Consider the following 59,266-nt stretch of genomic DNA (forward strand, 5'->3'; position numbering starts at 1 on the left):
TCCCCCTCACTATATGACCTGTCGACAGGCCTAAAGATCCTAGGTTCCTTCCCATCAAACAACAATTTGTCTCCATTGAAAATCTGAAGGTCACCTCCACCTAAGGTGTTAAACTTTAAGCCATGATCCTTCACAGTCTCCTTCAACTTGTTAGCCAAAGTTGCTTGCAATTTTTCCTTTTCAGTCCCACATCTTGAGCACACAAAGTTGTCCTCATCTATCACTTTCTTTCCATTTTCTTGCTTCTCCTTGTGGATCTTCTCTAAGTAAGACAACAAAACAGTTGGGTTTGGTGCCTTCCTTTTAATGCTAGCTAACACCATATGGATTGGTGCCATTTCTGGAAAGAGATTACTGTCCACTGCCATAACCCCTTTCTCCTTCTCTGTATATTTCAGTAGTCCCTTCTGTATTAAGTCCTGCACACAATTTCTGAAAGTTACACAATTGTTGGTAGAATGTCTAAAAGTATTATGTCATTTATAATATTCTTTTCCTACTCTGTCTTGTTCTTTTGGAATTACATGCCCATGGGACAATGTTAAAAATTTATTAGCCAATAACTCATCAAAAATGGCATCAGCTTTAGACAAATCAAAAGAATACTACCTAAATGCAGGGTTTGTATTTCTTTTGGCTAGCTGAGTTGCTAGCATGTTCACTGGTTTGTCTACTTTCCTCAAAGTCCCACAAACCACTGGTGCTTTGCCAACCACTAGAGCCACATCCACATCAATTTCTATTTCTACATCAACCTCTTGGAAATAAGTCCCACAAGAGTTTGCATTCCTATGTCTTTTCTCTGTAAGTATTGATTCATATCTTGTTGCCCTAGATGACAACTCAAACAAGTCTCTAAACTCCATCCCTTCAAACTTCTTTCTCAACTCAAATTCCAGCCCATTTTGAGCCATTCTCACAATTTCAACCTCAGGTATGTACATTTGACACCTATTTTTTGCTCTCTTAAATCTATCAATAAATTGTTCTGCACTCTCAGAGAACTTCTGCCTCATTTCAGACAAATCAACTAGAGTTACTTCAGGCTCAGTTCTATAAAATTGGGCATGAAACTGGCTCCTCATCTCTATCAAAGTATGAACTGAATTAGTAGGTAAATTAATGAACCATGTGAAAGCAGTCCTAGACAAAGAATGTGGAAATAACCTCATTTTAAGTATGTCATTATTTCCTACTTCTCTACATTGTAAAGTAAACTTTCCTATGTATTCAATTATTGACTGGTTTTCCTCACCATGAAACAAGGAAAACTCAGGTACCCTGTAGTTCCTAGGAAAAAGTTCCTCATCTACCCATTGGGGGTATGGTTTCCTAAATCAAGGCCTTTCAGGCCTTCTTATCCGTGGACCATAAAAGTCTTTAACAATTTGGATAATCTGGTCTCTTTGAAAATTTTCACCATGATTAACAACATTTTGCCCCCATGCCCATAGTTATATTCAAAAGGTTCATGTCTGTCGACATGTAAAGGGGGTGCTGGACCTCTTGGCCTTGAGCCATTATCAAATGGTTCATGATGCATGTTAGGCCTATGCATTTCAGGATATGCACCCATATTCCCACAATTATTTCCCCATTAGTGTCCATAACCCATATTAGGAATCTCCCTATACCCAACATTTTGATTTCAAACCCTCGATTATAGTTTTCAAAAACCATATTATTTCTTGGCCTCATGTTAGGATAACCATTAAATTCTGTGTTAAACAAATCTCTGTCTTCCACACCCTTTTGACCATATAATGGTTTAGAAAAAACATTTGACCCAGGTTGTCCCATAGGCCAATTTCCTTGAATTTTAACATTTGGTGTTTGAAATACCTCATGTATTCTTTCCTCTACAGTTGGGTTTCTGTAAAGGACATTGGTTTGCCAACAGACTAGTGTGGTACACCAATTGGTAGCAACGTGTGTGTTCTTGAAGACACCTTTTGTGCCTTTACTTCACTTTGGCTTGCATACTCCATCGATGGAGCTTTCAACACCCTTCTTAGTTCCCCCAGAAGGATCTAGTTCTCCTCCAGTGACTCGTTTGCTAGTGCATTCCTTATTTGAGCCGCCAAGACCCCTGTTGGAATTTTGGCATGGGCACTTGTCTGGCATTCTGTACTCACTGCTTGGCCGCCATTTGGCCTTTCTGGGCCACTACTTGGCCTACATGTTGAGCACCACCATCATCAGCCAAGACCAAGTCCTGATCCAACTCTTCTTCCTTAAACTCAGTAGGCCTTTTTTCAGCATGCTGATCAACCTGGTTTCTTTGCCTTCACTATTTTTTTTCCTTCTAAATTATGCAAGAATGTCCCATTGGGCGTGCCAAAAATTGTTAGTAAAAATTATGCTAGGTCTAGATCGACAGCAACCAAACAATAATTTAAACTGAATAACTTAAACCAAAATAATCAAACAGCTGTGGTTTCAGTTCTAATGCCTCAAAAGAATGAGGATTTCTTTGGATCAATGGCAACAAAGCAAACAAGAAGAAATAACCCACTTGCTTTATCAATCAATGGTAACAAGGTAGATTGAACAAAAAGGAATCAACTTCAAATTATTGTATCAACGGATGATAACAAGGCAGATTAAACATACAAAAGCAACTTCAAACTGAAATTACTCATGTTCATTCAATGAGTACAAATTACAGTAAAAGAAACTACTCCTAAGTTACTCCTAAATTAAAATCTGGACTACTCCTAAGTCTAAAAAAAGCTAAGTAGTTATGTTGTTCTGGATCTCCCTCTTCTGCAAACTTCTGACCTCTTATAGCTCTTCTTTTCCACGACCCCATAATCTTCTCAATCTGCAATTGTTGTTGTGTAACTGTCACAGCTGAACTATCACTTCTTAGTCTTCAAACCACAACATGCTTTCACTTCCACCTGTCGAACTTCATTCCTTTTAAGTTAACATGTGTCCCTGAGTTCTTCTATCCATCGTTCGATAAAAAAAGACTTCCACTTCGTTCATGCTTTCTTTTGAAGGCAACCCACTAACTCCATGACCATATTGCCAGTAATTGTTCTACCTTCCAAGCTAGCCCCACATGCAAACCTCACTTCTAATTAATGGTCTCTGTCTTCTGATGCTAAACATTTACTCTGGACTTGGCCATGTGTCCCCATTGATGGATCACCTGTTGACAGGGTTTGGCAAAAATAGGTGCAAGCAGTACCTTATAAGTAAAAAAAAAAACATAATTTTATACTTTTTTAATCATAATTAAAAAAAAAAATCATAATCAATTCTAAAGAAAAAAAAAAATGACATATGCATGTGGCAAGGGTGTTTATGGTAGAATCCTACTGAATAAAAAATCAAATTCACAACTGCTATTCACAATGGGAAATTCTATTTCCACACACCACATTGTCTCTGTGCACATTTTTTCTCACTCCACACACTTAGTAATTTGATTCTTAGTTATTTATCTCAGTCCACACACTCCACATTCAAAATATACCCATTTAATAAAAAATGTGTGCACACCCTTATATTAGCCCACACAAATTCCCAAAATAGCCCTCCCTTTAACTTGCACATCCCACCTTCCACGGTGCATGGTCCAGCCTCTCCATCATCGTCCCGCCTCTCCATCTCCGACAGGCATTCTTCATTAGCCTGTAGCCTCCAGCCTCCTCTGTTAAAGAATGGCATTGAAGAAGATCGACAGGCATCTTTGGCAGCCATTCTTCGGCCGTAAATTACTTATAAGGTGAGTAAATATTGCTCATCATTATATAAAATAACATGCAATCTAGGTTAGTTTTTTTCCATTTTCGACAGTCGTTCGTAGTTGGCACACATTGAGACGAAAAACAACCATTCAGTATTGGTTTGCCGAATCATTTTAACCCATTCGAAAACCAACAATCGAATTACTTTAGACCATTCGATACTATACTTCCAAATTTTAAGTTTTAATTCGGTACTGTACTTCCTAAACTATTATTCATATTCAATTGTTGTTTTCCGTATACTGTCCATGTATTCGGCACTGGTTTGACGAATGGTGATCGCAAATAGAAATTACGTAAAACAATTTCTTAGCAAAAAAAAGTTACCTTTCCGTCGCTGCATTGGTTGTTTTGCATATCCTCTTGATTTTCTGAATTGTTTGGCAAATCTTCCATTAAGTTTTGTTTGACAAACAATGGTAACCTAATGAGTGAACATTGGAAGAATGTTAGCAATGGTATCTAGTGTGTGAGAAATAATGGAGGAAGGAGGTAGGCAATGGAGTGTGCGAGAAAGAATGAATGAAGAAGGTAGTAATAGAGAGTGTGGAAAAGAGTGGAGTGCGTAAGAATGAGTGTGAATAACGTAGGTAATGGCCAGTGAATGTGCACAGAGAGCTTTTACAAGAAAAAGATGTGTACAGAGATCTCTATTTTGGATGTTTAAGTGTGTGGATTGATGTATATTTTGATCATTTTATTTGAGAATAAATTTGTAATAAAAATAAAATTCATTAACACTATGTTTGGATTGAGTGATTTGGAGAGAAAAGAAAAGAATTAGAGAGATATGTATTTCTTTTACTTGTTTGGATAATTTAAGTGCAAAGAAATGGGGAGAAATGAAGAGAAATAGGGAGAAATCCTTTTCTTTTATAACCCTCATTTTCAATCTTTCCAAAGTGGAAAGATTGGGAGAGAAAAGAAACTAAAAAATTCTTATATTTTTATAATACTAATTTTGTCCTTATAAAAATAAAAGAAATAAAATGATTGACACCTATGTCCTCAATATAAAAAGGTTATTTTGGTAATATAACATAAAATATTTTATTTTATTTTCTCTTATGAAATCTAACCAAATAAGAAGAAGAGAAATTACAATCATTTATTTTCTTTTATTTCTTACTTATCCAAACAAGAAGGAGAGAAATCACAATTATTTCATTTCATTTCATTTCTTTTCTCTTATAGCTTAAGTAATCATTTCTTTTCTTTTTTCTCTTACGTTTCCAAACATAGTATAAGTATATGCACATAGATAATGTGCAAGGTGGAAATAGAGGGTGTCTTTGGTTTGTTTTTGATAGAGTGATTTTCAAAAAAAAATTAGGAACAGAGTTTAGAAATTTTTTTGGTTTGTTTGCTTGTATATTTTGAAAGTAGTTTTGAAATTTAGGATGATTTGATATTTTGTTATAATTAAATAGATGTGTGTGAGAGAAAAATAATTAAAAATGAGAGAGGAAAAATAAAAAATGATTGATTGAAATATAAGAGGAAGAAAGTGATTTTGAATTTTCTTTTTTTTTTTTTTTTTTTGAAAAAAATCACAAACCAAACAAAAATTTGGAAATTTTTTTCGAAGACGACCATCCCAAATCCATTCACAACAGATAAAAAAGAAGAGTGGATAATTAAAGTGGAGAAAACGAGAGACGATATAAGAGGGAGGAGGCGGTGGTTTTATTTTGGGGTGGGCTTTCCTTTCCAATTGAAAGTGAGCAGTAGGAATAGCAGTTGTGCTGCTTGGTGGTGGTGGTGGTGGTGGTGGTGGTGGGCTATCTCATATATCATATATAAATATATATATATGGCTATGGCTGCCGTATCTCATCATCATCCTCAGGCCGGCCACCTCCTCCTCCTAGTCAGTGGCGGTGGGTTTCGTAATAATAATATCTCCTACTCTAGTACTACTTCTACTACCAGGCGTACGCCTTCTCTCAATTTTCGATCCAAACCCAAATGGTTTTCTTCTCCTATCAGGTACCCCCTAGCCACTCTTGTTCTATCTTTCTGTATCTCTCTGTTTTGTTTGTTTTGTTTTGTTTTGTTTTTTATTTTTCTGTGGATGAATGGGTAAATAGAACTTTTATTTATTTATTGTTATTTATAATTAAGTCACAGTCTGTCTGAACTACAAATACCAAATAAAATTCCTCAAAGAAGGAAGGACTGCAACTATACATTTGCTAAGGGAATGTGAAAGCTACTTGGATTGGATCGATTGAATTTTGACATTTGCCCAAAAGCAAATATTATCTATCTATCACCTATTGTTTCAGTAATTTTGTCTTCTTTATGTTTGATTTAGGACATGTTTGCATTTAGGAATGTGATTATTTCTCACGCCCCTCATTTTTTTTAAAAACATTAATTTCAGTACAAGTTTTACAATTCTAGGGTAAACTACCACTAGGTCCTAATAGTTGGTAAAATTGTTGCAAAAAGTAATTTTTTTGTGATAATTTTTTACATACGTCGCTAAAAATTGACAATTAGTGACTTTTTTTTTATGATTTTTATAAATTGTCGCTAAAACTTACAATTAGTGACTTTTTTATGATAAATTTTTCTCATAAGACCTATTAGATAATAAGTCCACTTATTAGGATTTACACGTAAGTACCCTTACATTTTCTAATGGGTTGCGGAAAATCCAATATCCTGTTGGTCTCACCTATTTTATTTATAACACATGGGGATAGATAGTTTTTGAAATTTAGATTTGGAAAACCTAGAAAATCCTTACAAGGTTTTAACACAAAATTCCACAGTTTGATTTCTATATAAAGAAAATCATTAAGTTGCTGCATTTCTTATAATGTAAGATGTCAAAGGCCTCATGATCTTAATGCGGCCTTTTGTCCCATCAGGCATGCATTCATCACGCCTAAGCATACATAATCTCAATAGATGAAGTTCAAAGTCAAGTATTACCTATTGAGATTTAAAAAAAAACCGTGACAGCTACGCCAACTCATCTGTTGGCTTTTTATAATAATAGCATAGTATTATATATATATACAAACAAATATAACTTAAATAGGACCATTTGAAATTCAAATTGATGTGTCGGCTGTTTATTGGATGTCGGTAAAAGTTATTCTTCACGGTTCATCCGTGAATAATCCAATCCCTTACATATTACGCCCAAGTCTGAACCAAATAAAAGTATTGCAATCTCTCAACAATGTACTAATAAGTTCACTACAAGTTATTACACACGACATAAAATTAGGTCTGCTTCAAAGAGTACCCGTTGTAAGGTTGGATTATTTAAGCTTCAAAATTGGGCATAAAATGACTCGCAACATAGTTGAGCTCTTCCTGCATCTAAGATAGTAAAAAGGGGTGAGTTCAAATCAACCGGTTCAGTAGAGAACACCTACAGTCAGCATGTATGTCAATGGTGACACTGACAAGTGTGAGTGAGCATGATTGCATAAATATATATGTACGAGTTGAATAACTAACAGTTTAGCAATGAACAAGGGTGTGTAGTAACACGAGAAATTAAATGTCCGAACAACACATTACTATCTAAACATCAAGAGAGAGATGTGTGATGGTTTGGAGGGTTGAGAATCAGTTTAGACTGAGAGGGATCTAAAGAGAGTAAGTTTTGAAAGAAAGAAACCCAACCAAAAGTGTGTATGTAGAGGTGGGTCTCATGAGAAACTTGATTTTGGATAAAAAAAATACGACATACAGAAGTCGATCGGTCTGCAGAGCAGTCGACCACTTTGTAAATAGAAACAAGATCTTGTGAGGGTATTGACTGCGGATGATGGGCGACTGGCCGATTGACCACTCTAGGCAAAAACTGAATCCATGGTCCTCTACCCCACTAACCTAACCCAAATGGCCTTCTAAACTCAAGAAAGGACAAACTAAACTCAAAACTAATCAATCATCATACAAGAAAAATCTTAGGATGACCTTAAATTTGAAATAAGATAAATAATGATTTGAATTAAATAAATAAAATAATTCGGGTTGTTTCATTCATCATATTGTGTGTAAAAAGAGAGAAGGGAAAAATGTTACTAGGCCTAGCTACCACAGTGGAGAAGGGAAACCGAACCACAGAGAAAGTCAAGCCCAGTAGAGCTCTATGCGTTCAGAGCTATGGCTTGCATAGGGCCGGTCTCCGATGAGATCCTATTGTATCTTTACAAGCAGATACACATGACTCCACTTTAGCATAAGGACAGACACGCACTTAGGGTGAAAACAACCCTATTGAAATAGCCTAACCTACGATAGCGGAAACTGCTTTGATTCAACTGAAATGGAAGTTGGGAGTTCAGGAAGCTCGTTCCCCCGACCGGCCAAAGAGAGAATTTCTTTATTAGAGTAGTGCCCCAGGATACTCCCTAAGAGAAACTCGGCAATAGAAGAGGGTCATTTTTCTGTGTTTTTTTTTTATTTTATTATCTTTTTTGGTGCTGAGGACAAGCCATTTGTCCCATTGTCAAGGCTTTTCGTTTTCATTTTGTTATTTTTATAACCTCTCCTGACACAAGCATCAAGATATAAATACATCTGCATCTCAATCCTGGCTTTTCGTTTTCATTTTGTTATTTTTATTACCTCCCCTGACACGAGCATCAAGATATAAATACATCCGCGTCTCAATCCCAGCCCATGCCCTTTTGAAAGGGAAGTAAGTATGTCAACATGAACTTAAGGAGAGGACGATTTTCTCCTTGAACAACGGGGGCATAGTTGGCAATCCATCTTACGACTGAAAGACATACAGTAAACAATTAGAGATCTAACTGGAATATGTAGAGCTGCCCTACCTCTCTTAATGATAATATTCTTTTTTCAAGTATTGAACAAAGACTACCTGAAAGCAGGCATTAATGAGGACCTATCCATTACGGGGTGCTAAATCGAACCTCCTTTGCTATCAAAGCCGATGTCCTCTAACCACTAGGCGAAAAGGACCATAAAGAGGGGTTAGAACAACTAGCTAAGGATTCATTCCTAAAAGCTCTTGAAACAACAGGAAGCCATAACCCCGAATGTCCCCGAATGTAGGGTATGCAAGAAGGATAGATGCACCATGGGCCTGGATCACATATTTCTTTATATAGATAGATCAACCTGTATATTCATATTCATACCTCTCGAAGGTTGCAGGCAAGGCTGAACACATCTAGTTTCATTTACCCTATCTTTTGGTACACCACCAATCATCCCATACAGATATATTCTTACCATTGCCTACCCAGCCATTTTGTACCTTTTCTGAGGATTTACTGTGTTTTTTTGGGCAAAGAAGAGGCTTTACATGATTCTGAAACTCCCTTATTCCTCTCTAACTCTTTCTTCTTTCTTCGACTATTTCTACTACTGCTTTCGTAGCCCAATGCCTTGTCAGGCAAGATCAACTCCCACCAACGAAGCTCTTCTTTCCTTTTTGGCTCTCTCCACAACTATCTCCTACATGGTCCCAGGAGCCTGGACCCCTGAGGGAGATTTGATTGATTGCCAAGAACAGGAATAGCCATCCCCCATGAACAAAGTAAAAGCAGTCAGAACAAGCAATACGAACCGAACGAAGAGAGGGAGGAGAGTCTTACATAAAGAACTAGAATCACTTTTCTTTAGGAATTGCTTCTTACCCTTATCTTTTTAGGTAAGGAATAGCCTTAGTCCCCTCGAGTCTCTGGGATTGGCATGTAATAGAAGGATTTGGTGAGCGTCACGTGACAAAAGAAAGAAGAAAGGGAAGAAGGTCAAGACTTTTGCATGAAATATATATTTTTCCCCTAAACTAACTTCTACATTGAAAAGAACAAGGGATAATTTGGACACTTTCATTATTTGGTGTCCAAGTGAGAGAACAAATGGCCTTCTAGCTTCACTTCACATAAAAAAATGTAGATATGTGGGACACATGACCAAGAGAGAACGAAAGGGAAAATGTCAAATGTAGCCATTTCTCCTTTGAAAATAGAGTTGAAAAAGAAAGGAGGAAACCAAGCCCGTCCTTTTTTTATTAATTCAAATTGTACATTCAAAAGAAGAAATCACTAACATATTTATTGTTGGAAGGTATTTGGGTAGGGTTAAGTCCTTATCCCCACTTGTGTAGTCCTTGCCGTTGGGCCAACATGTGTCTTGGTTTGTGTGTATCTGCTCTCTTCTAGCATAAAAAGTATATTATCTTAATTAAAACAAAAATTAGCATTGTTCCATAATTTTATTTTTCTTCATGTGTTTGGTTTTATTTGTTATTACTCTTAAATTTTTGACAAGTCTATTATACCTAGTGAAATTTACATTTAATTTGGTGTACCTTGTCATTATCACAGATGCCAGTCAACTAGTACTGATGAACCAAAAACAAGGAATCTACTTGACAATGCAAGCAATCTCCTAACAAATTTTTTAAGTGGGGCAAACTTAGGATCTATGCCAGTTGCTGAAGGTGCGGTTTCTGATCTATTTGGTCGACCTCTTTTCTTGGCACTCTATGATTGGTTTTTAGAGGTACCCTATTCCACCCTTTTCACAAACCTACTCATAGATGGACGTTTGCTTGTGTGTATGCATTGCTTGGGTAAAAATGTACATGTCTAATATGCAGAATATGTATATATATATATATTTGATAAATCTAATATGCAGAATATTTTAGTTAATTGCTATGTTATTATAGCCTTCTTTTTGTATGCATCTTTTATTTATTTTTTATTCCCCTGATAGTTTTGGGCCCTTGAAGTTCTATTTCTTCTTCTACTCTTTTTTGGGGTTGATATAGTATACTTATTGAGAAAATGATTACTTGGCAGCATGGTTCGGTGTATAAACTTGCTTTTGGACCAAAAGCATTTGTTGTTGTATCAGATCCTATTGTTGTGAGACATATCCTTCGTGAAAATGCATTTTCTTATGACAAGGTATCCAATACTGCCTTTGATTTCTTTTATCTCTTTCTCTCTGTAGAGTCTGTACACATTTTCTTTTAACTTTATTCTCATGTGTATGTTTAATCTATTAATGCTTATGTTGTGCATTTCCATTGGTTTATTTTTGTTTCCATCGAAATGGATGAAACATTTCTGTTTCCTAAGAGACCAAAACGAAACACTAAAATAACAAAATTCTAGTGTTTTCAGTTTTCACCAAAAGACAACAAGGTGAGAGTGGAAGCGGTCTAGAGCAGGGGACAGAAAAGATAGAGAGTAATCGTGGTAGTCTATAGGCTAGGAGTACCAAGTCGTCTTCTTTATATCTGGCGCATGCCCTACTATTTTTATAAGGGGGATCAAGTCATGAGGCCAACCACCTGAGAATACTGAGTGGCATGCCCTAATGGAATAAAGAATAGGTGGATTCCCCCTTCTGGCTACTGACTAATGATAACAGTCACACTTGGGAATACTTGAGCCTTCGGAGGTTGTGACGACTTACTGATTTGTTGCTCTATCACATCATCACGGCCTCTAGAGATATATCTTCATGTGGAGATCTCTCTTTTTCTTAAGACAACGAGTGAGAATGAGATGAGGTATATTGACGAATCCTCTAGCCACCAAGCCAGAAGACCCTAGTGATCCCACATGAGAGTCATGAGGTTGCTTGGGTGTCTCATGATCGTGGCACCAAGCCTGAGGGTGTTCCTAGGTCTTACTCTCAGACCTTGGCTAATACAAGGGTATTAGGGTTAGGGTGCTTTTGAAGAACTAGTATAGATAATAGGAAATGTGCTCTTTGTTGGAAAACTGCATTTTTTTTGGTATGAGACAAGTTATTTTTAACTTATAATCGCTCGCACTATTCACTTACCCTTTGAATTTATTTTTCTTTCTTCAAGTTTTATTTCTAAGAAATTCTCTTTTAACCCCACCCCGCCTACAATTAAAAAAAATAACCTAAATAATTAAAATTAAAAATACTAATAAGGAATATGAGAAGGGGAAAAAATGAAAAGTGAAAAGGTACATAGACCATGCTAATGTACATTCTTCGCTGAGGGTATCTTATTTGATACATCAATTATTGAGTTCTTGATGAAGGTGGTTAAGTTTTCTAACAAATTTATTTCTTTCAGCTTGTATTTTGTTTGCCTTCATATCATTGCAATTTCACATTACATATGTTGGATAAGAAAATTTCAATGTATATATGATTTAAGGGTCATGCTAAAGACAACCCAATGGGTTGCCATTAAAGTGAGGAAAATGCCAAAAAGGTGTATTTTTTACACTTTTTAAAGCACTTTTACATATTTTAAAACAATTTCCACACATCCCATGCAATTTTCTCATGGCCATCGTGGTAAATGACAACCCTTTGGGTGGTTGGCAGCATTTTCCCATGATTTAGTTGCTACTAGAAGATATCATCATAAATACAATTTTTTATCCAATTAATTTTTCTTGAACTAGGGAGTCCTTGCTGATATTCTAGAACCAATAATGGGAAAAGGGCTTATACCTGCTGATCTCAATACTTGGAAGCAGAGGAGACGAGGTGAGTATATGCTATCTATTTAGGCTATGCATTCACCACTAGCTCTCAACAAATACAATCATTGATATGATATTTATGATGGAATATATTTTAGATGCAAAATGATTTGTATTGCATTTAGCTGAATATATCACGATTTATATCCCATGTTCAAAATATGGTAAATTGCACAATAAAGATATGGGCATACTTTTTTTTTTTGGTTTTTTTGATAAATAAGATATGGGCATACTTTGATTGCTTTTTAGTATCTAAGAAGTACGAACAAGGACATGAGACATGGCATGGACACACCTTAGTTGCATGTGTTACACGGTCTTAGGTAGAATTCACCCCAAAAGGTAGCTATTAAGGTGAGGGTGCCCTCACACTTATATGCTTAATATTACTTTAGTATTTAGGCGATGTAGGTCTTCGCTTCACACCCTCCTTCACGCCTAGCGGGCTCACTCGGCAGCACCTACGGCGTGCAAGCAAGGGACACGCACCTACTCATCCCTGAGTACTCCGGCTTTGATACCATGTAAGATTTCTGAATGGTTTTGTATATTCAATTGCGGATTCTTTACAAAGAGCACATCAATATATATAACCCTAAACCTTTGACTGAAAGAGGAAATACAATCAAGGTGGAATATTTACACCACCTCAATCATGCAATTCCTAAAATAGAAGATATACAATACATACAATATATTTTCACACCCCTGCTCAAACTTAAGGTGTTTTAGCAAAAAACACTGAGAGTTTGTTAAAAAGAAACCGACACCGAGCAGTAGTGTGAGTCTTGGTAAAAAAGTCAGCAAGTTGCAGAGCCAAAGAGACGAAAGGAAGCAAGATAGAGCTAGACTACAAGTGTTGATGGACAAAATGACAATCAATCTCAATGTGCTTCTTGGGCTCATGAAAGATAGTGTTATGGGCAATCTGTATAGCACTGTAGTTGTCATAGTAGAAAGAGGTTAGAGAAGATTGAGGGACACCCAAACCACACAAGAGACAATGAAGCCAAACAACCTCAGCAGTGGCATGGGCCATAGTACTAAAGTAAATTAAGCATATAAGCGAGAGGGCGCACCCCCACTGTAATAGCTAGCTTTTGGGGTGAGTTCTACTTAAGACTACGTAACAGCATGAACAATATAGAAGTTTCTAATATTGGGAGCACCTATGGAAGCGTGTATATATTTTGCATATTAAACATATAAATATATGTTAGAATTTACCATTCACACTCACCTACTACACTCCACCTACCACCAATTCACCCTCACCTACTCCTCACCTACTACCCAAACCCTCTCCTATATAATGCCACTCTGATTTGTAATACAATACAACATCAATACAATCAATCAATAATACTTCAATTTTAACATGGTATCAGAGCTATAAGATTTAAGCCTGTATTTCTTTGTCACCGGCGGGCAGCCGGCCGGCAACTTTGCCATTGCTGCCCGCTAGAATTTTTTACACATACCTTCACTCCCCCTCTCTCGCTATCTCTCTCTGCTATACGGTACCCATCATGGTCAAGTGTATTAGCCTGACGACCTTGCAAGATTGGTTGTTAAGGTACTCCTTCGGCAACGCCGGTCTCCAATCCAGCACCACCGATCTCGGCGACGGCACCCTCATCCATTTCTGGCACCCCAAATCCCACAAATCCAACAAACCCACCCTCCTCCTCATCCACGGCATCGGCGCCAACGCACTGTGGCAATGGAACGAATTCATCTCCCCCCGCCCTGGCCTCGACTCCCACCCCGTCGTCAATCGCCTCCACTCCCGTTCCGTTTCCCTCGGCCACTCCCAGCCAGTCTCCCTCGGCCACTCCTACGAGCGGCGCCGCTGTTAACAGAGTCGCCGTTACCGGAGCCGCGCCGCCTTCTCCACCTTCGCCCGGCCGAGCACGCCGCCGCCGAAGTCGCCCTCCACTGCTCTGCGTCAATCCGACCACTCTCGCTCTCTCTCTCTCGGTTTGGGGGGGAGAGAGGTTAGGGAGAGAAAGGCCTCTTTTTCTTTTTTTTTTTTTTTTTTTTTTTATCATAACCCGCACTTCAAGCGAAGTTGAGGTACTGTGGGTGGCTATTGAAGTTATTATTATTGGTTAAAAGGAGTGATTTCTCCTTTGGGTCTATCTGGCAGACAGCATTATTATTATTGGTTAAAAGGAGTGCTTTCTCCTCTGGGTCTATCTGGCGGACAGCATTTTTTTTTTGCGCTACTTTCACACCCACCGTCCCACATGCCCTTTCTGACGCCATTTTTTTTTTATGATGAAACTTTTTTTTTTTTTTTTTTTTATCCACCACTCCCTCTCTCTCTGGTCCCTTTTTCTCTCCACTATGCTCCCTTTAATCATCTCCATCTTTTTTCTTACTTTCTTAATTTTATTTTATTTGATTTTTATTTTATTTAAAAAAAAAAAAAAACAAAAAACAACAAAAAAAAAAAAAAAAAAAAAAAATAAGAGGAAGAAGCCGACCTGCACACCAACTTATTTTATTCATGTCGGGGCTCACCCCGATCACCATTTTACACAAAAAAAAAAAAAAAAAAAACCAACATAAATCGGACCAGTGGGATTTTTCTTCTCTACTCTGCAGGTCTCTTCTTCTTGCCTCCATCCTGGGCGGTTCTTGACGGTGCTACCTCGACACTTCCTTGTCCACCGAGCACGTTCACTCCCCCATACTCCTCCACTGCAGCATATGGCGGACCTCCAAAACGGAACATCACGGTGGCCTTCCGCTTCAGCTCCTTATTCTCTGCCTTTAGCACACTGATCTCTGCTCGCGCATCCTTATACATGCGTTGGAGCAGAGCCAGCTGGGAATTTAAATGCTGCACCTCATTTGTCCTACTCTGCAGCCGGTTCGACAAATTTGTGACCGCCGTCATGGTTTCCACGCATGACTTCAGAGTATACTGATTAGCCTCAATATCAGTTTGCACCGCCATTTTTTGCTCCACCGACCGCATCGGAAAGTTCAATGGAGCAAAACCAGAGGTGTTTGGTTGAGGTTCACTGGCCACCGCACCAGTTATTTCTCTTGTGGGCTCGTTCAGTTCTGGAAAGAGCGTGAGCAGGTTCTGGGTAGCTGGACGGGAAGAAGAGGCCATGTTTTGGGTTGCTCAGTGTTTCAACGCAGGGTTTACAGAGTGTTTCAGATTGCCAAAATTCAGAGGTTTCCAACTGGTTTGCACAGCCTCTGCCTCAACCTTGGTTAAATAGCCAGGGCCGATCCGCGCATCGCGCGCCACTTGCCGACAGACGACACACGGGCGCGCAAGCCAAGACGCCCACGTGCCTCGCCATCATGTCCGGCACACCTTTTGATGAATTGGGCACGCCTTTTGATGGCACGCCTTTTGACAAAATTGGGCACACCTTTTGAGGGTGCAACTTTTACACCGGTCCGACATGACCCTATAAACTGTCCCGACATTTGCTTCCGGTTAGCATTTTCAACGGTCCGACATGACCCCATAAACTGTCCCGACATTTGATTCCGGTTAGCCTTTTACAACGGTCCGACATGACCCCATAAACTGTCCCGACATTTGATTCCGGTTAGCATCTCCAACGGTCCGCCATGACCCTATAAACTGTCCCGACTTTGATTCCGGTTAGCCTACAGTGTCCTCTACAACGTTATGACACACCCTTCCAGTGTCCTCTACACCGTTATGACACAACCCTACAGTGTCCTCTACACCGTTATGACACCACCATCCAGTGTCCTCTACCACGTTATGGCACCATCTTTCAGAGTCTTCACCAACGGTCTAACACGACCATACAGTGTCTCCTATCTTTTTTTTATTTTTTATTTTTTTATTTTCTTGTTTATTTTTATGTATTTTCTTGTTTTATTCCTCTCTTCAAACTCAAGTTGGTTAGTTTCTATCCTCCTTGAGTTTGCGGGGGGCTGTTAGAATTTACCATTCACACTCACCTACTACACTCCACCTACCACCAATTCACCCTCACCTACTCCTCACCTACTACCCAAACCCTCTCCTATATAATGCCACTCTGATTTGTAATACAATACAACATCAATACAATCAATCAATAATACTTCAATTTTAACAATATATTCTAGTAATTTTTTTCCTGCTTATGTATTAAAATGTGAATAAATAATTGTTGTCAACTACAAATTGTCTTTGTTAAGTATAAATAAATATTATGTAAATACAAAATACTAAAAAGTTTGAGTTTTTTTTTTTTTTTTTTTTGTTTATTTGAGAGGTTCTATCTCAGTTTGAAGCGAAATTACAAGTTTTTTACTTAGAAGCATAAAGTCGAGTTTCTGAATAAGAAACATTACCCAGTAGAAGTTTCTAGCTACTAAGGGACACGCAGATACGATAGTTTTAAAAAAATGCAGGATACCCACGACAAGTGGGAAACATGCACAAAATAAATAGTTATTTATATTATTTTTGATATGACTATATCATTTGAAGCTGGGGGAAAAAAACAAAAGAAGCAACATAACACTATTTTTTATAAATCTAGATTGTTTTCCTTTTATCATTGTATCTTAAGATTTTCGAACTTATAATTAATCTCATATGTGTAATTAATGGACATGTGTCCGCCATGTGTCTTTATCTGAAAAAAATAAAAAATAAGAATAGAACACTGTTGGACAAGTGTTTGACATGTATTGGGAGGTGTTTGACAAGTGTCAGTATCTGACACGAACACAACATGACGTGGAGACACCACCTCCTGAAAAGTGTCCATTCTTCTTTGTATAATATGTTTCAAATATTCATCATGATCAAAAGAAAATTTACTTTTGCTTCTTATACCCCACAAACAATCTATCTTGGTACCATTTTGTCTCAGACATTGTTATATTATATATGCTCTTCACATTAGACAGATCCTGAATTGTAGTTTGTAAGGCAGAAAAGAATCTTCATTACAGGAAACTTTCTTGAAATTCATGTTTTGTAAGTAACTGTTTGAAATTTAAATGGCGTGGTTATTCACAACAATAAATGGTAGATATTAAAGATAAATATGCTGTTTAACTTTTGCAACTATATATTTGCTGTTTTTCTTTTGAGTGTATTCTATTTGAAATATTTAAAACGTTATTTCTATACTGGAATAGAATCTGCACTTCATTTATCAATCCAATGTTGTGGAGTATCATATTCCAAATATATGTCTCCTCAATAACATAATTTTCACTATTAGATCTTTTGACATTTTTTGGTACCTGAGTTTTTATTGCCAAAAAAATGGAGATATTACAATGAAGCTCCAAACACGTACCCAGAGGTACACACTGGAGGGCACACATGCTTAAAAGAGAGAATGCACAAACCTAGCATATTGAAAAATAACCCTCTCACAGTCCGAGAGACTAAACCATCATAAAAACACATGGATACAAAGAAAAATACGAAGAAAGCAAGCAATCCACCAAATCAGCCATGTAGCAACAGACCTAAAGCAGACCTTGACACAAATACCACACATGCACTTCAAAATCAGTCTCATTAAAGTAATGACATGTAGCTCAAGAGCAGAAAAACAAAAAGGGGCTCAAGAACAACCAATCCTGCCTCTTGCACTCAAAACCGAGGCTTTTCCCAATATAAGCCTTTTTTACATTATATTTCCAAAACTAGGCCAACTTCTGACGGAATTCCAAAACTAAGCTAAAGCGCCATTACTATTCGCGCTTTTACTGTTAGGAGGCCAAAAGTTGATGAATAGTGAAATCGCTATTTTAAATCGCGATTTTAATTAAGAAAACGCTGTTCCAAATCGCGCTTTTAACATAAAAAAAATTTCTGAAGAAAACGCTATTTAAAATAGCGCTTTTACTGTGCATATAATAATTTTTTTTTTTTTTTTTTTAAAAACGCCATTTGAAATGGCGTTTCTACTATTGATTCACCAACCAAAGCCAACACACACTGACACACACACACCAATGAAATAATATAATTTTATATATAATAATAATTTATAATAATTAATTATATAATTTTTATAATTTTCGTAAATATAAATCATTTTTAGGTTATGAATGGTTTGATTTATAATACGTATGTAAGGATAAAAATTTTTATAATCAAAAATAATTTTTTCAATTTTTATAATCAAAAATAATTTATAAATTATCAAAAATAATTTATAATACGTATGTATTATTTAAATCTTTACATTTTTTATTTAAAATTTTTTACAGTAAACCGATCTTCACATTTTATAATACGTATGTATTATTCAAAAATAATTTATAAAAATTTATAATTAATACGTATGTAAATAATTTAATACGTATCTTCACATTTACATTTACAGTAAACCCATCTTCACATTTACATACGTATGGTTTAAGGGTAAATTTTTTTATAAATGACTTAAATGATAAATCAAACCATTCATAACCTAAAATTTTTTACCCTTACATACGTATGGTTTAAATAATTTATAAAAATTATTGCCATACGTATGTAAAAATCGATTATAAAAATTGCAAAAATTGATTATAAATTTTTTTATATATAATAATAATTTATAATAATCAATTATATAATTTTTATAATTTTTAAATTTTTTTTAATTTTTACAATTTTTACAATTTTTTTACCCTTTATTTTATAAATAAAGGGTAAAAAAATGATTTATATTTACGAAAATTATATTTTGCAATTTTAAAAATTACAAATAATCTAAATGTGAAGATGGATTTACTGTAATAATTTTTGAATAATTTTTGCAATTTTTATAATCGATTTTTACATACGTATGACAATAATTTTTATAAATTATTTAAACCATACGTATGTAAGGGTAAAAAAATTTAGGTTATGGATGGTTTGATTTATCATTTAAGTCATTTATCAAAAAATTTACCCTTAAACCATACATATGTAAATGTGAAGATGGGTTTACTGTAAATGTAAATGTGAAGATACGTATTAAATTATTTACATACGTATTAATTATAAATTTTTATAAATTATTTTTGAATAATACATACGTATTATAAAATGTGAAGATGGGTTTACTGTGAAAAATTTTAAATAAAAAATGTAAAGATTCAAATAATACATACGTATTATAAATTATTATAAATTTTTTTATAATACATACGTATTATAAATTGTTTTTGATTATAAAAATTATAAAAATTATTTTTGATTATAAAAATTTTTATCCTTACATACGTATTATAAATCAAACCATTCATAACCTAAAAATGATTTATATTTACGAAAATTATAAAAATTATATAATTAATTATTATAAATTATTATTATATATAAAAATTATATTATTTCATTGGTGTGTGTGTGTCAGTGTGTGTTGGCTTTGGTTGGTGAATCAATAGTAGAAAAGCCATTTCAAATGGCGTTTTTAAAAAAAAAAAAAAAAAAATTATTATATGCACAGTAAAAGCGCTATTTTAAATAGCGTTTTCTTCAGAAATTTTTTTTATGTTAAAAGCGCGATTTGGAACAGCGTTTTCTTAATTAAAATCGCGATTTAAAATAGCGATTTCACTATTCATCAACTTTTGGCCTCCTAACAGTAAAAGCGCGAATAGTAATTGCGCTTTAGCTTAGTTTTGGAATTCCTTCAAAAGTTGGCCTAGTTTTGAAAATATAATGTAAAAAAGGCTTATATTGGGAAAAGCCTCCTCAAAACCGCCACGTGGCAACCGAAGGGCAAATCCCACCCAAACACAAAAATCATTTAAGATAAAAACACATTTGCATTCTGGATTTGAATCCAGCCAGCGTGTAGGTGGGGCAATCACCCGGATCAACTGCACTCAACCAGAAGTGATGTTCCTAGTCGTGTGAGACAACTTCTCTCCCTCAATAGCAGCACCAAAAATAAATAAATAAATAAATAAATTTAAAAAATAAATTCCACTCAAAAAGAAAACAACGAGCCAAAACCTGGACAGTTACCAACTGAATACGTAGATGAAGTTTTGACATTTAGGTTCATTCGCAGATAAAAACCAAGAATGGAAAAGTATTAAGACAGCTTCATTGTGGGTGCTTATACACTTTATGGACTGTGCACTAGGATCTCTGTAATCTGTATGGAATTCCATGCCCATATGATCCTTACAGTCCCTAAGATTCATGTGTCATTCTTGTCATTCCCAGTTGTGTCTGAATTTGGTTCATGACTAGGGAGAAAATTAAGGAAAAGTTGATAAAAAGGAAGGAATTGGAAAAAGAAGAAGAAAGAAAAGAGGAACAACAAGTGCTTAATCTCCCGTTTGATTATATCAATTGTGCTGATATCTTGCATGAGTTGCTAAATTTAAGAATACGAGAGAAATAAGAACAAAAGTAAAGAATGAGTGTGCTTTAGATTGGGTTTGCTTTCTTTATTTTAAAGGGATGCATGAGTACATGTGTTCTCACTTGTATTTCTTCTTAATTCAGTTATTTCCCACTCAGTCAGTTGTTTTAGTCATGTTTAAATATCTTTCTCCTACATTGCCACCTACATTGAAGAAGAGAGACTAAAATTGTTTCCCTACGAAAACTGTCTGTTGGACAAACCCTATGATTCACTTAATATGATAGATACTATGGATGATTGCTATATTTGCTAAGGTTTCATTTCATTATTGCCTCCTTTTGATCTCACTTTGTTGCTCTTTTGACCTGCATTATTTTGTAATAGTGCTGATTGACTACATCTGAACTTTTAACCCCTTTTTATCCAATTGGGAAACCTTCAAATTGAATATTTAGCATTTACTGTCCAATGTATTCTGGGTTGTACACACAACTGTAAATTCCAAAGCTGTTTTATGGTAATTTTCAACAAAATCTGTGATTCTTTAATTCTACAGCAAGATTTGTTTGACTTGAGGAATTCAAACATACAGCAATCTTAAACAATTTCCTAGTTTTATCATCATTGTCATTTTTCTTTATCACATTTTTCCTGTTTGTCATTATGTGTAGTATGAGTTTGACCTATTCTTTCTAGAATCTATTTATCTTAAAGAAAAAGTTTAATTAGCACAACTCCTAGAAACTTTGTAGCTCTTTTCTTAGTTTTAATACATACGTAAATATGTATATATGATTGATGAAGAGACAAGAAGAAAGAAGGACAAAGATAGAAAGCGTAATATAGGAATAGGATTTTGGTATGAGATTTTCAGCTCATCTCTACACCCATGTATTTGTATTAAATAGAGTCTAACAAATTACAATAATAACCTTATTTCTAAAATAACAATAAACTCAACATTTCCCTCAAGTTGGTGCATAGATGCCTTTCATTCTCAACTAATATATAGTAAGGCATTAAGTAAAAACATATGCAAGCTAAACCAAACCAAATTAAGCCTTGTGTCCCAATCAAGTGGAGTTGGGTAGATTGATCATTTTTCACAATTTTGCTTTGTTAAGGGTTATATGTTTAGTTAAATTAAATAAATTTATATCATTTTTTACTACCGCATCCCATGTTAGTTTAGGTCTTCCCCTCCTAACATTTCCATTTATGGTGATCATGTCACTCTTTCTTACTAGTGCACCTGTTGTATATGGACAAACCATCTTAGCTTATTTTCAAATGTAGGTGCATCTATTTCATGAATGCATCTGTTGAATATGGCAACTTTATTATTTATGTTATATTCTCAACAAGCCCCTTCACATGTGGTCGGGCTCTCCTCCATAAGCAAGCCACACACGTGCAAGTAATTTTTTGATTATTGAGTAGGCGGTGAGATTCGAACACATGGTCTATTGCCTGTTTTGATACCATGTTAATGTTGAAAAGAGAGAGTTTAGACAAGAAAGGGAGCTTAGTCACTTGGTTAGTTCCTCCAACTATATATATATATAACAAGTGTTACAATGACATAAATACCCTTAACAGTTGTCACATGTTTTATGATTTTGATGACAATGTCGTTTATTCTTTTCTTATGATTTAGGTTCTTTCTTCGATTCAAAATGATGTTCTGAAATTTTTTGAACTCTTTGCTAGCTGTACCAATTTCAGTTTCATTATTGAAATATGTGAAAGCTTTTAATCACCACTCCTTGTAGCATGATTTGTGTCTTGGTGCCTTGAGTGGATAGTCAAGCTTTTCATTTTCCCTTTACCAGGTAAAGAAAATAATTGAAGTTCTTGAAGATTTGAAATGCTAAAAAAATAAAATAAAATAAGGAAAAATAATAAAAGGAGAAGAAAAAAGTGAAATCTCTCAAAAGGGAGGATGAAATGAAAAAGAAGTGAATGTCCTTAGTGTTAGAAATAGTGTGTTAGTCATCATTCTGATAAAAAGGAATTATAAGTATAGCATATGGTTATTGTGGGTTTTGAATAAATACAACTTCTATATGTCACTTCTTATGTGCTCAGGTTCTTGAGTGCACTTACTTTGGTTGTTGGTTGTTACCTTTTGGAGCTTTTGTTTCTCAAGATTGACATTTTTATATGGTTAACATGTTATTTGCAGTTATTGCTCCTGGATTTCATGCCTTGTACTTGGAATCTATGGTCAAAATATTTACAAATTGTTCTGGAAGAACAATATTGAAATTTGAGGAGCTTCTGGAAAGGGAGGGCTTGAATGGAGGGAAGGAAATTGAGTTGGATCTTGAAGAAGAATTTTCAAGTTTGGCACTTGATATTATAGGGCTTAGTGTTTTCAACTATGACTTTGGTTCAGTCACAAAAGAGTCCCCTATTATTAAGGTTTGATTATTGAACATAGTCTTTTGGTGCATGTTTACATTTTACTTTGATTTTATATTTGCTTGTTTGTTCTGTATTGTGTCTGCATCCCATCCCATGAATGTGCATTTTTATCCCCTAGAGGCTAGAATTATCTTTCTCTTGGGGTTTTTTTTGTATTTGTTGTCTAATAAGCTGTTGATGACAACAAGTCTCTCATTTAATAAGAAAATTGCTTTCATAATCATGTATTGGTAATTAATGGTTACTTTCTCATACTCTCTTCACTAATGTTCCTTCCAAATAAGATCTTTATTTATATTTTGTCTTTTTCTGATGCATATAAATATATAATTTTTTTTGTTCCATGTTTACATGCAAAGGATCAATTGTACTCATGTCAAGTTTATGGATTTATCTTGTACTTCGTTCTTGTTTTTGGAAAAAGAGGGTTAGGTTCATTATGTTATCATCTAATTTTACACTTCTTTTGGAAACCATTATCAACATGAAGCGTGGCAAATGCCTAATGCATGAGATTTTTTTAGAAGGCATAGTGATGTAGAACAACTTTATGAAACTTGGTCCAAAATTGCCTATTAGTGGACTTTGTGGAGTGTTTTGGTTATAGAAAGTTTATAAGTTTAGCATTCTAAGAGAGAAGAAAGTTTCAATGATTTTAAGTTCCTAATGAATGATATTTTTTTTAGAAGGTGCAGTGATGTAGGACAACGGTAGGAAACTTGGTCCAAGATTGCCTATGAGTGGACTTTGTGGTAGGTTTTGTTATAGAAAGCGTCTAAATTTAGCATTCTAAGAGGGAGAAGAAAGTTTCAATGGTTTTTAGATGGAAAAGTTTGTTTGGGCTTGATTTTCAACAAGTTGCTTGTTTCAGGATTTTCGGAATTCGTGGAATCCTCGACAACAATTATTTTGTAGTGTTGTAGTTTGGATGTAGTGGCCAAAAGGTGGGGAACAATTGTGAACTTGATTGGCTGGGTTTAGGGCCTGAAAATGGAGTTTAAGAATAGAACCTAATCATGTGTGCATAGAACAGATTGTATTCTTTTTTTTTAGTTGCTAGAAATTTCTTATTCCTATGGTTGTCCAGTTTTCAAAATCAGTTTTGAGTTTTCGTATTAATTTGTACTTTTTTGTATTTATTGAATTTTTTGCAGATTTCTTCACAAATATTTTACTTTTTGAGTACATCTAGATATAGATAGCATAAGAGGCATTTCTCTTAAGCAAAGTTCATCAGCACAAAGTGGAACAAATGGCTTTGAAGATAGCATAAGAGGCATTTCTTGGAAGCAAAGTTCATTCAACAACCATGTAACTTCAATGTCATGACTCACCAACATAATTTTCATGTAATGTAGAAAAGAGATAGAAGGTGGGATTGAAACCACTTCCTTCATGGGAAGCCATGTGAGAGCAAAACTTGCCTCATCTACGATACTTTCTTCATCTTCAAGTACACCTTCACTCTCTACAAGAAGGTCGTCTTCATCATCATAGGTGTCAAAAATTGGAACGCATTCATGTTCACAAACATCAACTTCCTCATAAGCCAATGCCTCACCATCGTCATCAAAGATGACAACATGTTGATCATAGTCGTGTTTCTCATCTTGATCAAGGATGGAAAATCTTCATCAAAAATTGGAAGAGCTTCACAATTATCCTCCATGTTTTCTTCACCAAAGATAGAAGCTTCTTCCTCATCATTTCTTGGTCCAACCACCTTGCCACTAAAGAGCATCTTACGATGACATCCGTCATCAAAAATCTCTTGCACTCCAACACTAGTTGAGTAACCGACTTGGACATAGTCATAGGATGGTTGTCCGATTGCAAAGTCACTTTGGTATTGATGTCCGGAACTTGAAATGCCCATCTTTCGTTGCTTCTCAACCAACAAAGGTGGCATGTGATTAGAAAGGCAAGAAGTGCTCCTTGAGCTTCCTTTCCTTCTTCCTCCACTCTCTAACCTTTTCTTGGCCTACCAACTTGTAATCGGAGGTATGACCTTTGATGCTTTGAAAGACCAATTTCACCTTCCTTGCTTCTGGTACATCATGACACTCCAAATGATCCTCAATTGTCTTCAATCATTCCTTGAACACATCCGAATTGTAGCTTCCATGAAATTCAAGAAACTCTAAATCCTTTACGGTGTCATTCTATTTAGAATCAAACCCATGTGAATGTGCTCTACCCCTATGCGAAGCACCGAATGAATATCAAGTTGATGATCCTTGGAACCATTACTACCTTTGGTAGGACGTAGGAGACGTTGCACCGTCTCGGTTAAAGCAGGAATTTGCCTTCTCATCTCAATCATTTCATCTCTTAGATACGGAACTCCATTATCCCTTCCAATCGGTAGATTGACCTCGGTATCATCACCCAAATCCGGGGCATAAGCCCTACCATGACCACCCCTTCGACCTCGACCTCGTTGAGCTATTGACATCCCCAAATGTTCAAGTCACAATAATCACAAACCCAATTGGACAACAACAAACAACAATGTACCAATCACACATTGTGAACCAGTGGAATGAACACAACAAATCAAATCTAGATATGCAAGACCCACCCAATTTCCAATTCAAGAATCAAGTTGCTGAAATTGACTTGAAATAAAGAATTGAAACAAAGAAGTTGAATCACTTACCAGATGGTCGAAGAATAACCCAGGAGAAGCTTTGATCATGTAGATGTTAAAATCAATTATGGAAGCCAAGCTTCGATCAACTCAGATTGCAAGAATAGTGTCACAATCCCACAACGAAGTCACGAATCCAAATTCGAGCCGTGACCTAAGGTCACAGGTTGATTTCGAACCAGTCTACAAAGTTTCAGCAAATCTCTTTCAATCAGAACTAGTCGCGATTGCGATTCAAGAGAACAAACTAAAGCCTGATGTTGATTTCGCGATGGAACCCAAGTCTGATGTCAATTGGTGAAATCAGATCAACAGAGAAGTCAATCGAACTCAACAGCAATGAACTTCAGAACCTAGATGAAAACTCATTCAGTGAATTGGAATCAAGGAAGCTTCGTGAGTTCGGGAATATGCAAGAAACACCCAACTTGCAACGAGAAGTCATAGGGATTCGAGTTGGACCTTGGTTTGAAATCATGTTTCAATGAATCTTCAGTGTGAAGTCTTGTGATGTTGAATCTTCAGCGAAACTAGGGTTGCAAAGCCGAACTGCACTCATCAATGCAAAGTGAGGGTGCGAAGTCGATTTCCAGTGAACCCTAAGGTTCTGGAGAGAATATCTCTAATCAATCAATTATCATATATCAAAGTTAGTTACAATTGATCCCCAATTCACTAGATATAGGCTACGAACTAACCACCCACTAACTAACATCACATGTTAGGCATATGTCCTATATCACATTCTTTCAAATTGATCTTTTTGAAGAAACAATGAGAAAATAAACAAATCTGACATTTTCATTACTCCATCGAATTTTTTTGAAATGGTAAACTCTATGGTTGGAATGTATGGAAATTTGTGGACATCATTTTCCTATGAGGAGCTGAAAGTTCAATCGTATTCACATGCTTTTCTTTGACTTCCTTAGCTTTGGAATCATGATCAGCATGCTCTTCCATGCTTTCTTTAATTACAACAACAATTTCGGCTTTTGTTTCCTTAATATCCTCAACATCAACAGCATGTTCATGTTACTCTTTTATGGTTTTATCTTTGCCCATTTGGTGACACTTAAAAGCTAGCTTTTTAGACTATTCTATTGGCTTAAAAAGCTTTAAATAAGTTGTGAAAAAGCTAAACCTGTTTGGTAAATAAGCTGTCAAATAGCTTTTTGATGCGTAAATGTCCAAAATGCCCTAGAATTTGTGAAAGTGATAATCCAAAAATGCACTTCTATGGGAATTTTTGTCGAACACATAAAAGTTGGAAAATTTAATCCTGAAAAAAGCCTCTCTAGTTTCTTTATACAAGCTAACTTTTTTCTCTAAAAAAATATAATTGAATTGATTAAGTTGAATCCAAAAAGCTTTGCTAAATGCCAAAGTTAGCTTTTTTTTCAAGCTGTGTTCTAGCTTGTTAGCTTTGCCATTAGCCTCCCTCTTGGATTGAAATAGTCAATCTATCAATGAAAACTATCAATTCTTTCAAAGTTGACATTAGCCTCTATGATAGAAGTAGTTAACCCATCGGTGGAAGCTATCAATTCTTTCAAAGTTGTACTGATAAAGGTAGTGACGCCTTTGTCTCTAGCCACCAAGCGCTAAACCCCAAAGTCCACGATGCCTTGTTGAAGACTTCAACATACCTAAGTCTTGTTTCTTTGACTAAGTACATAGGTGTTGTAAATTCCACATAAGTGAGGTCCGCATGATGCAACCACGTCGGCAGCTGAAGTTAAGTAGATCACTTGAGTTGTACGATTTAACAACCACAGTAAACTCATGCTAGCATGACATGAACTCCATTTTAAGACTTAGGTGCATCATCTCAAATGCTATCATGTCTCCCAAGGACGATACCCTAACATGTGTCCTATGAATGCATCTTCTTTTCCACAAAAGATGTGGAAACTATATAGGGTCTTAAGTTAACTATGACATGTAGGCTTTAAAAAAAAAATTGTGCCTTCTTTTCCGATAGGCCTTTTTTTCATTTAGTCTAGGGACTTCTTTTCGAGGCCTAAAGTAAGGTCTTTGTTGGCTTCTTGGTATAGCTGCGAAGTGAAGTCCCACATTGCTTGGGTACTAAAGTAATGTAAAGTATATAAGTGTGTAACTAGTGTCAGAACTGATGGCTAACGATCTATGGGTGGGCTTTCTTGGAGCATTGATGTTGGTGGGCTTGAGCTTGCACGAAGAGTCTCAATGGAGCAAGAAAATTACTGGTGCAGGTGGCAAGGTTGGACCACGGCAAGGTGGTTCTCAACAGAGTATGATGCCTCACGATGGAGTGTGTGCGAGTGGCCTTGGTTGGACACGATGTTGGAGAGTTATAGATCAAGATTAAGGGGGAGCAAGGTGAGGCCCAATGTTTGGTTCACACATGGGGGGGAGATTGTTGAAACATGTATGAAAGTAGAGTCCCATATCAAATAAAGAGTAAAAAAGATGAGCCTTAATATACATTAAATAGACTCTCTACTTACAAGTCTAAGCTTTTGCGAAAATTGGCTACTTAACATGGTATTAGAGCCGAAGTACCTAGGGATAGGTAGGGTGCGTGCGTGTCCCTGGCCTGCATGCCCATGGATGCTGCTATGTGAGCACACTAGGCGTGTGGGAGGGTGTGAAATGAGGTCCCACATTGCCTTGGTACTAAAGTAATTTGAAGTATATAGGCGTGAGGGCACCCTTACGTAGGGGTGTGCATAATACTGCCGAAACCGCCAAAATCGCACTGAACTGCACCGCCAAGGCAAATTCGTTATTATTTGCCAATCGAACCGCCGATTTTTGGTAAGAAAAATAGCAAATTCTAGTGGCACTTTTATCAGTCCGCCGGTTTCTATTTTTCTTCCAAACCGCACCGACCCGCACCGCTATTAAATCATGTTTTATAAGATTCTAAAAATTCTTTTTTCTTAAGTTTGCTTGTTGTTCTATACCTTAGAATATAGTATTACATTACTGCTCGAGGGGAATTCAAGATGTCAGTTGATAGAATTCATGTATTATTGATTGATGTGTATTGATTGATTGTATGTTATATTTTACAAATGGTGAGGGGCTCCTTATATAGGAGATGTAGTGGAGTAGGTGGTAGTAGGTGGTAGTGGTAGGTGTGTAGTAGGTGGTGGTAGGTGTAGTAGGTGGAGTAGGTGATGGTAGGTTTTAACAGCCCCCCGCAAACTCAAGGGGGGTAAGAACTAACCAACTTGAGTTTGGAGAGAGTAACAAAACAAGAAAATAATCTGAAAAATAAAAAATGGATAGGAGACACTGTATGGTCGTGTCAGACCGTTGTAGAAGACTGTATGGTTATGGCAGACCGATGTAGAAGACAGTTTATGGGGTCATGTCGGACCGTTGTAGCAGACAATGTTGTGACAGTTGTTGTGACAGTTTACGGAGTCTTGCTGGACCCTTGTAGAAACTAACCGGAATCAATGTCGGGACAGTTTACAGAGTCTTGTCGGACCCTTGAAGGAGCTAACCGGAATCAATGTCGGGACAGTTTACAGAGTCTTGTCGGACCCTCAAAAAGTCGCACCCTCAAAAGGTGTGCCCAATCTTTCAAAAGGCGTGCCATCAAAAGCCGTACCCAAGTCATAAAAAGATGTGCCGGACATGATGGCGAGGCGCGTCACCACATTGGCTTGCATGCCCGTTTTGTCGTCTGGCGTCAAGTGGCGCATGATGCGCGTGTCTGCCTCTTCATCATGGTCTTTATAAACCGAAGCGGAGGCTGAGGCTTGGAAGCATAACAAACCAGTTGAAACCTCGTCGTTCTCTGAGAGCTTGTCGCTAAGAGCTGCAAATCTTGAAACACTCTGTAAACACTCTGTAACCAACCCTTCTCTGAAACACTCAGCAACCCATAAGATGGCCTCGTCTTCCCGTTCAGCTATCCAGAATATGGCCTCTTCGTCCCGTAGTCTGCTCACTCTCTTTCCCGACCTCAACGAGTCAACAAGAGAGATAACTGGTGCGGTGGCCAGTGAACCTCAACCAAGCGCCTCTGGTTTTGCTCCGTTGAACTTTCCGATGCGGTCGGTGGAGCAAAAAATGGCGGTGCAAACTGATATTGAGGCCAATCAGTATACTTTGAAGTCATGTGTGGAGACCATGACGGCGGTCACAAACCTGTCGCACCGGCTGCAGAGTAGGACAAATGAGGTGCAGCAGTTAAACGCCCAGCTGTCTCTGCTCCAGCGCATGTATAAGGATGCGCGAGCAGAGATAAGTGTGCTAAAGGCGGAAAATAAGGAGCTGAAGCGGAAGGCCACCGTGATTTTCCGATTTGGAGGTCCACCGTATGCTGTAGTGGAGGAGCAGAGAGGAGGCAATTTGCTTGGTGGTCTAGGAAGCACGGAGGCAACTCCGGCAAGGGCCGCCCAGGACGGAGGCAAAAAGAAGAGACCGGCAGCAGAGTAGAGAAGAAAAATAAAAAAAAGCCCGCCTGTGGATGTGGTTGTTTGGTTTGTTGGTTTTTTTTTTTTTTTTTTTTTTTTTTGTGTAAAAGTGTGATCGGGGTTGTTCTCAGAGATGAATAAAATATGGTTGGTTGTGCAAAGTTGTAAATTGTTTGCAATGGTGTTTTTTTTTTTTTTTTTTTTTTTGGAAAAGAAAGGAATCGAATAAAAAAAATATGGTGATAGTGATGAAATGATAAGCATGGTGATAATGAATATAGGATGAGGAATAAAAAAAAAATAATAAAGGAGGTAGTGGGAACAGGGAGAGCACCAAGTAAGCTTTAGAATAAAAAATAAGGTTTGGGCGGTGGTTGGGTGTGAGTAGAATAAATAAAAAAAAAAGAGAAATTAGAAGTTTAGACTAACGAAGCTTGATAATAAAGAAAAGAAAGGTGAAGATGGGTTTAAAAAATAAAAAAAGAGGATGGGTCTGTGTGCAAGATTGGGTTAAAAAATAAAAAGGAGGATGGGTGTGTGGGCAAAAGGTAGTGGATGATATGGCTGCCATGGAACCTTTCAAATCGGCCATCAAAAGCCGGAGGGCCGCGCGTGCCAATGGCATCAACACCAGGCTAGACCCAAAGACCTCAGGCACTCTGAAACAAATACTGCCCCAGCCATGGGCACTGCAAAATGCATCTCATACATTGCTGGAATATTTGGAGCCAACACCGATACAACATTATTCTTGAAAATGTTTAGGGATCGAAGAGAGGAGGCGAGGCGGAGATTGTGAACCGGAAGACTGACACCGTCAGAGGCGACGGCAACCGGAGTCGCAAGTTGATTGGTCGGTGCTTGTGGGAATCGCGGTTCACGGACCGAAGGAGAGAGAGGAACAGATTCGATAGATCTAGATTTGGAGCAAGGATGTTTGGAGATACTACCCAAGACATATTGTGGAGAAGGAAACTGGAGGAACAAGTTGACTTGCAGCAAGCTATTGAGCTCCAAGGTCGGAGACTGATGGGTCTGCAACTTCTTGATGTGAAAAGGCACAATCACCACCGTACCCTCTCTACGGGTGCTGCCATTCCGTCCCCGCACTCCCCAAACTTCTTCAATCAAGATAGAAGCAGTCCTGAAGTCATAGAAGAGAATGGATCCAGCCCGACAATGGCAGTTGCAGCAACTGCTGCGGGTGATCAGCAATTGCAACAGAGTTCTTCAATAGTGAGAAGAGGAAGATGAAGTTACAGCGGAGTCAGGGTATGTGTAAAGGTCCGGCGGGCGGCCAAGGCGAGGCTGCCGCCCGCCGGGGAAGCAGAATGACCAGGTTCTTAACCTTGCTCTGATACCATGATAGAATTCATGTATTATTGATTGATGTGTATTGATTGATTGTATGTTATATTTTACAAATGGTGAGGGGCTCCTTATATAGGAGATGTAGTGGAGTAGGTGGTAGTAGGTGGTAGTGGTAGGTGTGTAGTAGGTGGTGGTAGGTGTAGTAGGTGGAGTAGGTGATGGTAGGTTTTAACATCAGTAATCCAAAATAAAGTTGGATTCCAATTCACTTTACAATCTTTTTTTTCTGGCCATGTTGCAAACTTGCATCAGCTCACTTTTCAATCTAAATACTTTTCAACAGTAAACATTTTCAATATATTGTAAACCCTGAATAATATTAATTTTATGTATTGTATTTGATCATTGCTGCTTCCATAGATGCTTGTAATGAACTGATGGCATAGTCGTTGATATTATCATGTTGTTGTTACACTTGCTGCATCAGAAGAAAGCTTCGCAAGATGTTTAACATCACGGTATCTCTCGTCTTTTTTTTACTCTTTGATTTAAGTTTTGTAATTTGAATTATATTTTTTATAAACCGCCAATCCGTCCGAACCGTCAAGGCAAATCCGCCATTATTTGCCAACCAAACCGCCGGTTATTGATAAGAAAAATGGCAAATTCTGGTGACACTTTTATCAATCCGCCACCCGCCATACGGTTTCTATTTTTCTCTCAAACCGTACCGACCCGCACCGCGCACACCCCTACCCTTACGTCACAAGCTAGCTTTTGGGGTTGAGTTCTACCCAAGATCATGTAACAATAGCTTCCCCTGGTTATCTGTCATTTTTTAACTTAGAAACAATCAATTAAACAAGAGGAATTATGCTTTGATACCAATTGAAGGAAATTTTAATGAACCTTTGTTTTGTTAGAGTACACAAAATGACCTCAGATGTTCGTCAGTTAAAGATGACTAAACAAGAATCTTTTAATCTAACAGATTTACCCCAGATTCATTCAACATTAATTAAGCAACTAAATCAAGCACATAAAAGCAAAAGCAATCACGATTTGGATTGTCTCGGTAGCGTGGCTTGCAATGCTCTTCTTGTAGTTTTAACCACAACATGACACATTAGCTAAGACATGATTCAATGGGTCAAATCTATTTTAAATTAACAAAACCAAAATTATGTTGCTTTCAAAAGGAAAAAAGGAAAAAAAAAAAAAAAAAAAAAATTCTGTGTCATTACCAGACTTTGGCTCAATGAGACTTGAGAGGGCCCACTACTGGATGCATATTACAAACTAACAATTACCAGGACTTAAATGGGATTTGGAATTGAATCAATGAATTTACTGGCTCTGGCACCATGACAACATCTGACTACTTTGAAAGTTTGAGCCGATATAGGACACTGTAACGTGCATATTTTTCTACCTAAATTTAATTGTTTCAATTAGACTATTTTCTTGTTTTATTGTTTCCTTCTTTTTATATTTAATTTTTTATTCGTTCCTGTGTTATATAGAAAGTTTTGGTCATCTCCTCTATTGTTATTTTACAGGCAGTATATGGTACACTTTTTGAAGCTGAGCATCGCTCGACTTTTTACATCCCTTATTGGAATATTCCTCTGGCAAGATGGTTAGTTCCCAGGCAGCGAAAATTCCAGAAGGACCTTAGGGTCATCAATGACTGTCTTGATGGTCTCATTAGAAATGCAAAAGAGACCAGACAGGTGAGTGGATAGAAAGCTGAATAAGGGAAGGAGTTGAGAACTGAAAATCAGACAAATTATGTAACCATATTCTGAATGGAAAACAATGAGGTGGTACGCAATGGTGCTTCACTTGCAACATATCTCTTGCTATTGTGGGAAAAGAGAAAATTATCATATTCTTGCAGGACACTTCGAGGCATTTTATTGTATTTTGTGTTGTTAAAACCTTAACATGTTTTGTTTGTTTCACTGGCATTCAGAATTTTTTACTTTTTATGTTTGTTTTCTAATGATGGTGGTGGGTTCACAAATTATATGAAATAGTTTTTTTCTTTTCTTTTGTTGGTTTTTTGGAATACTTTCATTACTACATTCTGTAATCAGGTAGGATTATTTGATGAATTTCTTAGTTATATATCACCCTGTGAGGAGTAGTGCCAACAGAACTGATAATTAAGTCAATTTGTAAGATCATCCACTGATAGACCTCCATCTATTTCTCCCTTGGTTGTGGATAATATTTAGTTGTCAATTTTCTGTAAGAAATTTCTTTAACCTCTTAAATCCTAATGGATGCCTCTTTCAGGAAGTAGGAATCCAATAGGTTTTTTGTTTTTTTTTTGTTAGATCTTACATATGGAACTCTAGTACAGTGTTGGTTTTCTGTACAATCAAATCAACATCAAAACCAAAAAACTCATTTCACTAGCTTTTCCAATGCTGCTCCTGCTGACACAAGGTGCTGGAGGTGTAAATTGTGCAATGACCTAACCTTAGATACATGAAGTGTCTATCCTTGAAACTTTGTCCTGCTTGACGGCCCAATTTGTGACAGCTCCATTTTTTTACTATTGCATCAAGCATTAGCCCTGTAAATTAATGCTAAAACTGATAAACCTGTAGTGTTTTAAAATGAAGATGCCAAAAATTGCATGATTGATTTTGCTGTCAAATATGATTCCTTGTGGCCCTGGAAAGAAACTCAATTGCTTATGGACACTTGGACGGTGATGGAAGTACTGTACTTTTTGCATCAAAACAAATTAAAGCTTGATTATTAATAAGAATCCATTAATCTTTGTAAAGAATTAATAGGTATCTAATGCAGGTTTAATATCATTCTTCTTTTTTCATTATGTGCTTATCATTAGTTCTTGTATGTTAGCAAACAAACAAAATGCACCACCACCCAGAGTCTTAAACCTGATTTGATTATACCTTATGGCAGGAAACAGATGTTGAGAAACTACAGCAAAGGGACTACTCAAATCTTAAGGTAGGTATTTATCCTTCATTACAAAAATTGACCAAATTCATATTTTTTTTCCTCAACTCTAATGATCACTGAATATAGTTTAAAACATTTGCTAAATTTTTAAACCAGTCATGAATTTTAGCATCATAACTATTGAAGTTTGCAGGATGCAAGTCTTTTACGATTTTTAGTTGATATGAGAGGAGCTGATGTTGATGATCGTCAGGTGAGTAACTGCAACTTTTCTATCTGCTTCTATGAGAATGATTTTATGTCAACAGTTAATGCGCTTAAGTGAACACCTACTGTACATCTCCGTGATTATTATAATAGGTTTCTCATTTATCCCGATGGGAATATGCATATTTTTCCTTCTGGAACGTGTCTATTGTTAATTGGTAAATTGGAGCCTTAGTGGAAAATGGAATCTTCCCTCAGCCAATTATTCCCCTTTGAGCATTTGAGATTTGTTAGTGACTAAAATTCTAGTTGAAATTGATGATTTTAGAGAATACCAAGATTAGGGAATGATTGTGATATCATTCCCCTTTTATATTAATGAAGATTAATAATTATAAGGGAGCCCTAAGGCATAGAATAATTACACTTGAATAATAACCCAACTAATAATATACTAATCTAACACTCTTCCTCAAGCTGGTACGAAGATATATCTCATGCTCAGCTTGCCTAGGATGTCATACAATGACTTACTCCCAAAGCTATTGGTGAATATGTCATCGAGTTCACCAGTCTACACAAATGGAGTACATATTGTGCTACTAGTGAGTTTTTCCTTAATAATAAGTTTCTCCTTAATGAAGTGACGATCAATCTCAATATGTTTTGTCCTGTCATGTTGAACCGGATTGTGAGCGATGTTGATGGTGGCCTTATTATCACAGTATAACCACATGGAGTCCGTCTGATCAATACCTAAATCACTCAATAATAACTTGATCCATAAGAGCTCACACACCTCTTGTGCCATAGCTCTAAACTCAGCTTCTGCACTTGACTTGGAAACTACATTCTGTTTCTTACTCCTCCAAGTAACTAGGTTGCCTCCAACAAAGGTGCAATACCTTGAAATTGATCTCCTATCCGTCACTAATCCAGCCCAGTCAGCATCTGTATAGGCTTCCACACGAAGATGATCATGCTTTGAAAAATAAAGACCCTTACCAAGAGCAGACTTCAAGTATCTCAAAATGCTCATAACAGCCTCGAAGTAAATCCGATGAGGAGCATGCATAAATTGGCTAACCTCACTGACAGCAACAACAATATCAATATCAAGACGAGAGTGAGATAGGTAGATGAGCATAACCATTAATTGCTAATAGCTCCCCCTATCAATAGCTGCTCCTCCTCCTTCATCCCCCAATTTCTGATTGGCTTCTAGTGGAGTGTCACAGGCCTTGCAGCCAAGCATCCCAGTTTCCTTCAACAGGTCAAGCACATACTTCTTCTGTGAGATAAATATCCTATCGTTGGAGCTAGCAACTTTAATTCCTAGAAAATACTTCAAGCTCCCCAAGTCTTTGATTTCAAACTCACTTGTTAAATATTTCTTCAACAGAGATATTTTTTCACTATCATCGCCTGTAAGAATTATGTCATCCACATAAACAATGAGCGCTGTAGTCTTACCACGTGAGGAATGTTTCACAAACAAGATGTGATCTGCCTGACTCTGTTTGAAGCCATATTTAAGTATAACCTGAGTGAATCTCTCAAACTAAATCTTTGGAGACTGTTTGAGACCATATAATGACTTTCGAAGCCGGCATACTTTACCCTCTGTCTGATGATCCTCAAAATCAGGAGGAATGTCTATATATACATCTTCTTCTAGGTCACCATGGAGAAAGGCATTCTTTACATTAAGCTGATGAAGTGGCTAATCTAGATTAGCTACTAGCAAGGTTTTAAAAAGCGGCCGCAACCGTTACGTAACGCCGTTACGCAACGGTTGTAGTAGTTACCGCCACCCGTTACGGCCGCTTTTGCAGTGTGATTGAGATTCACAGGTGTATCGGCCGTAGCGGCTGCTATAGCGATTGTAATGGTGCCGTAACGGCCTGTTACGCACCGTTACGTAACGGTTTTAAATTGCTTCTTTCGAAAAAACACAAAAAAAAAAAAAAAAAAAAAATTGAAAATGGGGGAAGAGGGAAGATGGAGGAACAAGAGATAGAGAGAGAGAATAGGGAAGATGGAGGAACAAGTGATAGAGAGAGAGAATAGGGAAGATGAAGAACATGTTATTGATTTGTTGAAATTGTAAGACCTATGCTATTCTATTCAGCTGTTATCACTCAACCATTTTGTTTGTGTGTCTCTATCTATATATTGTTTGAAAATAATAATAATAATAATAATAATAATAATAATAATAATAATAATAATAAATGTGATCATTATCTATTTGGCTTGATTAATATATATATATATATATATATATTTAGGCTTTTATTTATTTTCTTACATTTGTCATTGTTTATCTTATATATAATAGATAGTGATTGATTTTTTGTATAATATAAAGTCATTAATTATTAAAATAAAATGTAAAAAATTCAGTTTATAGTGATTTAAAAATATAAAATATATTGGATCAAACTTAAAAATTTTAAAAAATTAATCAATATTTATTTTAAAACCCAATAAATATGATCATGGAAAAAAAATGTGCGTATCGGTAAGTTCTTTTCAAATTGTGCGAAAAATAAAAAAATTCACAGTTCCGGTTACCGCAACCATTACGCTACGGCCTTTACACCCCGCAACCGCAACCGCGTCACCGCCACCGTTACGGCGACCGCAACCGCTTTTCAGAACCTTGGCTACTAGAGAAAGAAGTACTCTGACTGAATTCATCTTAGCATCGGGTGCAAAGGTCTCCTGATAATCAACGTCATATGTCTGAGTGAACCTTTTTGCCACAAGTCTAGCCTTGTAACGCTCAATGGAAACATCCGCTTTGCGTTTCACCATATACACCCATTTGCATCCCACAGGTCGTTTGTCCTCGGGTAACTCAGTCAATTCCCAAGTTCCATTCTTCCTAAGTGCTTTCATTTCCTCAATCGTGGCAAGTTTCCACTCAAAGGTAGCAAGAGTATTCTGAAAATGGTTAGGAATACTAACAGAGGAAATATTTGACACAAAAGCTCTACATGAGGACGACAAATGAGAGTAGGATATAAAATTGGAGACAAGATGTTGAGTACAAGATCTCACACCGTTTCTCTTAGCAATAGGAAAATCAAGATCAATAGGAGTATCAAGATCAGCGGACTCAAGAGATTCAAAGTTACCTAGACTCTCATCAGAAGCAGGAGATGGCAGTGGGTGAGCAGAAGTGGTGTCTTGTATCCAGTTAACTTTTTGTTTGTCTTTGTCCCTGACACAAACTTGGTGACATTGGGTTCTGTAGTCCCTGTAAGAGGTGGTGGTTCAAGAACAACTGGTTCCACCATAGGAATCACAGGAATCACTTCACACCAAGGCTCCCTCTGAAGGGAGGACTGTGACACCGGAGAGGACAAGAAATAGGACTGAGACTCAAAGAAGGTGACATCCATGGATACAAACCACTTACGAGGAGGGTGATAACATTTATACCCCTTTTGAGTAGGAGAGTACCCAAAGAAAACATATTTGAAGGAACAAGGGTTCAACTTACCACGAGTAGGAGAGTGATTGTGGATAAAACAAACGCAGCCAAATATTTTTGGAGGAAAAGAAAATAAGGACTCGGAACCTAAGAGGACTTGAAGGGGAGCTTGTTTTTGCAAGACCTGAGTATGAAGACGATTAATAGGATGGGCAGCAGTGAGAATAGCGTTGCCCCAGTAGGACCGAGGCACACTCATAGAAAAATACATGCATTGAGCCATGTCAAGAAGATGACGATTCTTGCATTCCGTCACCCCATTTTGTTGAGGGGTATTGGTGTAAGAGGTCTGATAGATAATGCCATGAGTAGAAAAATATTGCCCTAACCCAAAATCTATGTATTTCCCCCCCATTATCAGAACGAAAGATTTTGATAGTGGCCCCAAATTGAGTACAAATCATATTATGAATATTGCGGAACACATAGAAAACCTCACTCTTGTCTTTCATGAGATACACTCAAGTAGTACGAGAAAAATCATCAATAAATGTAACAAATCATCGATGACCTTTCACAGACATAACATGAGATGGACCCTAGACATCAGAATGTATTAATGAAAAAAGAACTAAACTTTTACTAAAACTGGGGCCAAAAGATGCTGTGTGTTGTTTTTCAAGTTGACAAGACTGACAAAGAAACTCAGACACATTATTGTTTGCAAAAATAAGGTAGAAATAAATGTTTAAGTAAATAAAAATAAGGATGCCCAAGACGTCGATGCCACAACCATAAATCATCTTGGGTAGTAGGACTGGTGGTAGAAGAATGAGCAAGCTTGTCCGGTTGATCCAGGAAGTAGAGATCATTTTCTGCACTAGTACTGCCAATCGTCCTTCTTGTGACAAGGTCCTGAAAAAGACAATGATAAAGAAAAAACGTCACACTACAATTCAAATCCTATGAGAAATTCCCTATACGGGAATAGGTGGCAACCACAGCATCCCAAATATCTTGGGCAATCTTCATAGACAAGTAGCCCTCACCAATTTCTGTTACTATCGAATGAATAAGCCAACCCATAATCAAAGAGTTGATAATCTCCCATTGGTCATAACCCGAGTCAGTGGTGTTGGGTGCCTATATCCTGCTATCAACATACTTTATCCTCCCTCTGCTCTTCAAAAAAATAGTCAAATTCTGCGACCACGCTAGATAGTTCTGACCATTAAATAGAGAGGTGGTGATTTTAAGACTAGGGTTGAGGTTATCAGTCATAGTCGGAGGTATTATGGAACTCTCACTCCTAGGTGTCTGAGAAGTCGTGGACACACTGGTGGAAACTGCCATGGATATTGTACTACCGAACCCTCAACAAAACTAGTGCCAATCACAAACCCGGAAGGTGGTGGTGGAAGGAAAGATACAATGACCACTATAAAAGCATAACAAATTAAGAACTCATAGAGTTTTTATTTATTTATTTATTATTATTATTTTTTTATGGGTTTAAGAGAAACGAAGTCAACAACAATCTAAAGAAACAACAGAAAGGAAGACAGAAGCAGGGAGACAGAAAGTGAACTCAAAAAGAGAGATGATAGCAGAGAGACTATCGCATGAAGCCAAGAAGGCATAGGGGTAGTCGGCCAAGCAAGAAAAGCCTACACCAGCGGCAAGGACCAATAAAAGACCAGGATGGGCCTTCGGTAAGGACTTCGAGCAACCCAAGTGCGTTTCGAACCCTAGGGTGATCTGAGTTGTTGATTTCGACCAACAAGGGTGAGCCGAAACCCTAGATAGACATCAAGCCACCTGAAACCACTTAGGTCGTTCTCGGCTTGAGCCGAAGCCCCTCAGGGTGGAGTAAGCTTGAGCCAACAAAGAGAACCTGTCTCTGCCTCGCGGCTGGTGGCTCCGGTGGTGGCTGATGACTCTGGTGGGTAACAAGAACTGTATAGGTAGATGGGTTTAGGTTTTACGGTTAGGCTCTGATACCAAGATGATTTTAGAGAATACCAAGATTAGGGAATGATTGTGATATCATTCCCCTTTTATATTAATGAAGATTAATAATTACAAGGGAGCCCTAAGGCATAGAATAATTACACTTGAATAATAGCCCAACTAATAATATACTAATCTAACAGAAATATATGCTTACCTATGGTTTTCTCTCTTAACTGCAACAGCTAAGGGATGACCTGATGACGATGCTTATTGCTGGCCATGAAACAACAGCTGCTGTGCTTACTTGGGCTGTTTTCCTTCTTGCACAAGTATGCTTCTCTAAAAACAAATTCAGTTTCAGTCATGTCAAATTCAGTTTTTCTGTTCACTTGGCTTTCAAAGTAAGATCTGTTAGTACGTGTGGTTATGCTGGTGTATAATGTCTGTCTTGCTGTCTTGCAGAATCCTTCTAAAATGAAGAAAGCTCAAGCAGAGATTGATTTGGTGCTTGGTCAGGGCAGACCATCTTTTGAGTCACTTAAGAAACTAGAGTAGGTTACAGAGTTTGCTTCTCTGAACCTTTTTCTATTAATATTGGATAATAATTGTTTTCCAGATCCCATTATGTCTATTTTCCATTGGAATCGGCTGCAGCAACAAAATATGTTTATGCTCATTGTGGCTATGAAAAAAAAGTGCTCCCACTGTTGTCATGTTCTTGATATGTGAATTGCATCATTGATATAGGATAAAGATTAAATAAGGCTTTGAGATCAATGACAATGTCCATGTTGAGATTCATACATGAGGGAAATTCATTTTGTTCAATAATGCACATACATACAAATGTACACGTGTGTGTGTGTGTACAGATATTGCTTCTGACTTCTAAATGTATGTATAGTAGTAATGGTAACCATAACCTTCTAAAGAGATGGTGTCGCGTGCAAGGTGCCAAATATTCTTATTAAACTACAATTTTCAACCAAATTTTCCATAAAATGATTTATGAACAACATCAAAAACAGAAATGTCATATGCACTTCGTCTATTATAAGAAATTAAAGAATTTTTAAAACTTTCATTTTATAGATATGTATTCATTCCTAGGAAGCACAAGTACGGACACGGGACACAACAGTTTTCAAAAAATTAGGATACGATCACGGCGAGGATATGACAGTTTTTTTTTAATATATATATTTATTTTCTGTGTATGAATATTAATTTAGGGAATAGAGGTATGAGAGGCATCGATGGATGTGAGTGCATTTTGTTTTTTCTGCCAAAATCCCCTTTATGTTTCCATATAAGCTTTCTGAAAAGTAAAAAATTCCCACAGAGGTACTTCATGCCTGTTTAGACACATGACATGTGTCCATTAAGTGTCCCCACATGTATTGCAAAAGAACAATAATTAAAAAAGTATATATTGACATGTGAGTCTGCGCCGCGTTGGACATGGACATATGTCCAATGTTGACACGACACCCATTTTGGAGTGTTTGTGCTTCCTATTAAAGGCAATAGGTGCACTGAAGTGCCAAGGTTTTCTAGGGCCTATGCACAAGGTGCAAGGTGAGGCGCGAGCTTCATCAAAGTGAGGCTCATGTTGACGATAAAAAATAGATAATTTAGTATAAGGAAATATTTATATAAGGAAATAATTCAAGTTGCAACATAGGTAAAATAAAATATTAAACATTTTAAAACATAAATACCAACAAACACCAATATTTTATCATAGACAAATAATGCAAGGTTCACATAAACAGAAACATTTAATGCATAAATCATAAACATTTAAAAATAGCGACCAAATTGAAGTGTCAAACAAGATAAGCATAGAGAAAGAGAAGAAGGAGATTGAGGAGATGAAGAAGAAGAATAACAACAGTTAGTCTAGTCGAGGTGAATGCTCTATGCAACCAACGCCTTTGTATAATTAGGGCTAAAAAAGTGTTGGGTTGCAATTTATGTTTAGGGATTTAATCCCTTGTAGCCGCATATAAACAAAAATAAATAAATAAATAAATAAATGAGATTAAGTGAAATCAAGGACTGTAATTGTAATAAACAAACATTTTAAAAGAAGTGCACAAGTCGTGTGCCTTGAGCCTAAGCCTAAGGTGCACGCTTTTTGCACCTTTATTGGTCCTGTTTCACTTCGCCTGGCCTGAGATGCTCCAAAGCACACTGACTGCACCTTGATAAGCCTTGGACCTAGGTGTTAAGCCACCAATTTTCTCAAAAGCTTAACTTAATAGGTAATGGGCCCAACAATATATATCAAGCTATTCAACATCCTTCCTCACGTGTGACGTCATGCATGTGGAGATACAAAGAGAGAACCAAATAGAAAGATAAACAAATACCCAAGCAAAGAAGAAGAAACCAAACGAGGGCAAAATACCAAATGCCAACGAAGAGACTTGAACCTATGATCTCTCTCAACCTAAGCTCTGATACCATTTTAAGTCACCAATTGTTCCAAAAGCTTAAGCTGATAGGTAATGGGCCCAAGAATGTACATCAAGCTATTCAACACTAGCCGTACACCTAGGTGCACATTTAATAACACTCTTGGCCAGCACACAAACAGTAAAATGAGGAAGATTCTCCAAGTCAGTAACAAGATGGTCAATGTGGTAGTGGTTGGAGTGATGGAAGGAAAAACTGGTGACCAAGGAAGGGTCCTTTAGGGATCGCTTGCTTGACCAAGAAAGGGTCCTTTAGGGTTTGAGTCATCATGGCTAGCATCCAAGAAGGTGGAGGTATTGAGGTGCAAAAGAGGCAGTGGTTTCCCAGGCAGTCTTAATGGTGGTGTGGGGAAGTTGGAGTGCTAGAGTTTGGTCAACTATGGTGGAATTTTTTTGGAGGTGAGAGCTTTTGTTTTCTCATACTTCAAGTTGCTCTATATATCTAAATCAAACTTTGGAGATGGGTTGCAAAAGTGCTGGAGAACTTTGACCCAAGAGGAGTGGATAAGAGGTCAGAGAAGGTGTGTATGTATTTATAGGCTGAGTTGATTTTGAAGTGGCCTAAAGTGGAGATGTTTGTCGATTGGAGGACAAGGAAGAGGGGCTATGATGTTGAGGTTGATTTCTCCTCTACAACTAATGAGTGTTTGTGGGGTGATTGGGCCATTTTTGGGGTTTTTGTCTTATGTTTGGGCCTTTGGAGGAAAGGATGGTATGATTTGTAATGTCACTTGAGGTTTGTGATTGGCGATGGGTTGAAGATCCATTTCTAGTGCCATCTTTGGTGCGGGAAGAAGATTTTGGAGACAGTGTTCCTAACTCTCGCTAGGATTGCAATTGATAAAGGAGTTCCAGTTAGTGACTACCTGAGGAGAGAGGGATGATACCCCGTTTTGGGTGAGATTAAAATTTGTAAATTTTAAGGTGAAATCTTTATATGTTGCTCTATTGGGCCTCAAGGATGTTCCTTTCCCTTGGAGAGCAATCTAAGGGACTAAAGCTCCATCCAAGGTGGGTTTTTTTTTTTTTTTTGGACAACAACGCGTGGCAAGATTCTCACAATTGATAATTTTTTCTTGAGGAAATAGATCCTTGTGAATTGGTGTTGTATGTGCAAAGGAGATGGTGAATTGGTGGATCTTCTTACCCATTGTTTGGTGGCTTGGCATTTTTAGACTTTATTTTTGGTCTTGTTTGACAAGAGGTGGGTTTTCCTGTCTATAGTTTGGTGTTCTTGTTTGCTTGTGGGGGAGCTATAGTTGACAGCAGGAGGAGGAGGTGTGCTTGGTGTTTGGGCCCTTCGGCATTGATGTGGAGCCTTTGGAGGGATCGTAATAGAAGATTCTTTTACGAAATCAAAACTCCTATTTTTGTTTTGAAGAATAATAGTTTGGTTATTTTATATAGTTGGTTTTTTGGTGGGGTTGATCAATGCTTGAATCAATTTTTGAATTTTGTAGAGCATTTGGATTAGGTCAACGTATAAGAATTTTGGTTTTTTCATTGGATATTGGTAGCAATCCCCTTGGTGGCTCTTGAATATAATACATACTTTTTACTAATCAAAAAAATATTTATTTCTTATACTGAAATTCAAAACATGTTTGTGTCTAGTTTAGTCTGTTGAACCAAACATAAAATATTTATGTGGCAATATTTATCCATCTATTAAGTTGTTATAGTGGAATAAGTATTGCCACAAAAATATTCCAACAGACTAAATATTGCCACATAACTACTACTTAATAGAGGAATAAAATACAATAGACTAAACCTGACATAAAATGGCCCTGTTTGGTAGGACTTATTTCCAGCTTATTTCAGCTTTTAGCTTAATTTAAGCTATTTTGATGTGTTTGATTCAGCTTAACAATACAGCTTATAACTTTTTATAAGTCAAAATTTAACTTATTCTTTGAGTGGGGGAGGAGAAGCTTAATTTAAAAGTCAAAAATCAGCTTATGTTCACAGCTATAAGTTATAAGCTGTTAGGCTATAAGTTAATAATCACTTTCCCACAGCTCTACCAAACAGGGCCAATATATCAAGTGAAGGAGAAATAAGAATATTGCCACATAACTACTTAATGGAGGAATGGAAAGGGGGGACAGGGGAGCAACTAGGACAAAGACGTGTTAATCAATTTTTGGAGTTCTAGAAAATCAATGCACACTTTTTTAACCCTAAGAAGCATGTACACTTCTATGAAGGTATTGTCTCGTGTCAATGTCTGACTTGACACAACATGACACAACACTCATTGGGCACATCCCAATACCTATTGGACATACATCCAAATATGTCCAACTGCGTTTATAAATTTTCTGAACTCAGACATGCTTCAAACATTTGAGGAACACATCTATAGCTTTAGACATGCATAAGACAAATTACAAGTTTGAATAAAATTACTTAGAAAATGATAGAAGAAAAATAACATAAATTTATACTTTTTTTTTTGTCTGTTACTTTAAAAAAATATTTTTTGAATTAAATATATTTATATTTATTATATGACATCATAATTGTTTATCCTTATATATGCAATATAATAAATATGTAAAACTATATGTCTTACGCATGTGCCCCACGTGTCTTGTCCTACATTTCTTGAAATTTTTGTATCAGTGTGTCATGTATCCTCATTCATGCTTCTTAGCTTATACCCCCTAATTATTGGAGAGATTGGATATGTTGAAAAATGTACAATTTATGTAGATATCTGGAATAATAGCTACAACACCTGCATGCAAAACATGATATTTAGTAGTGCTGATCAAGGGTCGGGTTGGGTCGGTTTTGCCGGTCTTCCATCACCTGAACCAATAACTTCAGTTTGGAACCAATCTCGACCAAATATTGATTTGGAACTGATCATTCGGGTGGTATAATAACTGGTCGGGCTTTGGTCGGTCCAACAACAAACTGTCATTCACAATCATCAACATAAAAATCTCATTCTCAACACGGGCTCAGAGAGGACAGAAATCAGAGGGGTTTGGGAGATCAGAGAGGGAGTGTTTGAAGAAATAGAGGGGGAGGCAGATCTGCCCCACCAACACCACAAGCTCACCCCCACTGTTACGATATCGGTGCTCCTGCCATGATCTCAACTCCACCGCGACTATTTCAGCATCGTCGCCTTCTCCATCCCATCTGCTCTAGTGACTGAGAATGAAGGATAATATTGAAGCTGAGTGTGAGAGAGAGAGAGAGAGAGAGAGAGGACAAGCTTTCCTTCTGATTATGCAACTATCTGATCAATGAAAATAAAGAGTTAGTAGTAAATGAGTACCAATGTCAACAACTCTGATGGATGAGTACCAATGTGATACAGTTAGTGGCCTTAAATGATAAGGTGTAATCCCTCAAGTCCATAACAACATGCCACGTGGGACAACTACAAAAGCTAAGATAATAAAAGAATTCAGTTGGTCAGATTTAATGCGGGTGAATAGCTGTGCACCCAACACTCAAACTGGTACCCGAATTTTTACACCCATTCCCAACCATGTGATTGGTTGAAACCAACCGCGGGTCATTGCTTTGCGTCAGGTCAGTCGGTTTGGAAGGGTCAGTCGGTTTTATGAACAGCCTTAATATCCAGTAACTGAAAATGTATATTTACCAAACCACATGTTTGATTAACATAAATACATGCATACATTTTCAAAATCTGTAAGCAATTATCTGTTGTGTACAAACAGCTCACCTCTCATTCGTTTTCTACTTTCTCATCTATAGGAGTTTGGTATTATGTATGCTATATACTGACTAGCTCTATAAAAAGGAAAGGGAAGGATTTTGAAAATTTACTGTTATTTTCTGTCTCAACTCTCAACATTATATTATATTTTAATCCTTTTATGTCCTTGTTGTTCTGATGCTTTGATTAGGACTTCAGGCCTTATCCATGAAATTATTTTATTTTTTCCAGCTGTAACCTAATTCTGTTATGGTTTTACGACTTTTTACTTGTTATTTAGGTATGCTTCAAGCACAAAGTGTAATTATCTTTAGTATTCCACTGCTTTCAGGTTCATCAGACTTATTATTGTGGAGGCTCTACGTTTGTTTCCGCAGCCTCCGTTGCTTATCAGACGCACTCTCAAGTCAGATTTATTACCAGGTATAAATTCTAGGCGACTTTATTTATGAAGATAAACAATTCGAATAAAGAATAACTTTTATTTTTGTCACCCACCCCTCTTAACTTCAGAATGAACATGAATTTTTTAATGTGGTATTACGAGGCTTTCAACTGTTGGATATGATTCTAGCTCTTTGCAACTCCAGTGCTTCATTCAATTTTTTTTGGATATTGATTCAGTTATCTTTTAACAAGAAAAGGAAATGCAGTTGTGAATGTAAAGCTACACAAGGTCAACCAATGGGAAATAACAAACATGAGATTTGTTAAGGAGAGAGACACATGTTTTTAGGACTTTATTTTTAACAATAAAATAAGAAAATAATAGAAAAGGTTATTTGTGAAATGCATTCATTTTATCATGTTAATATTTGCCCTATTGATGTTTTATAAGGAACTCATGTCAATTGAGACTCCAATTTGTTTAAGGTCTGTTTAAATTCTACACTGACACACCATTATCTTGCTTGTGGACAATATAGGTACATCAAGTATTTTTCATATTCAGTACTCCTAGCTTCGAAGATACAGCAGTTGGCTAGGGTGGACAAATAAATCATCTGTCACATCATTTTACTTTGTGTCATCTCTTTATAGTTGCAATTACATGGGAAGGTCACCTAGGGCTAAATTCTTCCGTGAAATATCTGGAGCCACTAACTTAAAACTTGTTCTTGTTTTCATGTTCAAGGCAAAGCCAGTTTGCCCCCTTTTTTTATTTTTTGTAAAAAGTGGTAATTCATAGCTTTGAGGAAGGAAAAAGAAAAGCTGATAATGGGAATTTTAGGAAAGGGGAAAATTATGAAGGAAATCCTGCAAATATAGGGGAGTCTGACAATAATTTGTGGCTTATTACTGGAATAGAGACGATTACTTGATATTGAAGTTTCGAACTTATTTGGCCTAAAGAGCAACAAAAAAGAACCAAAAAACAAACTCACTAAATTATTTCTCATTGTGAAAAAATGGCAGAAGAACTTACTTGCGAGGTGGATGGTGTTACGTTTAAGGAGAGCATGTGAAAATCACTACCATGTGCACAGTTGTTAGAATTTTACGATTCACAATTTGATTCACGATTCATGCATAGATTGATGTGAATCTATTTTAGGATAGGATCGATAGTGAATTGCAGTATTCATAATTTGATTTGTGTTTTACAATTCATACGATTCAATCTATGGCTGAATCTGTTTTGGGATAAAGTCGGTAGTGAATATGATTTCAGTTCACAATTTGATTCAGGATTCATATAAATTTTGAAATTGTTGAGTCCAACAGATTCCGATACCTTTTTACGTCTTTTGTTTAATATGCAATTTAACTTCGTAGAGTGTTTAGTATGAAAATAATCAATACCTCTACATAATTTGTTGTTCTGTTGGTGATCAGAGGGTTTTGTAGGATCCAGTCATATCCAATCAGAATATTCTTTCTCAAATTTTTCTTCAGAAAAAATGCCAAAATACATCTTCTAAGAATGTTTAAGGCTAAAATAACTTGCACCCATGAAATATATATTGCTATCTTGGTGAAATAATCATAGTCTAATATAATATAGGCCAGGTCAGTTGGACCCGAAGGTTCCACAATTTTTTTTTTCTTTTCCCTAAACTGATGTAAGTAATCATCATGTGCTTCTGTTTGTTAGTTGTTGTGTTAGCTAGTAGTGGAGTTAGTTGCCTACAAATAGGTGTGTAGAGGCTTCATAACTAATATTGCATTGCTCTTGTATTTCCCTTTGGGAATTTTCTAGATTTCATTCTTTCTCTGAATTTTGGATTCATCATTTGGTATCAAAGTAAAGGATTCTGTATCTACTGTGTTCTTGCCTGGACGATGATCTCAACAAAACTTAGCTTGATCTCAGTTTGCACCTCTTAGGGGATAACAAACACTAACTGGGAATTATACCCTTCATCTTGAGTTTGGGAATTGATTTCAAAACAACATGAACCCTAGCGGCCGTAATGGGTAGCGATAACCACTACAACCATTACGTAACGGCGTTACGTAACGGTTGCAGCCGCTTTTTAAAACCTTACTTTTGACTGATTTGAGTGTCCATCAGTTTTCTCCGACCTCCCTTTACTCCGCAGTGCTATTCAGATTGCCCATAACACTGTCTTCCATGGGCGGACGAAGCACATTGAGATTGATTGTCATTTTGTATGTTAGCATTCGCAGTCTGACTCCATCTTGTTTCCTTTTGTCTCTTTGGCTTTACAACTTTCTGATTTCTTTACCAAGACTCACACCACTGCTCGATTTCAGTTTCTTCTTGGCAAACTCTCATTGTTTTCTGCTAAAACACCTTGAGTTTGAGCAGGGATGTGAGAATATTATATTAATTATGGAAATATATATTAGGTTGATTGTATAGGGTTATTCTTATTTCCTATTTTAGATTAGGTTTAGGATTGCTATATATATATCAGTTATACTCTTTGTATTATACACAATTGAATATACAGAATCGTTTAGAAAACTTATAGGGGGCCTAAGTGTATTTTTTCTAAACCTGAGGGGTGGTCAATGTAATTTACCCTTTATTTAATTTTGTATATGTTGTTTTGTTTCTAAGATCTCTGAGAGAATGAAAGTAGCTAGTGCTTGTGGATTTCAATGAAGTTTTTTTTTTTTTTTTTTGAAGTTTTGAGTAGTCGTAATTTCATTTCTCCCTATTTATTTTAGTTATGTTGCTTTTGTGTTGGTTTTAAGGGAGTGATAAAAGAAGAGTACGGTAAAAAAGGAAAAATTAAACATACTAGTAATTCATCCCAAATTTCTTATGCTATGTAATATTTGTTCTTGTAATATTGAGTGAATCCTTGAACTTTTTTTCAATTGTGCAGGAGGATATAACGGTAACAAGGACGGATATGCAATTCCCGCCGGAACAGATATTTTTCTTTCTGTGAGTGGTTCATCTTCTTGCATCTTTAGCTTATTTTTAGTATTATATGGATGCATGACAGATGTACAATTGTTATGGGCTTTACCCATTTTCCCCTCCAAAAAAGATAATCTTTTACAATGAGAAATGAAATAGTTAGAACTTGATTTTGCTAGAGGTACCTTCGTATAGAAAATCTGTTTGCGAGCTTTTTGTTCTGTTTATTGACTTCAACTCTCTTTTTCTATTAAACGTGATTTTCGATTGTGATTCTCCTGTTTAGGTTTATAATCTCCATAGATCTCCATATTTCTGGGACAAACCTCATGAATTTGAACCAGAGAGGTTTCTAGCACAAAAAAATAGTGAAGGCATAGAAGGGTGGGCTGGATTTGATCCATCTCGAAGCCCCGGAGCATTATACCCAAATGAGGTTTTATACAATAGCTACTTTTTAGCCTTTCTAATATTTCACACATTTTTTTTTAATATCAATTAATGGTTTATTGCTTCATTTAACAGATTATATCAGATTTTTCCTTCTTGCCTTTTGGTGGAGGACCTAGAAAATGTGTTGGGGACCAATTTGCACTGATGGAATCGACGGTGGCATTGGCAATGTTGTTACAGAATTTTGATGTGGAGCTGAGAGGATCTCCCGAATCTGTGGAACTTGTTACCGGGGCAACAATTCATACAAAGAATGGACTTTGGTGCAAACTAAAGAAGAGATCTGATGTTCATTGAAAAAGAGTGAGCAATAGAGATTGCACGCGTATAAGCCAATAATTGTATCTACCATCTAGTGTACTCCAGGAAAAAAAATTTACACATAATTAAGTACTGTGAAAGCCTGTATATATTTTGTCCTTCATCAATACATATAAACCTAATGTCTCAGGTTATGTTAATTTTCCTGACATAGTCGATCAAAGATGTGGGTATTGAATGAATACGAGTTCTGCCAACACAGATGTTAGCCCAACAGGCCATCGACTCTCTTTCTCTCTCTTTTTTATTAGCATTCAAATGCAATTGTTTGTATTCTAGTAGACAACAATAAGTAAAAAAATGAAATGTTGTTTTATTATTCCTTATGGCAAGTGCATGCATGTTGGGGAACAAGTATAGTTGGATCATGGGAGGTAGCATTTTATGAGATCCAATCAAACAAAGTCATCAGCTGTTGGAGCACGAACCCAACAACACAATAGTTAAAATTGTCTTTTTTTTTTTTTAATTTTCTCCAATTATAGTCTTTCCATACAAATATTTGTATATGCTGTGTTGATTATTTTTAGGGTTTAGAAATTGTGTGGTCAATTTAAATTGATGCTCTCGACATATGTGGATATATATGCCAATGACTTCTCTCTTTTGTGTGTGTGTGTGTGTGGTGTGTGTGTATTTACTAGCATGGAGTTATGCACATTGGATGTTTGCTAAGTTATCTCAATGTGTGACTTGACTGGGAAAGGTTACCATGTGCATTCCAAAAAAAAGTTGCATATGTTAAGCATTTTATATAAATAGAATAACTTTTTTTCATTATAAAAAATTTAACTTCTTGTTCTTCACAAAAAGTATTACTTTTCTTGTGGTTATTTGGAATGTCCTAAATAAGTGTACTTTTTGACTTTTTGAACTAATAATTAAAGGGGAAAAAAAATGATTGTTTGGGATAATTTTTTGACTTTTTACGAAAAAATGTGCATTAAAATATTATATAAAATAGCTAAATTATGAAATTATAGTTAGCATTACTGCGTTGACTTTCTAGGGTCGTTTCCCAAATGAAGGCAAAATAGCAACCTATTTTTTCAAACTAGGCCTAGTTTGGACGGATTTTCCAAACTAAGTTAAAACGTTATTACAAACCACGTTTTTACCATTTTTGTAGCCCTCCCGTGAAAAATTCGTAAAATCGTAAAAGCGTGGTTACAAACCACGCGTTTAAAGAAATTTGATTTATACATAAAGCGTTGTTAGGAACTATTCTTTTAAGTAAAATTTATTTTTTTTCAAAAAACGTGGTTGCAAACCACACTTTTACTGTTGACCAAAGAAAACATGGATGATAACCACGCAGCAAAATGTGAAAACGCGTTACGTTTTCAACAAAAAAATCAAACCCAGCACTCACTCTTCTCTCTCTCTCTCTTTGACACACTCACATCCATATATAATTTTAATATATATAAATTTTATTTTATAAAATTGAGACCAATATTAAATATATATATATATATATATAATATAATTTATAATAGCAAATAATAATCAACTATATAATTTATATATAATTTTGAAAAAAAATAACTTTTACTGAAAAAATAATTTTATTGAAAAAATAACTTTTTTTTTTCAATTAATTTTTTTTTCAAATAAAATTAATTGAAAAAAAATTTTGTTTGTAAAATTTTTAAATTTTTGTTTAAAAATCAACGTAAACTCATTTTTTGAATTTACGTTTTTTTCTCAAATTTACAAATTGAGACAACCATTTATAAACTAAAAAAATTATCAAACAAGTTTTTATGATAGTTTTTAAAATTTTTTTAAATATAAATTGAAAACTGAAAACGAAATGATTAACAAACATGCCTCAGATGTTAAAAATGTCGTAAAATTAATAAATAATTAAATAAGTTACCAACGTAAGAAATGACTTATCAAAAGATTTTTAGGCTATGTATGGTTTGATTTTTAGAATTTTTTTTAAAAAAAATTAAAAATTAATTTGGTTAAGAAATAAAAAATAAAAAATAATTATCATTTAAGGGTAAAAAATAATTATCATTTTAACTTTTGGGCAGGTTATATACATACGTATGGTTGTTTCAATTTAATTTGTAAAAAATTATTTCTAACTACTCGAAAGATAAAAATTATATAAAAATGATTTATATTTACAAAAATTATAAAAATTATATAGTTGATTATTATTTGCTATTATAAATTATTATTATATATATATATATATATATATTTATATATATTAAAAATTATATATGGATGCGAGTGTGTGAGTGTGTCAGAGAGAGAGAGAGAGAGAGAGAGAGAAGAGTGAGTGCTGGATTTGATTTTTTTGTTGAAAACGTGTTTTGAAAACATGTTTTCACATTTTGCTTCTTATCATCCACGCTTTCGTTGGTGTCCACGCTTTCTTTGGTTAACAGTAAAAGCGTGGTTCACAACCACATTTTCTGGAAAAAGTAAATTTTACTTAAAAGCGTAGTTCCTAAAAACGCTTTATGTATAAATCAAATTTTTTTAAACACGTGATTTGTAACTACGCTTTCTTAATTAAAAATGTGTTTTGTAATTACGCTTTTACGATTTGACAAATTTTTCACGGGAGGGCCACAAAAATGGTGAAAGCGTGGTTTGTAATAGCGTTTTAGCTTAGTTTGGGAAATTCGTCCAAACTAGGCCTAATTTGGGAAATAGGTTACTATTTTGCCTTAATTTGGGAAACGGCCTGACTTTCTATCTCTTTTCAATTTTATTTGTTTTTTAATGGGAATGTGTGGTTTCAAGTGTATCACTTTTTTTTTTTTTTTTTTGACTTAGGAAGTTGTGGCTACACAGTTTTGTAGCAGCACTGTTTTTTTTTTTTTTCATCTGACAAATTTCCCGCCAGAATAAAGGTAAATAGTATGATTTTTTTTACTTTTTTAATGACTTTTTGACTTTTTAAATTTTATAGGTGATGCCAAACTAGTCCTAAAGAGCACGTTATAATATTTTCCTTGCTTTATAGCCATTTTTGTATTGACGAAATTTTCATTTTTGGGCTTAGTGGAGGCTTGAACATGTTACATAGTGTAGCATTGTCGACTTTGACTTCAAACTTTGATAATACAGACAATGCCTCTCCAAGCGAAGCTAAAACTCATGCATTACATTAGTATCATTTAGAAAGTTTTATCTATGATTAGTGCTTTGGGCTTTTGTTTATAGAGATCAATATCACCATTAGTTTAGTTTTGGACAACAGGTTAAGTTAGCCTCCGTTTGGGAAGTGGGTTGACTTTTTGGTTTTTTTGACTATTTTAGCCTGGGCTAAAAAGTTTGGTTTGAGAAGGGCTTTTTGGCTTTTTGACTTTTTTGACTTTTTTTGTGAGAGAAGAATGTAATGATTATGGGTTGGATGTGATATTTTGTTTTTTGTGGCTAAAATAACCTATTTTGTTTTTTGTGGCTAAAATAGCCAAAAAAGCCCCGTTTAGCTCTTGCCAAACGGAGCCTTAGTCAGTTAAGGTCTGACTTTTAGAAACAATAGACTTTGTTATTATTGGGCCTTGTACATCTGGCTGGACATTTGCATTTTGGCATATGATTTATGCATTTTGTACGGATTGGCTCAAAGATGATATTTTCCTTCACAATTGTGTTGCAGTTGCAGAGTATCCACCATTCATTCGAACATAAACTACCAACAGGTCCTAATAGTTGGACTTAATTCCCATCAAGTCCTATTGAAAATAAGTCTTGGTAAAATTGTCGCTAAAAATAATTTTTTTGTGACAATTTTTTATATATGTCGCTAAAAATTAACAATTAGTGACTTTTTCTCATGATTTTTATAAATTGTCGCTAAAACTTACAATTGGTGACTTTTTTTATGACAAATTTTTTTCATAGGACCCATTGGGGGTGTTTGGCAAGAAAAAAAATAGCCTAGTTTAGGCTAAAATTCACAAAAAGACAAAATAGACTAAAATAGCTAATAAGACAAAATATCACATCAAACCCATAATCATTTTACTTTTTCTCTCACAAACATCACATCCAACCACAAAAAAATCAATCATTTTTCCAAACACAAAAATTTTAGCCTACTAAAATAACCAAAAACTAAAATAGCCTACTAAAATAGTAACTTCCCAAACGAAGCCAATAAGTCTACTTTTTAAGACCTACACGTAAGTGCTCCAAATCTCACTGTGTCACGCCCCCAAACCGCCCCTAGTAGTTTGGTGCCGTGATGGCCAGTAATCCGAGATTACCGAAGGCCGACTTACAAGAATCACACACAATCAGAGTATAAAATATGGGGCTTACAAGTGCGGAAGCAACATATATACATATACTGAATCTAAATAGTCCACGAGAGCCGTGCTTAAGTCCAATGAAATGACATACATTTTTACAAAGTCTTATAACTTAGATACAATAAGGGAATGAGATACAAAATACATCTTGACCAAAAGGCTTCTCAAGCCGACATATACAAGTACACATGAAATATAAGCTAAGAAGCATAATCTTCAAGATGGTACAAAATGCTAATCCAAAACACGTCGGCAATGCACCCAAAAACACATCGGCTACACGTCTAGGCCTCATTGCCTTCTTGCTCATCACCTACATATATATAGAGAGGGTGAGCTTGGATACTCAGTGAATGATATTAGAAATAAAGGTTTTGCATGATTGATATCCAAGATTTCTTTCAAAACAATACATAGCATACTTTACAATCAAGGGGGAAATCAAGTTCATTGCCGGCCTTTCAAGTTCTTTGGATGTTATTACATCTACTTAATACAAGGGGGTGATGACAATTCCAAGACAAGAGTGCAGTTGCATTATAGTCCCCTGCAGCTAAGGACTTTCAAGACAAGAGTGCAGTTGCATTATAGTCCCCTGCAGCTAAGGACTTTCAAGACAAGAGTGCAGTTGCATTATAGTCCCCTGCAACTAAGGACTTTCAAGACAAGAGTGCAGTTGCATTATAGTCCCCTGTAACTAAGGACTTTCAAGACAAGAGTGCAGTTGCATTATAGTCCCCTGCAACTAAGGACTTTCAAGACAAGAGTGCAGTTGCGTTATAGTCCCCTGCAACTACGGACTTTCAAGACAAGAGTGCAGTTGCATTATAGTCCCCTGCAACTAAGGACTTTCAAGAAATGTCATCAAAACAAGATAGTGTTTAATATACAAGTAGGGATAGTCATTCATGCTAGATCAAGTACTTTTCAAAACAAGGCAAGACGAGATTTATGAAAGCAAGTGTAACATAGCTTTATTAAAAATACCACTCACATAGTTCTTCAAACGTCGGGGTCGAGACAAGCCCAAGTCGTACAAACACATGGCAAAGCCTATTGAATGCACCTTCAACAAGTTTCGTATGTACACAAATGATTTCGGAAAACATGCTGGGCACCAACCAGGTCTAGGCCGAGGTTCCACACCTCCTCGCCGAGGTGTGTTCCCGAGGGCCACATGCAAGGAAAAGAGGTCGGGAAACTCTGGGTTTCCCTCTACTGATGAACATGAAGAACATGAGTGTGAAAACATGAAAAATATGAATGTTCAATCATAATCTGTCATCACAAATCTGGGATTTTCATGCTATGAGTTTGAAAACATGGACCTGGGTACCCGTACTTGGAATTCTTGCGGAAATAAACACAAAAACGTGATTCTTTATGCAAGCTTTCGGATCAAAACAAGACTTTCTTGAAGAACACATGAATGTCATTTTCTCTTTCTAAAATCGAACTTCAAAACAATGCATGGCTTACAAATCATATCCGATCATGCAACGCAATAACATGAACATAGAGAACATCATGAGCAGATCAAGAATCTAACCTTAGAACACGGATCTAACGGTTCGATCTCTAGGAATCAAGCTTGAAGATCTACTTCCTCACTCTAAAACTCCTTCTTCCTCCTAGAGTTTCTCTCTCTACAAGGCAAGGTTATGATACCAAATGATAGTTTTCTTTACCCGGTTCTGGGGTTAACCCTCTACTGAGACACGTGGCGGCGACTGGTTGGGTTTTCCCTGAAAATGTGGCTGACAAACCAGACAAGGCATGGTGGAAGGGTGTTCAACAAGTAAAGCGGTATGGGCTCTCTGACGAGGCAATGACATCGGCTAATAACAAGGCGTATTTAACAAGCTACACGGAATGGCACTCCGGCAAGGGGTGACATCGGCTAACAAAAGGACTTCGGCAACTAAGGTGACAATGACCCCGGCTAGGAAGGACAACACTTGACTAAGCTATGCCACATCTTGGCCTAGATGCGCCACACCTCGGTCTAGGTCATACCACTCCAGGACGAGATCACTTGGGTGCAAGGTAACATCTCGGCTAATGTGTCAAGGCGAGAACGGAGGTCAACAAGGGGTTCCAAGATACTACTAGACTGAGGATGACCTCGGCTTGGAATGATCTAGGCGTAACGTAACCTAGGCTTGGAATAACATCGGCTAGCATAACTCAGGCAAAGCGTGACCTAAGTTTCACATCAAGGAAGGAACAAGACAAGCACACTACACTTAGACAAATCACAAGGCTTCAAAACAAGGCATGGATCACACTCGCTTAAGCGAAACAAGTCACAAACATACACATGTAAGCTTAACAAGTCATAATCATACCGATGCTCATGAACATGATGAGGACATAAAATGTGGGTTCCTACACACTGGTTAGACATGTTGAGCACTTGATTTACAAAAGTGTGATTACTGGTGTCTCTTGCAACACACATGATTTGTTGTCTGTTTACAATAGAATTCTTTGGATTTTGGTAAACGAGTACAATGTTCACTTAAGTTAGGACTTCTAGATCTCTGTATAGGAGCCTTGACTTCAATGTTAGGGTTACCTTGTTGCATTGAAAGCTTAAGAGCATATAAAATTCCAATAGGGCTTTTTATAGTCTACAAATTTTCTCTCATTTTATGGTTTGCATAATCGACTTAGTGGTCACATTTATTTTTATTTTTATTTTTATTTTTATTTTTTGACAAATAAGAGAAATAAATAAAAATAGATATAAAAATTCTTATCATTTTTATATAATTTTATTTTTCGAGTGGTCAGAAATAAATTTTAAAAATATAAAATATTTTTTCATATTTGTTTTCATCAAATTATTTTTCTTTTTATTTTTAGTGACTTCCATTTTATTTTATTTTAAATATTTTAGGCAATTTTTTTTTTTAGATAGACCAAATTTAGATACACTTAAAAAATATAATATTTGTGAAGAAGAAAAACTTTAAAAAATTTACCAAATACAAAAAATAGGGCAAATTACCAACACTCCCTCAAGGTTTGACTAAAATACGGATTCCCCCCTAAGATTTGGGAAATTACAAATTGCCCCTGAGATTTATATTTGCATAACAAATGAGGGGAGTAATTTGTTATGCAAATATAAACCTCAGGGGGCGGGATGTTATTTTTCAAACTTCAGGGGAGAATCCATATTTTAGTCAAACCTCGAGGGGGCGTTGGTAATTTGCCCCAAAAAATATAAAAAAAAAAAAAAACAAAAACAAAAACAAAACAAAACAAAAAATTAATACATTTTTATATTTTGTTGTATTCAATGAATTTTTTTAAAAACAAATTATATAAATTATATATTTTTAAGTATATCAAGATTAAGTAGATCTAAAAAGTTTTTAAAAAATATTGATTAAAATATTTTTAAAAACAATTAAAAATACAAAAATACGAATTAAAAACTCAAAAAATCATTTTTTAAAACTTCAAACCAAAGAGGGTTAACTTGGGAAAATTAGGTTGATCACTTTTGAAGTTTAAATAAATGTAGAGTAAATTACCCGATTTCTCGTGAGATTTAAAAAAAAGTATAATAAGTTTCACAATTTTGACATAATTATATTGAACTCCTTTGATATTTTAATTCATATAACACTTAATTCTATTTTCATCAATTATTTATTAGTTACATGAATGAAAAAAAATGATATTATTATCTTTTTTACTTGAAAATGTATATTGTGCGTTGTTTATTTTTGTATTCTCAGACCATCTATATTAATTTTTGTTCATTTAATCTTGTTAAAAAAGAGGTCAGTGTAATTATGTCAAAATTGTGCAGTTTACTGTATTTTTTTCAAATCTTAGGAGAGGTCAATATAATTTACACAAAATAAGCCCCACAAATTTAAAATAATTACTCTGACATCCCTCATAGTAAGGCTAAAATGACCAAAATGAAAATAGATGGTGTGCAGATACATAGATAGTTTAATCACTAATTTTTAACTCTGAGCAACAGTTTAAAAAATTCATCATAAAAAAAACATCACTAATTATAAATTTTAGCCACAATTTATAAAAATTATGAAAATAAAGTCACTAATTGTCAATTTTTAACAACATAAGCAAAAACATTATTACAAAAATTATTTTTTATGAGAATTTTATTAAAACTTAATAAAAATTAAGTCTAACTATTAGAATCTATTAATAATTTATTCTTAATTTAACGGGCTTAAAATATGATCCCAATCCTGCCCAATATACAAAAATAAATTTCTCAAACCCTAACAAAAGAAGCTGGGCTGCGCTGTTTGGGTGGGTCAATGGGCCAATCCCTACCTTTCCCATTCACTATTCCCTTTGCCCTTTCCCTTCTAATATTACTAGCCTATCACCCGTGCTATGCACGAGATAATTATGGATATTTATATTTTTTTTAATATATAAACTATGTTTTTAAAGATTTTTTATAAAAATAATTTAACAATTTTATCACTAACATAGTGTACAAGAGAAATTAAAAAGGCTACTGCAGTAACTATGCACGGGTTGTATCTATAATTATTTGTATGAGGAGATTTTAAATACTAATAAGGGATTTTGACCAAATCAATAAATGCAGGCATGTGGATTGGAAAAAGTTAATAAATGCTGATTAGGAGATTTTGACCAAATCAATAAATGCTGAGTTTTTTTTTTTAATTAAAAATTTAGAAAATTAAGATTGAGAGATTGGAGCTCCCACAAGGCTTGGGGTTTAGAAATCCCATTTTTCTTAAT

At 36.0% G+C, this 59,266-nt stretch overlaps 1 protein-coding gene across 1 annotated transcript; it reads left to right on the top strand.

The window, feature by feature from the left end:
- Window positions 1–5,282: 5,282 nt before the first annotated feature.
- On the top strand, window positions 5,283–50,529 carry CYP97B3 (cytochrome P450, family 97, subfamily B, polypeptide 3). The gene is made up of 14 exons (XM_082878454.1): window positions 5,283–5,747; window positions 10,091–10,268; window positions 10,571–10,678; window positions 12,170–12,254; window positions 22,751–22,989; window positions 32,928–33,101; window positions 34,312–34,359; window positions 34,505–34,564; window positions 40,156–40,242; window positions 40,376–40,464; window positions 46,431–46,522; window positions 49,399–49,460; window positions 49,723–49,872; window positions 49,962–50,529. Exons 1-14 carry the CDS (start codon window positions 5,572–5,574, stop codon window positions 50,184–50,186), a joined length of 1,773 nt encoding a protein of 590 aa, XP_082734580.1. The 5' UTR covers window positions 5,283–5,571; the 3' UTR covers window positions 50,187–50,529.
- The last annotated feature ends 8,737 nt before the right edge of the window (window positions 50,530–59,266 follow it).

Source organism: Camellia sinensis, chromosome 7, assembly GCF_055761805.1.
Source record: "Camellia sinensis isolate YWXY chromosome 7, ASM5576180v1, whole genome shotgun sequence".
NCBI lineage: Eukaryota > Viridiplantae > Streptophyta > Magnoliopsida > Ericales > Theaceae > Camellia > Camellia sinensis.

What these genes read in the sequence shown, in the direction of transcription:
- CYP97B3 (XM_082878454.1), top strand. Translation starts at nt 5,572, where the DNA reads ATGGCTATGGCTGCCGTATCTCATCATCATCCTCAGGCCGGCCACCTC. An exon ending in GGGACTACTCAAATCTTAAG is followed by an intron (nt 34,360 to 34,504) that starts GTAGGTATTTAT and finishes TGAAGTTTGCAG; the next exon opens with GATGCAAGTCTTTTACGATT. An exon ending in CAAGTCAGATTTATTACCAG is followed by an intron (nt 46,523 to 49,398) that starts GTATAAATTCTA and finishes TCAATTGTGCAG; the next exon opens with GAGGATATAACGGTAACAAG.